Source organism: Rousettus aegyptiacus, unplaced genomic scaffold, assembly GCF_014176215.1.
Source record: "Rousettus aegyptiacus isolate mRouAeg1 unplaced genomic scaffold, mRouAeg1.p scaffold_m13_p_3, whole genome shotgun sequence".
Classification (NCBI taxonomy): domain Eukaryota; kingdom Metazoa; phylum Chordata; class Mammalia; order Chiroptera; family Pteropodidae; genus Rousettus; species Rousettus aegyptiacus.
Window position 1 is genome coordinate 153340289 of NW_023416306.1, and position 71287 is coordinate 153411575.

At 46.7% G+C, this 71287-nt stretch overlaps 1 protein-coding gene and 1 pseudogene across 3 annotated transcripts; one reads left to right on the plus strand and one right to left on the minus strand.

The window, feature by feature from the left end:
- Window positions 1-3357: 3357 nt before the first annotated feature.
- On the minus strand, window positions 3358-3476 carry LOC118601475 (annotated as a pseudogene).
- Window positions 3477-22025: 18549 nt separating this feature from the next.
- On the plus strand, window positions 22026-60178 carry JDP2 (Jun dimerization protein 2). Of its 3 annotated transcripts, none has more exons than XM_016122591.2 (4): window positions 22026-22044; window positions 31682-31905; window positions 52263-52367; window positions 59009-60178. In XM_016122591.2, exons 2-4 carry the CDS (start codon window positions 31705-31707, stop codon window positions 59192-59194), a joined length of 492 nt encoding a protein of 163 aa, XP_015978077.1. In that variant the 5' UTR covers window positions 22026-22044; window positions 31682-31704; the 3' UTR covers window positions 59195-60178. The 3 variants fall into 3 exon arrangements, with proteins under 3 accessions (XP_015978077.1, XP_015978075.1, XP_015978076.1); XM_016122589.2 differs by lacking the exon at window positions 22026-22044 and adding an exon at window positions 22220-22446; XM_016122590.2 differs by lacking the exon at window positions 22026-22044 and adding an exon at window positions 23092-24130.
- Window positions 60179-71287: the final 11109 nt, after the last annotated feature.

The following is a 71287-nucleotide window of genomic DNA, read 5'->3' on the forward strand; positions in this document are numbered from 1 at the left end:
CTCTGAAATTCAGCTCTCATCTGCCCCAGTGTTATGTTGTTTTCCTGGTCGCTATGGCAGGGATTAAGACGGGAGCCAGGGAAGGAGGGTGGAGGGAAGAAAGTCAGCAGGGAAAGCAGGACACAGAGGACCAGGGAGAGAGCCTGACTCGAAGGCGCAGGAGCAGGAGAGAACAGAGAGAGAGAGGCTGAGCACGTCAAGGACGAAAGAGGGACTCTTGTTTTGTTTTGTTCTATTTTGGTTTTGGTTTTTTAGCTTGGATTCGTTTCCAGAGGTGAGGAGACAGTCATTTAGTTCTGAATCCTGTCCCCAATGCAGAGTCACAGCTAAAGAAATCCTCTCCTACGGTCAGTAATGCAGAGGCAATCTCCAGCCCCAGATAACAGGGAAAACTCTCAAAATAGCTTCCAGTTATTTTCAATTCACTTTATGGACAGGCTTACTGAGTCAGTGTGGCAAAGTGACCCAGTACCTCTTGAGACCCAGGCAAGAGAGCCCTGCCCAGACCTCCCTGTGTCCTTGGGGTGAGAAGTCCTCAGAACCAGACGGATGCCCAAGCAGAGCCCACGCCCACGCCCATGCCTACCCTCATGTAGGCCTTAGCCCTGGCACTCGAGACCTCAGAATCTCTGCCCAAATGGCCCATGCCTGCTTCCAGGGCCCATGTGGGCCTATTCCCATGGTCCACTCTATCAAGGGCGGCCTGCGAAGCTAGCAGCCAAGGGGTGGCTTCTTGGGACACAGGGCATGGGCAGTAGACAGAGGTGGAGTTGCAGGAATGTGCAGGTGGGCAAGGCTGAGGTAGGAACAAAAAGAGGACAGGCCCTGATCGGGGACTGCCAGTCCCTGTGCTGTCACATTCTGTCTGAGGAGTCTGAGAACTCTAAAGTCACACATGGCCTTTCAGAACGTTGTGAAGGTACATTTGTCAAGGTAGGCGGCTAAGATATTCTATTTAACAATTTGTTAGCTTGACTAATAACTTTTAAATATTTAGATACATGGCATGTGGGTCTTCCTTGAATTCTTGCTCTGGTCCCACGAACCTGTGAAAAGACAAATAGAGGCATGGATGCCTCTATTTCCAGCTGTGCCTCAAAATCCCTTTTTTGGAAAGTCAGAATTTTCCAACACCCTCATTTCTGAAGATGCTTCTGGTGGGGACAGAATTAGGTTATTTGAAATACTTAGTGTCGCTTGTCACAGGGATATGTGCCATCTGCTAGCTGAAGTCATGATATTTTGGGAAGATAGCAGCAACCAAAATTAAATACGAATTTAATTAAATTTGATACCAAATTCAATCAGAAGTATATTCAAAGGGCAGCAGCACTTATTCAGAGGTGATTTATAAGAATCCTTGGTTATTTGGGACACTGTCAGAAACCAGAAAAAAAGCAAAAACTAACAACAACCGAAAACAAATAAAGAAACTACCCCCCTCAAAACAAGACAAAAATGACTGTCACAGCCGAAAGAAATGCCATAGAATTTATCCCTTACTGTTTATATATTTACTCACAGGCAAACCATTCAGAGACCATTTACTCTTTATGTAGACATAATTCAAGGGACAATTTGGGTGAAAACTTCTCATTCTACAGAGATTTGACAAAAATACCTTAGAAGGGGAGCAGGGGAAGGCGGCTAGAGACTTGACACTCTGATCAGAATGAGAAGATGGTTGTCAGTTTGTGTGAAAGGCAGAGACAAACCAAGAATAAGAAGTAGACGGAAGAAAGAAAAGTGGACAGGAGAGCGTAGCACAGCCTGAGTCCAGTTAGCGTGAAACGAACAACCTCGTGTCACCGTCCCGTTCAAGGAGGGGGGTGGGTATGCACAAAAGAGGGAAGTGTACATGATGTGGTCTCAAGGTTCAGGTCGCTCAAATTTTTATATGCTAAATCCTAACCCTCAAAGTGATGGTATCAACAGGTGGGGTATTTGGGGGCGGGGCGCTTAGGTCATGAGGACAGAGTCCTCAAGAATGAGATAAATGCCCTTACAAAGGGGGCTCCAGAGAGATCCCTTTCCCTTCCACCATGTGAGGACACAATAAGAAGTCTGCGACCCAGAAGAGAGCCCTCACTCGACTATGCAGGCAGCCTGATCTTGGATTTGTGGCCTCCAGAACTGTGGGAACTAAGTTTTTGTTGTTGACAAACCAGCCATCTGTCATATTCTGTTGTGGGAGGCTGAACAGACTAAGACAGTGTGTGATTCTGGGCATCACAGGAAGTTAGGGAAAGTTTTAAAGTGGGCCAGTGTCCAGTGCTGGTGAACATGTAGACCAATGGGGATTCCCCTACTGCTGGCGGGAGAATAACCACTGAGGAAACTGGTTTGGCAGCACCTTGTAAAGCTGAGCACGTTAGAATCCTCGACCCTAAAGTTCAACTCTTAAGCATGTATAGAGACAACCCCTGCACATGGTCGTGGGAGACATGTGCCAGAAAGTTCATGGCAGCACTGTTTTGACAGTATTCAAAATCCTTCAAAAGTCCATCAAATAGTCATGGTATATTCTGCATGGAATATTATACAGCTGAGAAAACGGATAAACTACAGCCACACCTGGCAACATGGATGAAACTGGAAAACAATGTTTAACAAAAGGAACTAGTCGCAACAAAACACATAAGTAGGATTCAATTCACATAAAGCTCAGGAACAGACAAGACTAATTAGGTTGTTTGGGGCCACAGTCACATATGATAAAGCAATAAAGAAAAGCAAGGGCATGATTGACATATAAAATGAAATAGAGGTTACTTCTGACGGGGCAAGAGCAGGCTCCTAAGGTCCTATAGTGAGACTCTTTTTCTTCTTATCTAGGTGGTGGGTTTATTGATATTCACTTGACTTATATTCTTTAAACTGTACATATATGCTTTATTCACATGATATCAACCAATTTTTAAAAGAAAGGGGAAAAACAAGAGTCAGGTTTGGTCTAATTTACTCTAAGAAGGCAAGAAGGTGTTAATGACATTAATTTGATATAACAAGAAAAGAAAAAAACTGTTTTGGGCATGTGGAGAGCCAACTTTCAGTGATTTGGAAAGTTCATTTATAAATGACAGCTGCTCAGCTTCTTTTCCATACACTGGAGATACTACGGCAATGACCTGGGGTCCCATCTCTTTTCTTCCTTCCTTCCTTCCTTCCTTCCTTCCTTCCTTCCTTCCTTCCTTCCTTCCTTCCTTCCTTCCGTCCGTCCTTCCTTCCTTCCGTCCTTCCTTCCTTCCTTCCTTCCCTTTCTCATTTTAAATTTTTTAGGCGAGGCAACCCTTGTTTGACTTCACAGATTGCAAGGACCTTGTCAGCTTACAATCTCTTATTTTTTATTTTTTTTTACGCCTACAGCACCTGGTCTTCCTAGGTGGTCTCCCATCCAAGTACTAACTAGGCCTGACCCTGCTTAGCTTCTGAGATCAGACGGGGTCAGACTTGTTCAGGGTGGCATGGCCATTGATCTCATCTCTTTTCAAATGTATTTCATGTTGGCTGAGAAAGGACAGAGACGGGGAACCTTTGTGGGGGCTCCTTGGTGAGGCACAGAGGGCACCGCCACCAACCAGCTCTGAGTCTGTGTTTTGGCCTCTTTCTGGCAGCCTTTCCGTGGGCATCGCCCGAGAGTTCGTTACAAAACGCAGACTCTCGTGTCCCATCCCAGACCTAGTGAATCAGAATGTGCACGTGAACAAGCTTCCCAGAGGCTCCAAACACACACCGAAGTGTGAGAAGCGCTACTCACGTCTAGACTGTGACCAGAGACCAGTTACTCAGCTCTTAATAATTTTGGGAAAACCTGCCCTTTGAACAGGCTCCAGGTAGACCCTCCTTGTACTGAACTCCATGCTACAGTGGATTGTCCTCAGAGAAACTCAAATTCATTCATTCAACGAATATTAGGGTGAATTATTTGAAATTGCCATTCTGCAGGCCCCGAATGGTTGAACATTGTCAGTTTGGTATGGTCTAGTTTTTGATATTTATTGAGCTCCTGTTATGTGCCAGGCATGATGCTAGACATTGGGGGTATAGCAGTGAGCAAAACCAGACATGGCCACTGTACTTATAGAGCTTACAGTCTACCAGGAGAGATAGTCATTAACTTAAAAAAAAAAAAAATCCACACGAATAGATAGAAAATCACAACTGTGGCAACAGCTACAAGGTGGAGGTCCCTGGTGTATGAGCCATCCATGAGTTGATGTATTTCAGGGTAGGCGTTGGTCAGACGAGGCCCCTCTGAGGAAGCGTGGGCAGAACTGAATTCTAAAGGGTGAGGAGGGGGTGGGAGTGAGGACCCTCCCTACAGACTCAGGGGAAGAGAATTCCAGGCAGAGGGCACAGCAGGTACCAAGGCCTCCTATAAAGGATTCTGTGGAGGATAATGACTCCGCCCTGACTGCAGGTACCAGCCAGAAGAGTCTCTCCTCTCATAAATGGCTGTGCCAGTGAGATAGCTGAGTTTGTCCACAGCAGCAACCCAGGCTTTCTGCTTCTGTTTAAAGAGGCTACCAGTGCCTTCTCTCACCACCCCCACCCCCACCCCCCTACCGCTATGGGACTGGCAGAGCACTGTGTAATGGTCTTGCTAGTCAAATTTACTCACTTTCACACCTGTGTGCCCTGCTTTTGATCTTTCTTATTTGAATAAACTGTGGTGGCCTCAGGGACTTCTTTCAATTTCCAAATGCCTGCAGTGATCTCTCTTGCTACTAGTTTGTTGCACTGTGCTGTTCTCTCTGCCTGGAACACCACATGGGCAGCCCGCCCACCTTCCTTCACTCCAAATCCCTGGCTTACTCCTGGTCACATCCAGCACCCATCCTGGAAATCTTTACCCCTCCCTCTCCCGCACCGGAAGCTGTTCCCACAATCCCCCGCAACAGACATGTCAAGCACTTATTGTCTCCTGGTACCAAGTCTGATTTTCCTCGTCAATCCTCTCTGGCACCCAGCTTCGGCCACAAAAGGTGCTCAATATTCACTTGCTGAATGAATAAAAGAAATACTGTATTTAACCTGATGCACAGCTGTGGCTCACACTATGCGTTGGCTTATTCCACAGCTATTTCTTCACTTCTTTCTTCCTTGTCTGACTCCACTCTAGAGGCTGGTTTGCTTTCCCAGTCTCCCTAGCACATAGACGTGACCACGTGACGGACATAGTCATTCAATGAGAAGTCTGCTGGGGCTTCTGGGATAGTTTCTCCTTTTTTATAAAAGGAATTCACGGCTCATACTTGCTGCCCCTTTCTCTTCTTCCTGCCTGGAATTGAGCTGTGATGCTAGAAGCTGCAGTAGCTATGTTTTAATCATGAAGGAAAGGCCAACAGAATCAGAGACAGCAGTCCAAACGTGACCGAGTCACAGAACCAGAACCAGTGGCTACATATCTCTAGATCGTTCCTTATTTGAGGAAAATGAATACCTGTCTGGTTCATTGATGAGGATTTTTTTGTTATTTGCAGCAGAGAGCATGCCCGAGGGGGTATAAGGAGGAGAAAACAATGGGAAGAGTCCAGCTAGCTTGTTGAAAAAGGACGTTAACATTTGTTGAGCTCCTTTATGTCCCTGGTTATTGTACTAGTTACTTCATATTTATGATATTTAGCCTCACCATCAATTCAAGTAGAGTTATCTTGTTATTACACAGATGAGACAACTAAAACTCAAGACCTGAGTGAATTTCCCCAGTCACCCAGCTGGTGGTGGCAGAGTTGGGGGGAGGGGTCCGCCCTCTTGCAGCTCTATCTCACTGCTACCCAGACGACAAAGGTGGCAGGCCCTTAGCAAAGCCAGCCAAGTGTTATTGGGGGTGGAGGTACGAGGGGGTTTGTCTCAAATCTAGATCTCTCCCAAATTGACTAAGATTCTTCCAGCTCAACATCTTTTGTGTAGCAGCCACACTAGCTTTATGATAGTCTACCCATTGTAGTTAGAGCAGCAGTTGATAACTTTACAGTATAGATTGTTAAATATTGCTCATGTTTAACCACTGACACTGCTTGAAACATCCTGTAGAGAAACAAGTCTTTGCTCACAGCCGAAGCATTTTAGTAGTGCTCATGTCAAGGGGGTCCCAGGCTAAGCAGTCTCGTCTCCTTTAGCACATTCTCTCTTCCCTACTCAAAATGCCCAGTGCTTTCGCATTTTCTCAGGCTCCCATATCGAAAGAAAAACAAATAAGCAAAAAGCTTATAATTACATCAAAGCATTGGCTATTTAATTGTTCCTGCTTTCAGGCCCCTCTTTCTACCCTAATCTAAAGCAGATAGCTGAACATAGTGCACTGCTAAACATCCTTGCCCAGGCCCAGACTGTCAGAACCAATCCTGGTTCTTGGCTGGGGATGTACAGCAATCTTCTTGGTTGGTCCTACTTTGAGGTCTTGAAACATTATGCAAGGCTCCGTGCCAGGCTTTGTGCTAACAGTCATATAAGTTAAGCATTATGATCCCATTTTGCAGACAAGGGAACAGGCTCTTACCCAAGGTCAAACAGAGAGGACTCAAATCGAAACCTGGTTGACTTTAAACCTGAACTATATAGTCTTCTTGGTAAGAGTATTTCTCATCAGATCGCTCAACCATCTCTCTCCTGCTTCCTACTCACCCCCACCCCCACCGCTCCCAGGGAGCCCACAGATTCCCTATTAAGAGATTTAGTCCTTGAGGCAGAAAGTGTTTTGGTTTTCAAGAATCTCCATTAAAATGCAAAAGCCTCTGGGAAGTATAAGCCCCTAAAACTTTATCTTATACCATCAGACTAGGGAGAGTTTAATGGCAGAATGAAAGTGTTTAATTGGCTGAGACCCCTTTTCCCTGGGGCCTTGAAGAGCCCGAGGCTAGCTTTCTTTCTGATTTCCCAGGGGCTCGAAGGCTCATCGTTTCCAGCAACTGCTTTGGGAGAGCAATCGTCCTGAGAGCACCTACATTCCTTCCCTTCTCTGTCCCACCCAGTACAGTCTCATAAGGCTTCCAGGAACCCTGAGCTTGGAGCCGCAGGGCCACATGCTCTCCCCTAATCATGAAACCCAACTTCTGAGGCTCACAGAGCTGGAGTGCTTCCAAAGTGAGTCTGAGAGTGTAGTGTGTGCATATGTGAGCGTGGGGAGGGGTTCAAATTCTACCAGGTGACCTGGCTCCTGGGTTGTCAGGGCAACCTCTCCCTTGAGCCAATCTCTTGGTGATCTGGGTGTTTCTGAAGGCAAACTGATAAACTTCCTGGCTGATAGCTTTGGTTTAGGCTGAACTGAGAGACCATCGCATTCCAGGACTCACCTCGGGAATCGCTATTTTTATTTCTGTCTCAGAGCAGAAGTTTCTTCTCTGACCTTCAGGAATAAAACTGCCCCTTGACATTTTGAGTCAGGGTTTGAAGGCAGGCAACAAACGTCCCCTAAATAAAGGAGGGATATTCCGTAAACTCTCACTCACCAGCTACCATCCCTCCCGCTTTAGCACTGGATATGCTCTCTTTCCTGCACATTTCCCAGGAAATGAGATGCAGGTTATCTGAAGAGGGACTAAGGAGTAGGTCATCAACGTGCGAAGCATTGTGATAAGCACTTTACATGCCTCATTTACCTCTACTACAACCACATCAGGTACAGATGGGGGCTCATTTTACACGTGAGAACACTGATATTCACCAAGGGTAAGTGGCTTGCCCAGGGTCATGGAGCCAGGCTGTGGCAGAACCTGGATTTAAGCCCAACTGTCTGATTGTGGAGCTGGAACTTCTTGCACACTGCCTCTCCATTTGGGTCCTGTGAGTAGACGGCTGACAGCATGGTGCATGGTGGGATGCAGAAACCTAGCCAGAGGAAACGTAAGTGCGGCCCAGGATAGAGGGTCCTCCATTCCACATCACGTGCCCTGCACAAAAGGCGCCCCTTCTAGGATTTACTTATCTAGAACGAATATAGACCTCCCCTTAAGAAGTTCAAATTTGATTTAAAATAGCAACACAAGCTCTTTTTAGATTTGTACTGCTCTGTTGCTTTTGATTGTTGTTTGTTTCTTTTGTTTTCTTAAATATCCCTTTTATAAAAGGACGTTTATCCATCATATGACATTGGATTAAAAAAGTGTTTTCTCTGAAGTCTTCAATGAAACCCCTTACAGTAACTGGAGATGTCTAAAGATGTTACTTGAAATTAGTGGAGCAGGTTACCAGGTTTGTCTGCTTTGTGAATAATCGTCAGATTAAGATTTGTGTACTTTTTTGTTTATATGTTATACTTTAATAAAAACTTTAACCAAATATTGGGAAATTAGAAGAGTAAGGGCTGTCTCTGAGCAGTGTGCAAATGAGAACATGGGTGCAGATGCCCCTGGTCTCTGTGTTTTGCTGGAGCAGGTGGGCTTTAATTCTGGACCCCACAGATAACTCTTAGGCCCCTACATGGGCTGCCCTGTATGGTCACAACTCTGTGAAGGGCTTTTTTGTGGCAGCATTTTGTTGGTCTACTGTCCCTGCCTTTTATCTTCCAGGGGCTCACAATGTCGAGTTCGGCCAGGATCGAGTGTGAAGACTTCGGTGTCTGTGTGCACGCTCACATATGTGTGGAACAGAGGCTGGCCAACAACACTAGGTTGTTTTTATTTGCACGCCAACTCCAGCATGTCCTAGCTGTGTGACCCTGATTGAGTTACTTAACTTTTCTGAACCATAGTTTCCTCATTTGCAGAACAAAAGTAATAATATGGTCCACATCATAGAATTGCATAAGGAAGGATTAAACAGGATAATGGTACGTGTAAAGGGCTTATCTCAGTACACAGTAAACGCTAAAACAATGTGCAGAATCAGAATGTCTGGGGAGGGGGCTTAGGCCTCCAATTCTTAACCAGCTTCATAGGGGATTCTAACCCACAGCTAAAGTTAAGAATTATACTATGCTCTGGCCTCGGCTCCTACCATTGCCCTGTGAAAGTGCTACAATGCTAACTCTCTTCTCTCCCTCTCTTACAGATTATAGCAGAGGTCAGAGGAGCCTGTCCTTTGGAAAGGGTGCATAGATGCCAGACTAAAAGTCATTCCTTCCTCCCTTCCACAGACATTCACTGAACATGTTGTAGCCACCAGCGCCCGAAAGACACACGGACCACCAGAACTCAGTGAGTTATAGGAAACACTCTTTATTCAGCCAGCTGGGTCTGCCAGGGGTACACAGACCCCAAATTAAGCAGCCCCGAAATGTAGAGGTACAGGGGTTTTAAGGCTAAAATCCCATTCTTCATTCTGTCTAAACACAAAGGTCTATTTTTTTTCTATTCACTACCTGTCGACCCACAGGTCGGGTGTGCAAGCGGGGGTACAGAAGCAGAAAGCTTATTGTTAAAATGTTATGTTCCTATGGGTGACAGCTTATGTTCCCATGGTCATAGCCAAGCAGTAATTTTCCAGCCAACACAAACATGTGTCAAGCATGGTGTGAGGAAGGACAGACAGATGGTGAGGCACGATGCCCGTCCTTGAGGAGTTAACTGCTTGCAAAGCAAATTGCCTGTTGACATGCGCTGTGGCGAAGGACCACTGAACTCCTAGGTTGTGGTTTCAGCTTTGCCCCGTCTGAGTTTCTCTGGGCCTTATTTTTCACATCTCTAAAATAAGGGGGATGGACTGGATGATTTCTGAGGTTCTTCCAGCCTGATATTTTATGAATTCCATACGTATATCCTTAAAAACTCTGTATTGTGAAACTCATTAGAATATGAGCAACCCAATCAAAAAATGGGCAAAAGACTTGAACAGGCATCTCACCAAAGAAGATATAGAGATGGCGAGTACGCCTATGAAAAGATGCTCAGCATCATGTATCATTTGGAAATTGCAAGTTAAAATAACAACGAAATACCACTAAACACCTATTAGAATGGCCAAAATTTGAAACACTGATGACATCAAGTGCTGGTGAACATGTGAAGCAATAGGAATGCTCATTCACTGCTGGTGGGAATGCAGGATGGTGCGGCCACTTTAGAAGACAGTTCGGTGGTTTCTTGTAAAGATAAACAGTCTTACCGCATGATCCAGCAATAATAGCACTCCTTGGTATTTACCCAAATGAGTTGAAAGCTTACATCTGCACAAAAGCCTGCATGAGAACGTTTACAGAAGCTTTATTCCAAAACTCAAAAGGAAGGAAGGGCCATGTCCTTCAGTAGGTGAACAGATAAATAAACTGTGGCACATCCAGACAATGGAATATCATTCAGCATTAAAAAGAAATGAACGATGAAACCATAAAAAGATATGGAGGAACCTTATGCATATTAGTAAGTGAGAGGAGCCAATCTAGAAAGGCTACAGACTGTATGATTCCAACTATATGACATTCTGGAAATGGCAAAATTAGGGGTGTAGTAAAAAGATCAGTGTTTGCCAGGGGTTAGGGGGAGGGTTGAATCTGTGGAGAACAGGGAATCTTTAGGGCAATGAAACTATTCCGTTTGATACTATAATAGTGGATATGTGTCATTATACACTTGTCCAACCTCATAGGATGTACAACACCAAGAGTACATCCTAATAAAACTAGGGGCTTTGGGTGATAATGATGTCAATGTAGTTTCATCAGTGGTAACAAACGCTCCACTCGGGTGGGGGTGTTGGTGGGGGAGGTTGTGTGTGTCTGGGGGCAGGGAGTATATGGAAAATCTCTATGCGTCCTACTCAATTTTGCTGTGAATGTAAAAGTCGTCTAAAAAATAATGTCTATTAAAAAAACAAAAACAAAAACAAAAAAATGCCATGTCACGTATGGTTAAGAACACAGGCTTTGGAGCCCCGCCGTTGGAGTTTGAGTCCTGGCTCTGCCTACTAACTAGCTGTGATCATCAGCAAATTAGCTAAACATTCTGTGTCTCAGTTTCCTCATCTGTAAAACGGGGATACTAATAGTGCCTGCTTCATGGGTTTTTGAGAGGAACAAATAAATTAATAAATCTAAAACATTTAGCACAGTACTTGACATATAGTAAGTGCTCGATCAATATTAGCTACTATGAGAAAAGTGAACCTTTTAAAGAACTAATTCCAATCGATTGGCTGTCACTACCCTTGGCTATAGCAATCCCTTGCACTCAGGATGGACAATCGGATGCCTGACAGGATAACTTCTTTTCACTCTGTGTTGGGGTAGAACATCTTTTTCAGAGTCAGAGCTTTCAAGCCTACACATGTTCTTCTGAGGCCCAGAGAAAAATCCTCTTGATGGGACCATGCCAATGAATCAGTCAGGAAAAACAGTGCTATGTCTACATCTCATTTGCCTGAGTGACCTGGCAGATTCCCCAGCCCCCATTCTTTCCTTCTCCAAGCATTGTTAATTTCCGATGTCGCTCTAGGGAAGAAAGCTCTGTGCTAGATTAAACTGATTTGTATTCAAGCTTCAGGTGATGATGTCAATCAGTACTGAGCATCACGGTCTTTGAGAGATTAGTTGAGAACCACTGATGAACTTTGACATTTCACTGTGTACTTAAAATGCATTTAATATTTATTGTAATTCTTCCAAATAGCTCTAATGACATAATTGTATTTGGAATTTATACATATACATACCAATACAAGTAGTTTGCATTGCAATTTATGATTTTATGATTTTTTTTGAAAGACACATACTCTTTAGGCTCTAAAAGCCTTACATGATATATGTCGCTTTCAGATAAAGAGTGAGCTAGGCATTAAGAACAGGTACTATAGTTGACCTTGGCTAAAAAAGGGTTACTTGGCCACAGCCTTTAAAGACCAAGGAGTGAACGTCCTCAGTAGGCAACTACAAGCACTTTCCCTTCCATAGAAGATGTATTTGTGTCATCCTACTTTCATGATCGTGACAATTGTGAGACAGAGGACATCCTGCCTATAGTGTGGGATGTTGAAGTCTACCAAGGGCTTGTATGAACATCAGGTTATCTCATCTGACCCTCAGGGAAGTCTCAGTTAGATAAATCTGAGGCTCTTAGAGGCCAAGAGTCCCACTCAAGTTTTTAGTTGGTAAGAGGCATAATTTGGATACAGCTCTTTGGCTTCAAAGCCATGTCCAATCCTTTGAGTTTTAACACCTTCTCTGGTTGCTAGATGTGAACTGGTCACCTGAATAGGTATTGCTGGTTATGGCTCTAACAGCCCACCTCCCTCTTCCCTGTGGATAAAGCCTCAATTTATTTAGTTACCCATGCTGCTTCCAAGTGACTAAGACAATCACCATCACCCCAGCACCCCTGGCCAGGGATTGGCCTAGAGATGGGCATTTGACTAAGTTTGGCCAATGAGATTCGAGAGGAGATCTAAGGAAGAGGTTTCTCTGACCTTAAAAATTGAGGATGGAAAAAATAGTCTGTCTTTTTCCACTCACAGGCAGAGCTCAGGTCCCAGAACAATGTTGTTTGGTTCAACGTTATTTTGTTATAATGTCGATAAGACTTTAGAAACTTAACTATAGTTGCTATAGAAACTTAACTCTTGTTTATATTAATTAGCCTGAGGTAAAACTGGTTTTGTTATTTGTCATTTTGCTTAAAGTTGCAGAACCTATCCACGATGTTAAATGAGGACTTACGGTATTTCCACCGGACTCATTTTATTTTGATTCCTACTTTACTACTCCTGGTCTTCTTTTAAAGAGGACCTGACTAACTGTCTTTGACTCTGGGCCTGTGGGCCTTGGCTCATCTCTGGATGGCACTGAGTCTGGGTTTGATGGCACTTGGGCTGCAGTTCCGCACTGGCCTGAGGCAGGGAGCCTCCCCCATGGGGAGCGTGCAGCTATCGCTGTTGGTCCCGTGGACCATTTGTGGACTCAAGCCTCTAAGTTGCTCTCAGAGGAGGCTGACAGCTAAACATGTACTTTACCCTGATGCTTCAGTAACAGCAGGAAGAGGGATGACTGGCAATGATGCCCTCCCTAAGCGAGCTTTCTACATGAGACCATGATTACTAAGCACTCAGGCATGGAAAAGCCCTTTCTTTTCTGAAAGTTCCAGTCCCAAATGAGAACTTTTAAAAACCCAGAAACTAAGTTTTACACTTTGATATCAACCCCCTAGTTCTTAGTATCCTGTCCAGCTTCCCAAATGGGTTTAGTATATCTTAATTGGTTGGGTAATATCAATAGCACAGAACTATTACATGGCATTTCTACTTTTGGAGTGAGTCTTCTATTGCTTTACTTTATTTTTTGGTCAGCCCGGTGAAGAAGGTAAGAAAGAGATTACCAACTGGTCATGTGACACTGGGAAATATCATTGAGTACTTACACGACCATACCTAGGCTTGGGGAGAGGTGCATCATTTGAGGTCTCATTTAGTTCTCATGGTGACCCTATGCAGTAGAAATTCCTATGTTCACTTTTTCTCTAACAGTATAATGAATCCCAGAGAAGAGAATCAGTTATGGGGTTGGGATTTGAATCTAGCCCTTGCTGCCTATGCCACAAGACATTTCTGGCTCTCCGTTTATTTAGATGAAAAATAAAGGGGTTGCAATATGGACTCCCTAAGGTCAAATTTAGTTCAAACTTCATGATTCTATGACTGTTATCCTCTGCCATTAAAACATGGAATTGGAGCATGCAAATCATCTTTGTCTAGGGCCACATAGAAGTAAGGAGAGCCTTGCTTCAAACCAGGTCTCTGGGCTCCCTTCTCATTGCTCAAACAGTGGGCATTTGGAATGATTCCTGGTATTGGGGAACTGAGATTAACACATTGCACATCCAGTTGGCTTCAGTGCCCTTGTCTGTTTAGCTTCGGGCAGTCTTCATGGCTGCCAGTACCTTGTCTCTTTTAAAAAGTTCCGGCCTCTCCTCCTAGGCAAGCAGCAGCCTGAGATTCTGACCCAGGCTGGCTTCCAGGAGCAAAGACTGGACACCTTGCGGGGGGAAATCCAAACTCTAGCATCTAAGAACTCCCTCCCTGAGGCTTAATCTGTGCTGAGCACTGTTTTAAGCACTTTATAGGCGGTAACTCTTTGTATATTTATATATTTAAACCTTTATAATATCCCTATGGGTTGGGTGTTATTACAAACACACTCCCTTTTAATGATGATGAAATTGAGCATAGCGAGGTTAAGTAACCTGTCAGCTAGTATGCAGCAGAGACAGGATGCACACAAGGGACGTTTCGCTCCAGAGCTCATCTCTTTATCATTAGGCTCTACTGCCTTGTATGACGCATTAGCTTACAAGACCAGGTAACTAGGTAAAAACCACATATGTGACCATGGACGACAACCTGGGACTCCAAGACGACCAGCAGGTCTGTGAGGGTTAGGGCTGAGAGGAGGAGTCTGAAGAGATCCATGTTGTACGGAAACTTTGACCTATGGGAGGAAGGAGCAAGTAAGTCCCCAGGAAGGCTTTATAAAGGACATCTGCTCCCGTGCCAGTGAGTAGGATAGGCCTGGGACACTAAGCTGATTTGGATAAGAATTTCTGACAAGTAGAAGAAGGTTGGTTCTGAGGGTTTCTCTAACCTGTTTCATAACATCCTTTAATTCTCCTTTGCACCAGAGAACTGGGCCAGCCTTGTTCATGATTGTATAGCTACAGCCCTGCATATATAGATAATCAAATATTTGTCGAATGAGCGTATGAGTAGAAGTCCGGCCCTGTGGTCTAAAGTATACTTGCAGCCAGAGCTCTTGAGGAGGGCTTTTGAAGGGGAGGGCACAAAAATAACAAGTTGGCATTTGAGGAAGTATTTGAAAGGAAGGGCAGGCTTTAAAAAGGAGGAAGGAGAGGATTAGGGAGGTGTATTTAAGAGATAGAGAAACACTGGCAGAGGCGAGGGGAGGGAAATGTGGACATAAAACCTGAAAGGGAGCCTGTGAGCCTGGCCAGGGCTACCAAAGAAGCCCTTGTCCAGAGGCCGCCCTGGGCAGGGCGCATGGCCTCCCTGAGTCTCTTCCTGAGGCCAGCTCTGAGATGGATAGCAATGAGTTCAGATTGTAAACATTTTATCTTCATTGCCCAAGAAGAGCAGATTTCCCCCAGGTTCTGAGTGTGGGGACCTTTTTTGGTGAGCTGGGCCTGGGAACTCCCCTAGCCCAGGTACTGAGCTGGGAGAGTGGGGCTGTTGGGCAGGCAGTCTTGGGCCAAGTGAAGGCAGTGTGCTTAGAAAAGCAGGTGTCAAAACCTGGCCGGGATTGTCTGGAACTGGAAGAACTTTCCTAGAAGTGAGAATCCCACCCCTCCCCCACCCCACCAGGCCCACACAACAGCCCAGTCATAGGGCCCCCTTGGCTCCTTCCCACACCTCTCTCTACCACACCACCAAAATTGTTGAGTGTAAGAGGAAACGCCACCTCCCACAGAAAACCTAGGGGACTTTTTTTTCCCCTTCAATAAACATTTGCTGAAATAACTTTTTATTGGTGGTTGTTTTAAAACACGTAGCATAAAAAGAGTCCTGAGAATTAATCCCATCATAACTTTTGTTCAGCTAGATCTGTGTCATCAATGTGGGCCTCAACTTCCTCATCTGTAAAATACGGCTCCTTTCTCACTTTAGTATTCTGCAAGTGTATGCTGCACCAGGAGTGACTGATCATTGCATTCTGCTCAGCATCTGTTCAACGAATATTCTTTAAGTGCCAAAAGCCATGACTGCTTTTGATATTACTGGAGACACAAAAGAAATTTCCTGGCCCTTGCCCATCATTTACTTAAGTGTCCATTGAGTGCCAACCATAACCTCAGTATAGAGTAGATGCTCTAGAAGTTTTAAAAATGTAAGATTTTATCCCTCCCTTTAAAAGGTAACTTCAAGCACATGGGAATGACAATACATATATGAATAAAGAGAACAATTTAAAATAGCATACTATTAATGTTAGCTGGGCAGAGAAGTGCTACTTCAGGTTAGAAGAAAGTGAAATCACCATAATTGTCACAGATCTAAGAAGGCCACGTAACAGGAGGGCTTGGGTTGGCTAAAATGTAATGTTAATGGTGATGACGATGATGATGAAGAATACAGCCAAATTTATTGAACTCTTAACCCATGGCAGGTACTAATATGGTGCTTTATAAGTATCCAATTTAATCTTCACACCAACTCCCCAATGTGGGCATCATTTTTGTCCCCACTTAACAGATGAAGAAATTGAGGTCCAAACATCCTATTGCAGAATCTGACCAGTTCATAGTAACACTTTCTGAGAATGGAGTGGCAAGGATTAAGAAGCAAGGAAAGAGTGGAGAGGGATCTTCAATCCCACAAGAAGCAGCATTATGGGGGTGCTAGCTGGAAACATCTTTGTAGCATAATGTCTACATTTTCATATTTAACTCCCTCTTTTAATAATGATATATAATCCCTAAGGTTACAATGCACCTTCCAGATTTAAGCAAATAAAATGGACTCATATTAGATCTTATTTCTTTGTGTTACATTTAACTGCATTGACAACCTGTTTTGGCTTCCATGGCAATGGGGAAGCCCACTCCTACGTTAAGTGGGAGGGCATTGGAGGAACCTTGAAATTCTGTGATTCTAGGTCAGCACCTTCCTTTCTTCTATCTTCTGGGGCACGCTTTGTCTGCTTGATTCTTTGCCTCCTCTTATTTCCCCAGTTTGTTAATTATTAGTATCTCCTAAGACTGAGCCCTAGACCAGCTTCCGCTAAATATGGATGACTCACACAGTGCCACTCCAACATGGACCTTTCATTTTTTCAGGTGTTTTCAGGATGTATTTTGACACATAATATTCTGGAAACAGAATGCATTATGTATTCCCTAGCTCACTAGAGTCCTAATTTCCCCATTTTTATGAATATCATTTGTCTCCTGGGCTTCTTGTCCATCACCCTTTATGGACAGGCCTGATATCTTCTTTTTGCTTTGCCTCCTCAAATAGGGTGGTGACACATGGTGCATGGCTCATAGCGAACATTCAAACAAGGTGTCTGACTAAATTATTTAAGTGACTAACTGAACCTTGAGCTGTAAGAAGGCAATGCAATGCAGTTCTGTATTTAGTCTCAGATGGTTGAGTGGCGTTTGATGGATGAGGCAAGAATAGTAAGCAGATAAAATGCCATGGCGTCAGTTCAGCAGCCCGTTTTAAGATTGACTTTGGCCCATTTTATCAATGTATTCTTCAGCTTTCTTTTGGTGGCAAGTATCAGAAAACTTAGCTCAAGCTGTCTTAGCAGAAAGAGAAAGGGGACGTATTGACTCCATCACTGTGAAGTCCAAAGATCTGTTCGGCATGTTCTCATGGCATGCCAAGTTCAGGGACTCAAATGATGATCTTGTGGCTGTTTCTCTCTTTACATGTCTTGGCTCTCTACTCTGCTTTGTGTTATTTTTATTCTCCGTCAGGCTCTTGCCACATGACAGAAAAAATGGCCATGGAGAGTCACAAACTACATCCTTACACAGGTATTTTAAAGGAAGTGTGCTGCCTCTTCCTGAACAGTCACATATCAAATCTTAGGGAAGATTCTGATTGGCCCTATTTGGGTTATGAGCTCATTCCCTGAACCCATCACTGTAGCTTTGGAAATGGACTACTTTAATTGCTCGGTTCAGGTTGCACACCCACACCTGACTGGGGTGATGGGGCACTAGGATTGCCACCCCTCCAGGTCCACAGGGAGAGTAGCGATTCTCCAAAGAAAAAAAATGCTCGAGAAAAAAAGAACAGGAATGCCGAGGAGCACAACATACATCTGCTATACCCCTCTCTCCCTGTCACCACCTGGCCCAGCATTGTGACCAAAGAATTTACTATTTCTTCACCTTCCAAAGACTTACTGTCCTAGGAGATTAAGGAGAAGATTCTAGGCTTTCCCCAGAGATGGTTGCATTACTATGGGTGCTGATTTATTATTAAACCTTTAGATATGTTTGTTGTTTTATAAAATTCTCATTGTTGGTTTTAGAAGAGAAGCCTTCTCATTCCCAACTCACAAATTTTCTCCTCAAAGATTTCAGCCTTGGCCATATGAATTTTAAAAAACTTTAAACCAGACTCTCCCTAACCCCCGAAATCACAACTATGCAACTTCTCCTCCCATGCTGCCCGATTTTGATTTTTTTAAAGAGGCTCCTTTCTCCTTGTCTCTCCCAGTTGGTGTTGGATTAAGAAAGGAGAGAACAGGAGGAAGAAACCGTCATAAACAGGTTTCTGTAATTTGTAGAAACTATAACAGCTAGTTTCGACTTCTTGTTTGATTTTATGATACCATCCTGCCTTTTACCAAAGAATACTCTATGTCATTTTTTTAAAATTAGCAAATCAAACAACTGTTTTTGAAAAATTTGCTATAACTCTATGGATCAATCACTAGGGATACCTGAAAGATTGATCTTGAGCTTGGCTTTGTCTGCATCAGAAGCTGCAAAATCAAATGCCCCCAGGAGCTAAGCAGGCCATGTAAATTACCTGGCAAGCTGGATGGAGACTGTGTCAAACTGAGATTTAAGTCCCATCTCAAGGCAGCAGCTTCTAGTGGGCTGCAGGCCATTGTCACCATTAGGTACTGCATGCTGTGGCAGATATTGATTGTTCACTAATACATGGTTGGTTCCCTTTTCCTCTGTGGAACACCAGAGGACTGAGTTTTTTTTCCTCTTTGAAATTAAAAATAACCATATGACTCGCTTTGGCCAATGAGTATAAACTAAAATGTCTTACGTCACTTCCGGAGGAAACATTTAACTGCTGGTGCCTGGCCCTCTCTACTTCTTTTCCCTGCCATTGACCATGGATACGCTTGTTCATATGGAGGTGCAGTCCTGAGCAATCACTTGTAGGACTGCCATCCTGGACAATCGCCTGGATCTACAGTAGTCTCATGTGGATGAGAAATCTTTCTCGTGTTAAACCACTGAGTTTTGAGGATGTTTTCAATTGCAGCATAACCTATGCTATTTTGACTATGACATATTGCCTGACTGATTGTTTTTAAGAGAAGTTGGGAATTTAGATTTTTGGGTGAAATCTTGTATATATATATATTTTTAAAAAGCATTTAAAGTTGAGGCAGCAAAGCCAAATTCAGCCTGCCAGCTACTAGTTTGCAAGTTTTGGTGTGCACAGTCTGAGTAGAGAATGGAGCGATTAATGATTTTTCTATGTGTATCAAGTCTATCTAAACTACAGAGCTTCTTATCTGTGTCACATAGCTCTTAATTACTTTTGGTCTTCCTGTTCATTAGTGTTCAAGTCATTCTTCCTAACTAGGTGGGAAGTAGGCACAGGAGAGGAATCGTCTTAAACTTTGTGCATCTCACAGGCACATAATCAAGTTTCAGTAAATACTAGTATAAAGACGAGTTGATTACTCAGAACTATCGCTTCCTTCTTTGATGCTGGAGGAGCACATCTGAGGAATTCTTTATTTTGCTTGCCGTTTCACATTTTCCTATTTGCAAGGAGCTTGGGATTCATCGATGCCCATTAAGCTTTATTTATTTATTTTTATTACATTTATTGGAGTGACATTGGTTAATAAAATTATATAGGGTTCAAGTGTACAATAATACATCATTTGTATATTGTATTGTGTGTTCGCCACCCAAATTCATTAAGCTTTAAAATGTAATTATCTAAATAAGTCAGAGATGCAAAACCCAGTGTATTAATCAGGACTTCTCTAGTTGCGAGTAATAGGAAACCTAAATTCAAACTGCCTGAGGTAAGATATAATTTACTGATTCCTATAACAAAATTCCAGAGGTAGGAAGAATGTCAGGCATGGCTGGATTCAGCAGCTCAGACAATGCTATCTGAACTTAATCTGTCTTTCCTTTCCTTGCTTGGTTATACTCTTTTTTGCATTAGCTTCATTCTTAATAGACCCCCTACATGTGGTAGCTTCTGGCAATTTCAGGTTCACCTTCTGGCAGCTTCTTTTCCTAGCAGATTCACAAAATTCCTAGTCTTATCAGACTAACTTGAGATACCTGGCAATCTCTGCCCAGCCCCTGGGCCAGGGCTGGGTGTATTAATTGGGACTTTTCTAGTTGCAAGTGATAGGAAACATAAATTCAAACAGCCTTGGGCTGGGTCACTTGTCCATCCCTGAGAGCCAGTGGGAGATGAGCTCCATCCAGCAAGGCGGAGAGAAGCAGGCCAATGTCTGCATAAGGCCCATTTATAGCCTCTCCCTCTAGTCACTTCCAAAGGCAATGACTATGTAAAGGAGCCTGGTGGGGGGCAATGTGCTGGAAATGAGGTCTTGAAGCTGTGTTTACATAGCATTCTATATAAAATTGAAACACATCCACATCAAATAATGGAGGAGACCTGAGGGATAGTATAGGAAATAGAGGGGGGCTAAAGGCCCCCAAGTTAACCCTTGGTGCCACTCCTGTGGTATATTTAATTTGTGGGGGAAGTAAAGACCCAGGAGGACTGCCAGTGGCCTAGCCACAACCAAAGTAAGCCCCGGAGAGGATTTGCTCTAATCACACACACTAAATATTAGTCCCCACACATAGATCAGTTCAGTTTTTTCAAAGTCCCAGGTAAAGATGCATAAAGTAGCATTGCTCCTGTTCAGTGTTTTCTTCCACATAAATGTCCAGCTCTCAGTCCCACAGGGGAAACATCATAAGGCAGTTTCATAGTACCCAACTTCCATCTTTATGCTGCCGTCAAGGTGTAGTTGGCCTTTCTGGGGCTCAGAGTTATGTTCTTCCACAAGACTACCAGATTACTACTCATTTTCAATTATAGACTCTTTCAGGTCCTTACTTTCTATTCATTAATTTCAAAGTTTTGAGGGAGAGATCTGACCATGAACGTGGAAAGGGTCAGGCAATGTCATCAGGACGTGATATGCCTTTCCGTAAGACTAGTCCTCTTATCCAGAAAGATTTCACTGCACTGAGGAGATAAGGAGAGTAAGACCTGTATTTGCATTGCAGAGACATGCTCATTCAGCTTTGCTCATTTGCTCCCACTTGTCTCAAGTTTTGTCCTTTCTTTCACACTGAACATCCACACTCCAAGAAGGCATGAACTTTTTCTTTCATTTCCTTTCTTCCATGGGTGATGACCTGACATCACTCTGAGAAGGAGGTCCACGGTTACTGAACATAAACATTGTCACCTCTATCTGGCTCAGGCAGAAAAGTAGGTTGGCTGGTTGGCTAGGCCCCAGGGGGTCTGGAAGCAGGAGATGTCAACCATTGTGCCAAGGTTTCAGGTGCCAGATGTGTGTCTGAGCGTTCTGTCTCTGGCCTTTAGATATTGGGGGGGGGGGGGACACTGTGGAACTCTGGAGTCGCCCTTAACTACTACTCTAGGAGGATGAAAGGTGAGAGTAGAGTTGGCAATGTAAGTTGCCGTGAGGAAGAAGGCCATTCCCCATGGACGGAGGGCTGGGTCTGCTCTGTCCAAGAGCAGAAAGGAGAAGCCTGTTGGATTTGGACGAAAAGCCCAGAAATCATACTGTGCGAGCCACCACCGAGAGGAAGAAAGTGGTGGGCTCAAGGCTGCAGCCCCTGAGGAGGCCTCTTGCAGTGACCCACCCCAGGGCTTAAGGGCGCCTGTGGTGGCCAGGTGGGCTAGTGCGTGGGGGTATAAGCACCCGTATGTCTTAATGTTCTGCCCATCCTTCTGCACAGGAAAATAAAACCGGCTTGCAAGATCAATTCCTCACTGACTCAGTCATGAGGTGTCCATGGTTGAAAATGTGCTGAAATCCTCTCTCTCGGTTTGGAAAAAAGCGCCAAGAACTGAGAAAGATGGTTCAACACAGGCTACATAAGCTTCAAGGGGCTTTTGACTTGTCCCGTCGCTTCCTTCTCATTTCTCTCTCCGCGAGCCGCGGCTTCTGTCTTGGGGGTGGGGGAGGCAGCCGGTGGCTGTGCGCGGGGATGCTCTTACATAACCGCTCGCCGCGTCCTGCTTTCTCGCGCGCTCCTGAGCCTCGGGGTGGGAGATCCGGGGGACGCGATGGAGCCGCGGCTGGCGCTGCGGGACCGGGGCCGCCCGTGCGGGGAGAAGAGCGCGCGAAGCTGCGGAAGGAGGGCGCGAAAGGCGGGGGAGGTGAAGGTCAGTGGGTGTGAAGCGCCGGATCCACACCCCCCCTCCCCTGTCCCCTCCTTCCCTTCCTCTCCGTCCCCCTCTGACGTCTGGAGCTGGCAGCTCGGCGTGTTCCGCATTCCCGACCCCTCCCCGCCGCCCAGGGGCCGCTATATAGCCGGGGCTGATGCAACCCGTCCCGCCGCCCGCCACAGCCTGCGGGAGGGACGCTCGGCGTTCGCAACGGGGGGCGCTGGCGGCGGCGGACGCTGCAGCGGCGGCGGGGCTGGCGCCGCGGCTGCTCCCGGGCCGGGACGGGCCTGGGCACCGGCCGGAGCTCCGCGGCCGGGCAGCAGCGGCGCTGAGTGGGCACGGCGCCTGCAGCCGGGCCCCGGCCCCAGGGGCGCCGCCTCCGCCCGCGGCTTCTGCACGGTGGGTGCGAGCGCGCGCTGGGGGGCGCCGGTGCAGGGTGGGGTGGGGCGCGCGGCCTCAGGCACCTGGGACGCTCGCCCCCGCGCGGGCGGAGTGCACCCAACCCCGCAACCCTCTGCCTCGGGGGGGGCGGCTCCCGCAGCCCTGGGACCCCGAGCTGCCCCGGCGGGGGTGTTTGGGGCTGCAGTCCGGGGCCCTCCCGCGAAGCGCCAGGGAGCCGGTGGCTTCCCTTTGGTTCCCGCCCTGGGACAGGAGGCTCTGTTCGCTCCCAGGGCAGCCAGGGCGCTCCCTTCATCTCCCTTCTGCGCGCTCCTCCCCCGTCCGTTTGCAGGGAGGTGCTCTCTTTGGGCGGCGGGGAAGGCGGGTGAGTGGGGAGGAAACTGCCCCAGGAAGACGGGCCGTGGGGGTGCAGTGGAGGGTGAAAGGCCAGGGAGGTGCAGGGTGCTGGTGGTGGAGGGATGACAAGGACCTGCTGGCTAGTGGTGCCGCCCCCACCTCTCTCGCAGCGTGGAAGCGCGGTTCCCTGAGGACTTAGACGAGGGTAGTGAGAAGGGCTGGGGCTCTTTTTACAATGAAGAGGGCTTCTCTCAGGGCCATTGCTCTGGGATTCTGGGCTGGGAGGGGGCCTAGGGGCGGCCCAGGTCCCCTTTGCCCGCCCCCCCACCCCAACCCTCCAACCCCTCAACCTCCCGGGTTCCCAAGCTCTGTTACATAAGGAGGCAAGCTGGCTGCTCAGGTAATCAGCTCCTTCTCTCCTGACCAGCCCAGTTTAGAAGGCTCTCCCCTCAAAGGAGGCTGAGGGATTAGGCCTTAAGGCTTGGACCCCAGACCCTGGGGCGGTAGACTCAGGCTTTGCATTAGTCAGCGGGAGGGGCGGGGAAGATGGGGAGGCCTTGGCTTTTCTGCAGGAATGGATGGGCCATGCATACTCTTGGATGGAGAGGCTGGTAGAAGGGAAATCAACTAAACCTTTGGGTTGGCTCCACTTGCAAGGTTGCCTGGCCCTGGCCCAGCGTGCTGCCCTCCCTACTGGCATCGGGCTGTGGCCTGACCACATGTGCTCAGGGCAGATGAGCCCAGGTCTGCGGCTCAAAAAGGGGCTTGCAGACTGTGGATATACTAAGTCTTGGTGGTCTCTCCTCAGGGTCTTAGTTTGGGCAGAATTAGAAACTGGGGCTTTGAATCATGATTGAGTGCCTGTTTGTCCTTTAAAGCCTTGCTGTGAACTGTTTACATATCATCATCTCCCTTTCCACCCAACTCCTTTCCCTGAAAGTTTTTAAAAACACCTCTCATTGCTTTCGTCTTTCCAGCAAATCTGGCTGCAGCTTGGATGGCTGCCTTACCTTCCTTTGCAGGTTTCTAGGGGAGAGTTTAACCAGGTATCAGGTGTGAGCATGGCTCTGATTTTACATAAACTGGAAGACTAGGGAATAGAAGCAAGATTATTCTCATGCTTGCAGGTTAAGATTTTGCTTTGTTTAAAACAGGGAGGATGGATTTCTCAGACTCTTGTTTCTTTTCTACTTTGGCTTTGGTTCAGAGCAGCAGGCTGCTCCAGAATCTTCCTGAAGAGCTGGGTGCTGTGAGATTTGAAGGGCTGCTGGACGGCATGAGTGTGGAGGCCTCTGACTTTTCTCCTAGGTTGTTTGCAGCCACTGCCAAGGACATGTGTTGATAAGTGGTAAGAGTGTCCCTTAAAGAAGGATTTAGACAAGGGTCTCCTGACTTACTCATTGCCTAGCTTTTGCAGCTGCGGCCCACCTCCCTCCCTGCCTCCACCTCCCCCCCCCCACCTGATTGCAGGATGTGCGGGCATCTTTTCCAACCTGCAGAACCCTTGGCAGGATGAGAAGGGCTAGGCTCTCCAGGCCTTGTTTGTCGTGGGGCTGCTGGTGTTGCAATGGGCTGTCTCTCGCACCACCATTTCTGTTTCCAGCTCAGCTCTGGAAGAGGGGCCCATGCAGACTCTAGGTTGGCCTGCTCTGTATTCATTCAGCCCCAGCTCAACTTGAGCAATCAGAGCCAGGGCTGAGGGCAGGCAACATTCTTTTCTGCTTTTCTGCTTCAGGATGCAGTTTGCTTTTTTCCATGCGAATGAATTATGTTTGAAACTGAAATGGGAGGAAGAGAAAAATAGATTGAGTGTGTATGAATCTGTGTATGTGCATACCTGTATAGGCAGGGGGAGAGCAGCAGGCACATTATTTTTCCATTTTCCTTTAATTAAGGCTCTGTGGAGGTGTGTTTGAAAACAGAGGGTCTCCTATGCCTTTGAGGAGGGTGAGAACACTGTTTTGGCTGCGTCCCGGGCCATATGCAGTGTATGGTGGCCAATGAAACTGGGCCTGGCTCATTCTGTTGCTTGTCTTGGCAGTCGGTTCCGTGGCTTGTGTTACCAGCTCTGGAACTTACGGGCTGCCAAGCTCCGTGTGCGTGTGTGTGTGTATGTGCACTCTTATGCGTGTGTGTGGTTTGGCCTCTCAAAGCTCAGCAGAGACAAATGCCTCAGCGACCCAGGGTTGGAATTTCAGACTGTTTCTTTACACTCATTGCTGGCTGTGGGAGGCCCGGCCAGAGCCCACCGACCGTTCTGGGTTTTTTTTAAAAGTCTGTTTTCTTGCTTCAGCCCATGGGATTCCAGTTGTAGAGCTTCGTTTCCAAAGCTTTAGCTGGCCAATGACATTTTTTAAAAAGGGCCAAGGGATTTATCACACATTCTGTGTATACATCTATGTAATATATCATACTATGAACTGCTGACAACAAGGAACAGAGATGGGTTGAGGTGGGGAGAGAGGATAGAGGCTTGTTGGGTGTTAGCACCTTCCCAGTACCCTTGCTGCTCAGGATAAGGATTCCTGGCAGAAGTGACTTAATGTGTATTTATTGAGCACCTACATTATGCAGGGAGACAGCTACGTTTACAGGCAGATCCTTGTCAAAAGCATTTCTTTGGTCTCCTGGGAAGAACTTTCCTGGAGAAAGGTTCCAGTTTTTTCTATGGCTGGGATGGCTATGCAGGGATCATGCATGTCAGTGTGCTGTGCCAGGGCTTCTCCTAACCCCTAATGCCCCTCTTTTGTTATGACTATCTGCGGAGTGACCCCTTCTAAGTAGTACAGGGATAGAGTAGGTCGAAGGACACAGAAGATACTGGCTTTCTTCTTTGGAGGCAGGAGCGGACACCCAGCCAGTTGGTAGTGCCTTGTTGCCAGTGATCTATGCAGCTATGTTCTGACCTGTAGGATGGAAGAGACCTTAGGAGAAACTTGAGCAAAGGGCAAGTGCTGGGCCTCATTTCTGCACCTCTGTACCCAGCCCTGACCTGGCCCCTTCATTTCTATTCTGTAGTAACTGCCTAGATACGGGATGGTCCTGGCCCCTTGGGGTTCGGAGCTGGAAAGTGGAAGAACAAAGAATCCTCTGGAGGAATCCTCTTCATGACCGTAGGAAAAGGAGGTCAGAATTAGGTGGAAACCATATGGGAGGGACCTCGAGGGGTTGTCCAGCACTTGTGTCCCTCCAGGGAGGAAGGTCCTTGGGGCTACTCTGACTGTACACTCACTAGTGGCAGGTGCCGCTTTAGGAACCTTCCAAGTTTCACCAATTTAATCCTCTTTGCAGCCTTACAGGGCAAATAACATTATTATTCTCACTTTACAGCTGAGGAAAGCAAGGCACGGAGAGGTTGGGGAACTTGCTCAAGGTCACACAGCTAGTAAAGGGCAGAGCTAGTTTTTACACTCAGACAATATGACTCCAAAGCTCCCACCCTTAACCTCCCTCCCTCTCCTGCCTCAGAGTTGGGACAGCCGTCTGGAGAGGGGCTTTCGCTTCTTACTCTTGTTCTCAGTCTTGGTGCTTTTGCCATCCTTTTGTTCCCTGCCTTCTGGATCTTTGTCTTTTCGCAGCTGGCTGACCTACATCATTTCAGGTTCCAGGAGAGAGGTCATCCCAGATAATTCCTTTGCTCCAAGATTCCTTTTCTCTAAGATTCATGATAACTAGTACTATGCCCCGTGATCACTGGCCTGGTACCTTTCTACACTGTCTCCCACCCCCGTGTTCTCTACGTTTTCCTTCTGGGAATCTTCCCAGTCTCCAGATCCCAAGACCTCCCACCTCGTCTTGCTGATTCTCAATTGCTGGTGACCTGCTCTTGACTTCCAACTCCAGCAGTGCTCCTGGGGCCTGACCCTGTGAACTCCCTTGCTCCTTGACCTGCCCTCATTTACCTCTGCTTTCTCTTAGCATTGAGCCACCAGGCCTTGCAGCCTTAGGCTGTCTGCACTCACTTGTACACCCATTCCTGGCTCCTGAGGCCATCCCAGGCCAGCAGTTTGCCTAGAGGGGAGCTAACCTTCCCAAAGAGACCCAGGGCTTTTAAAACCTCCCTTCAACCTTTGTTTCTATGGACAGAAAGTTCATGATGTAGACTCTAACTTTCTCTTAATCTCTCTCTCTTTCTCTATTTTTTTTTTTTTTAATCTGTCTTTGCCGTTCTAGATGAAGATGCCAAGTATTGGGCACTTTCTAATAAGAATAACCCTTTACGAGTTTGACCCATTGAAGCAAAACTGTTATTTATTTGTGGATAACTTCTATTAAAAAATTATAGTATCTTACAGATGTATATGCAGTAAACACAAGATGATAAGAAGGAAAAACTTAAGTTACCTTTACTTTTTTTCTCTTGGCTAAAATGATTTTTCATGTTAATATCTCCCAATGGAGCCTGATTTCTAGACTTGAAATATTTTTTGGCTTTTCTTCTGTTTGTACAAGGCAGCAGCCCAAACTGTGTAACAGCAAGTCCTGAGGAGCTCAGAATAGAGAGAAACACATATCAGATATTTTCTTCAGGTTCTTTCCTCCTTTGATCCATCAGGTCCCTGCTTCTTTTAAGCTGGCTTTTAGGGAGCTGCATCAAATCACCCGTAATCTTCAGCTCAATAGCAGTTTAGGGTCCACTGTGACCTCCTGAATGCTTTCTGTCTTATTCAGGCCTTGCTTGTCAGTCCCATCTTGATCTGTGCATTACCCAGTTTTTCTTCATTGGCTAGTTTCCAGTTTATTCCCGGTCAGTGTCCCAAATTGCCAAAGTCTTTTTGAATCCTAGGCCTGCCTTTTGAGGCACAAGCTTCGTTGACCAGTTTTGCTCTTCTGCCAATATATAGCGCTTGCTCTTTATTTATGCATGCCAGTTACTAATGGAGACATGAAGGGTGTTTATCTTCCCTTTGGACCTCCTGGGTCCTGAAGGGAAAAAAACTCTGGGTTCTTCCCTTAAAGCTTTTAGTGTATAGTTCTCCTTTTCCTACTAAATTGTTTCCGTATGGAACAACCAGTTTGGGAGATGATTTCACCTCTTGTCATCTTTCCTATGTCTTCCTTGAAGTGGGTAAATTCCTCCTGGCTGTTATCGGTTTCCTGCCACTGTCTCCCCACCCCCTTTTTATAGATTCCCTAAATCACATCAAATCGTTTTATTTTTCAAATCACCAGAGTTGCCGTTCAGCCTTGGATCGTCGGCCAGCTCCTTCCAGTTAATGAGGCTCCAATTATGGAAGGCAGTCGCTCCGCCTCCTCCATCTTCTGCCCGCCCCGCCCCCCCACCCCCCCAGCTAGTTAGATGACTTCTCGCTGGTGAATGTCAGCTGTTGTGGTTGTCTCCTAGGAATGGCATGTGTTAAGGACTTTGTGGTTTGTATTTGAGCAGTTAGGGGCACCCTTGTGGGGGAAAGGAAAGAGAAGGGTATTGTTGCTTTTCCAAAGAAAGCCTGGAGCCTGATCTCCTAAGTGAGGCTTGTCATTGGGATGGGTTCACAGGGAAGCAGGAATGGCAAGAATTTATGGGGCTGCTGCTCCTAGGGGGTGGTTACCCCTCTTGTGAGGGTAGGTTTCACAGTAGCAGATATTTTGGGATCATTTGTTAGTGTCTCTTTTATACCATCTGTATGAAAATAAACAGAAGCTGCAAGCAGACCCTATCATTCCCGAAATAGAGTGGGGTCTGGCTTCCATCTCTTAGAGATGGCTTAGGTGGGGAAATACACAGAATCCTCTGAAGTATTTTTCTTGGGGTCTACTGTGGGAACAAATAATCTGGAGGTGGCGAACAAGCATCTAAACTTTCAGAATTTTGCTCTGCCATGGATTTATCATTTGTTCATTCATTCATTTATTAATTCAGCAAGTATTTGTTGATTACCCCTTTTGTTCCAGGAATGATGCTGGGCACTGGGATCGCATGAGGCAACAGCCAGTTATGACTGCTGCTTGCCCCCTGAAATTACTCCTCCACTCGCTGAGTGGCCACGTGGCACATTTTGCCACACAGGAATGGTCCTTCCAGTTTAGGGAGGTTCCGGGACTTCCAGCCAAGGAGGGGACTTTGTTCTGTATTTTGCTTTGCTCCATACCTGGGGTGTGGTATCCTCAGCCCTTTTAGGGGCTTGTGTTCAGCTGAAGTACCAGGCACAGAGCATTTTCCAGCCTCCCATCTCCTGCCTGTTTTGATTCGCTCAGTTAAGCATCCTTTTTAGAGTCACCGACTCCTTGTAGTATAAGTTCAGGTCTGGAAGAGGGGATTTTGTAGGGTTTTCTCTTTTGAGAAGGAGATATGTGAATTTCCTTTGTCAGTTTGGTTCAAGTGGCCTGATATCATCTCCTTCTGCCTGCCAAGTGTCCACATGGCTACACAGGAATGAATCCTTACACTGACCCTTTTCTTGCTTTCCCTGGAGGAGGCCTGGGGAGACATGCAGCTTCCTGGTGTGGAATTCTGCAGCCTTCTCTGCATTGCAGAACCAGCTCTGGAAGGTGGGGTGACTCTCTCCCTGAACCTAAACTAAAGTCCAGCTCAAATTTAGGGAGGGTCACAGCACATTGACCAACCCCACGTGAGACCTCGCAGAGGCCATTTCTATGTCTGAGCTCCCACCCAGGCTTCCGTGGGGGTTATTTAGGGAACCGTGGGGTTATTTAGGGAACTTCCTAAGCCTGAATCTTCATGGGAGGCAGAGTAGGGGGTCCTCTGCAAGAGAATGACCCTCCACTATGGCTAGTGTCTGTAGTTCTGTTAGTAGGTCATTCCTTCTGCATGAACATCTCTTGGAGCCCAGGATGGGAAACAAAAAGGGTAGCCTGAGAAAGCTTTGGTTCTAGACTTTAGGGACCAGAAGTCCAGCCCTGGCTCTTTCCCTCTCTAGCTATGTGACCTTGGGTAAATCATTTAACCTCCATGAGCTTTCAAGTCCTCACATGGAAAATAAGAACGTGGTTTATTTAAGTACAGGGCCTCCTCCAGCTTTACGACTCTAACTTGATGTGAATGAGTCTTACTTAGCTCCTTTTCTGGAATGGCTTGGGGGACTCTGGTTGCTAAGGAGGGAGAGAAAAAATGTGGGGTGAGAAGGAAGGGCTGAGGGGCTAGGTGTGGGAGGAAGAGCAGGTGGAGCATGGATGAAAGAGCCTGGGGCACCCAATGTAAACTTGGGTGCAAGGCTGGGAGCTCTGTGCAGCGGCTTCATGGACAGATGCGGCCAGTGTTCCAAGGATGACACTGCAAATCTACTGTGTTCTCAAGCACCTTTCTTTAAACAAAGCGATGTCCAGTAGAAGTCTTAGTGGTTTGAGGGTGCGAATCACTCACGCGCTTTTCCCCTCAGAGTGCAGGACTTATTGAGAAGGGACACAGGATTGAATAGGGAACCAAATTTCACCTTTAAAAGTGAAACAGTGATGGAGAATGCAGGGTGCACTTGTGGCCAAAACAGTCCCCCTCATATGCCCCTCTTTTGAAATCTAGACCTGAGAACCTGAAAGGAGCAAGGGGTTGTGGGTCATTCTCCACAGCCACTCTTGTTGGAGGCAGAGCGCCCAAGACAGCGAGGCCATATGAGTGCATTAACTCTGCCCAACAGAGAACTGTGGTCCAGTGGATGTCACATCTCCCCTGTCTCGCCATATACATCCCTTTCCATGGGAAGAGACAGGTGAAGATGGAAGGAGAGACCAAAGCTTCTCTCTCAGGATTTCCAAGACAATCAAGGTTTGATTTTATGGTCTCATGCAAAGAGGGGAGAGGGGGAAAAATGATTTCCTTTATAGGATTGGAATCCAGGAGCAGTTTTGCACTAAAATTCTACTTACAAGTCTGCTTAGAAGCTAAGAATGTGCACATCTGATCTTCATATTCTCCATGCTTCCTCACTCATAGCATGTGGTCAATAATCGGATGGATGGATGGATGGATGGATGGATGGATGGATGGATGGATGAGTGGGTGGGTAGAAGCCCTGTAAGGGACCAGATAGGTCTGGCTATTGGCAGACAAGCTTTCTTGAATTAATCTGTGCCTTGAAGTGCCCATTTCTAACCCATGAGCTTCTCTCACTGAGAAGGAAAAAGTAACAATTTTCTCGGTATTGACCTAAGTTATGTTTTCTTTCATGACTGAGTCTGACTTCCCTTGCAGAACTTCTGGTTCTGGGAGAGCCAGGATATGTGTTTGCTTTGAGGAAGAGGAGACCCTGGAGGACTTTTCTGGTGCTTGGCTCTACCGGGAAAGCACATGCTAATTAATTCCATTTCCTTTGCCTCAGTCTTTTCCCTTTGGGTACGAGATGCACACACTCACACGCACATACTCACCTTTAACTTTGATTTGCTTCATTTCACATTCAGGGTGTCTTAACAAGTATGCGGAACGGGATGTGTGATTCGAGGGGAGGCACCATGCCAGACCAAAAATAGCTCTCTCTTAAACAGGTGCAAAGGTGCTTGAGATTCCACCGTTATAATCTGTTCTCTTGGGAGGCAGTACGTTTCGGTTTAAATCCCAGCTCCTCCAGTTTTAACTGTGTACAGTCTTGAGAGAATTATCTTTCTAAGCCTTGGCTTCTTCCTCTGTGTAATGGGCACTGACCCAGTCTCATGGTGCTAATGGAAAGATCACACAGTACCGGGCACATAGCAAATGCTGAACCAGTGTGGCCTATGGTTGGATTAAGCATTACTTTGAGTGATAAGGATAACCTTGGTGTGAATTAATCGATCGCATTTCTCTCTATAACAGAATGGTCAGGAAAAGCAACTGGGTGGGGAAGAGGTTCAAGAGGACGTGAATGAAATAAAGGATGAGGTCCTGGCAAGACACGGAGGCCTAAGCCCCTCACAGCACCTTTTCTGGCTGACAGTGCTTGTCTTGCTCTTCTCCCGCCCACTCCAGGCTGGACTGCTGCTCCTCCTGCTATGATGCCTGGGCAGATCCCGGACCCTTCCGTGACTGCAGGCTCTCTGCCAGGGCTCGGCCCCCTGACCGGACTCCCCAGCTCGGCTCTGACTGCAGAGGAGCTGAAATACGCCGACATCCGCAACATCGGGGCCATGATCGCCCCCTTGCACTTCCTGGAGGTGAAACTGGGCAAGAGGCCCCAGCCTGTGAAAAGTGAGGTGAGCAAACCTTGTCCTCCTAGGCGGAATCCAGGAATCCAACGGTAGGATGCCTGGGTTAGAGTCCCTACACTCGCTGTGTGGCTGGTAACCTAAGTGTTGCTGTTCAACAAGGAGTCTGAGGACCAGTAGCATCCATGTCACCTAGCGGCTTGTTAAAATGCAGAATCTCAGGTCCCACCCCAGACCTTCTGAATCTGAATTTGCATTTTAGCTCCCCTGGGGAAGCCTGTTAATGTGATGGACACATTAAAGTTTGAGAAGTCCTGGGCTAGGATAGGATACTGAACCTGTCTCTTCTTTGTTCTTAGAGGGGCAAGGGAACAGTGATTAATAATAACAATAATGAATAATAATATACTGGCGATCTCTCTGGGGTGTTGGGAGGACCAGGGGAGGTAATTGAACTGTGCACTTGCTTTGAAAAGTATACAAGAGAATGCCAATATCGGGTTATCTTTAAGAATTATCATTAGTCATGTCACTGCTCTAATCCTCTTGGCCCCAGGCTGGAGCCGAACGTGGGAACTTGGAGGAAGGGTGGCGTGGCTTCCTTTCCCAAGGAGCTGCCAGGGCTGGGCATGGCCTCAGCTACCCATAATTGTCTGCCTTAAATGGTATTTGCAGGGGACCCACACATGGAGCACTTCTTCCTCAGGCCCCTTGCAGCTGCAGCCCTCATGAGCCTTACTTGCAGAAGAGCAGCTTTTCCCTAGGGACTGATGAGAAGCAGAAGTCTCCAGCTCTGGTGCGCCTCAGTGTGGGGTACGCCCCCAGCCACCTCCCCAGGGCTGGTGATTTGTCCAAAGGCCTGAGGTCCCCAGCAGGGTGATCTCTTCAGAGGCCTGACAGAATGGCTGCCCACCTGGAAGGGAGAAGGAGTTGGTGGTGGTGGGTCGAGAGGTGGCTGGGGGTGGGGCTCGGGGAAGGACATGGGAAGCAGCTGAGCATCTGATGCTTGGCAGTTGTGATGACAGGGTGCATTCACAGGCAAAGTTGTGCCTGGACTGGGGTTCATGCTTTAGGATGGAGCTCGGAGGGCTGGATATTCCAGAGAGTCTCTTGAGTGGAGAAAGGTGGCTGGGTACTGTAGGGGAGAGTCGGATATGTTATGCAACTACTGCTCAGCCCTTCCTCTCCTCAGAAGTACCACACAAAGAAAGGCTGCTGGGGGCTTGTCTGGGGTGGCAAACCGGCCATTTGTGAGCTGGATCTGGATCTCAGATGTGTTTTGTTTGGCCTGCACGGTATTTTAAAAGAAACTTGAACCAACGTTTTACTTGAAAATTTGCATTTTAATCTTTGATTAAAAAAAATTGGAAGATCTGATCACACCGTGCCCTGTTCTGCCATGGCAACAGCTGCATGGCATGGAGAGATGCCCTTCACCTCTTTCCTCTCTCCAGTTTGCTACAGGCCCCGCACTTCCCTAGGATTCTTGATTTTGCTTACACTGTTGGTTTTGCTTTTGTTAACAGCAGCTGCCCTCATTTGCCTTAACTGCTTGGCCCCTACTGTAGACATTTGCACTTGAGACACCCGGATTAGGTGCACTGCAGTTGCCCACTAAAGACTGTTGATTTCAGGTTGAGAGCTGATGGTAATTATATTCTTCTGAATTGATTTTTGCACATCAATGTGCTGTCGATAGCACTTCCTGGCTTATTTAGTGTTGTTTTCTTTATGAGGGGGGGGCCCCTTGCCTTTGGTCCTTTGCTATTCACCCTCCCAGGCCCATCACTTGAAAGCACCCACTTCTGGGTCATTCCATAGTATAATTGCCATTTAAAACCAGTAGCTGAGGAGTTTCACTGGGGCTCTGAGGCTGTGGGGTGGATGAAGAGCCTTGGCCAGGGGCTGGCCAGCAGAGCTTTGCCTAGGAGGCAGTTACCACCTCTTCCCTCCGCCAAAGGCACTGGAGGAGCTTTCTTTTTTTAGGGCGGGGGGAGGCCTTTATTTGGGTTGGGTATTTTTACATTTCACAGCCTCCCCCAAATCGATGGCATATGCCCTATATCTGACAGTGACGTGCTGTCTTCACAGGCGCCCACAAACACTCACCATCCAGGCGGTGAAAATAACAAGCTGTTTTTAGGGCGTATTTGCATGTCCTCTCCCTCCTGTCAGACTGCAGTGTTGTGGGGGCGAAGAGGCAGGTGGGAAAGGTAGACTGTGCTGGCATGGAGTAAGGTCAGCCCTGCACTGGGAACTGACCTCCAAATGCTTTCTAGGTCAGACCCAAAGTGGGCAGGTGGTGGTGGGGGGTGCTCATTCTTAGAGCAACTACAAAATAAAGTGGGTAGGAAAAGAAACTTGCTGTTGCAGAACATGTCCCGAAGACTTATTTCCATATGGCAAGCTGCCTTTGGAGGATTTTCACATTGGCATTTTACACTAGTAAAAGTTTCTTGAGTTATGATAAGATCCTAGCTCAGATTTATTAAGCATTTGATATGTGCCGGGCCCTGTACTAAATGTTTGACATGAATGATCTCCTTTGTTCCTTGCCTGATCCTGGTGTCTGCGTTCTGCCCATTTTAGAGGCATTTGAGGTCCAGGGAGGAGGAGGTCAAGTCACTCCGGCTCACAGCGCTGCAAAGTGGCAGAGCTGGGGCCTGCAGTGGCGGTGCTGCTGCTGCAACAGCCATGCAATAGCGCAGTGCTGGATGCGCTTTGTGAAATATCTCGTTGAACTCGCATGGGAATCCTTTGAAGTAATTATGGTTACTGCTTTTATTGTAATGCCCACATGATGGATGAGGTTAACAAGGCTTGGGGAGGTCTAAGGTCATGCAGCTGGGAAGCTAACTTTAGAGCCAAAGCTTTAACCTTATGTCATGGCTGCCTCTCCATCAAGCTGGGGAAGGAGGTGGGGGGTGGAATGAACTTGGCCCCGGAATGCTAGGGCATTTCGATAACATGGCCTGATTAGAGCTGAGCCCTGCAGGTCTGCAGCCGCATCCTCTCCCGGGCTCTGGAGAGAGAGCGGGCCGAACTGCTGTGCAGACAGCTCTGTCCAAGGAGGCTCTTGGGCTGTCTGTCTTGTAGAGGCCAGCAGTCTCTTGGGCCATGTCCAAACACATGAAGCAGTTTGGTAAAAGAAAACTGGAGGAATTACAATAAATGACAGGGTTTGTAAATGATAAAGTGTGTTGTGCTGATGTTATTATTATGTGTTTGACACATAATGCTAAACTGTTTTGCTGCCAATCGCTTGTCTGCAGTCCATTTGAGCAACAGATATTTGCTAAACACCTACTATGTGCTAGGCACTGTTCCAGACACTGGGAACTGAACCCTAAACAAAGTAGACAAGCTCCCTTCTCTTGGAGCCATATGTTATAGTGGGGACATCCAGAGAGAAAAATAAGCCTATCAATATACAATATAAAATGTCAGGTCATAGTCAGTATTGTGAAAAAAAATTAAGCAGACCAAGTGGTGGTGAGTAGCCAGACTGCTGATGACTGGCTAGGATCTTATGTTCTGGGGATGTTATATTCTGGATTATAGGATTTTTAGAGCCCATGCTTCTTTCTTGCCTCTTTGTTCTTCTTTCTTTTCCAACATTCCTTTTCAGGAAAGCTTTGCTCTCTGGCTTTCTCTAGAGCTTTCCTTCCTACACTTTTTATTCTGTAGCCTCTTCCAGCTGGACTCTTCAGTCAGCCAGTCCCTATTGGCCTGAAGATTGTGGTCCTTCCTGGGTCATCTCTGAGTGGGCTGCTAAGGCTGCAGGGGCCGCACCCTGCCTCTGGGCCTGGAATCCATTTCTAAAAGGGAGAGGGGGAGGCCAGAAGCCCCACCCTTGCACACACATATACACACCAAGCACTTACTTAACCACCTGCTAGATGGGACCGCTCATCCTCTGTCACTTTGCAGAGCCTTCGAGGGGTCTCGAGTTCAAGGGAGGTTGGACTGGATGACCTTTTAGGAAAGAGGCCGCAAACTGTCATTCTATGGGTGGGATGAATCTCATATGGCCCTCACAATTTTTTCCTTTTTTTTTTTTTGAATTGAATGAATTTCTATAATTCAAAGCCAGGAAATGCAAACTTCTGGCTTCTTTTAAAAAACCAGACTATCTGGCTACTCTAGACCCATACCTTATAGCGCAATGAGAAGCTAGGGCTGAGTAGCAGATGCTCACTGTATTAGCATGCAGTCTGTAGTTTACCACGGTCCCCACTGCTCTCTTTGCCTTACACCCCAGCCCCCTTCACACTGTCTGTGTCACCAGCTTGCCTTTGAATGTGTGTCCTGTGTTTAAGATCACAAGGACAGGGACGAGCTCTTATATTTCTTTTTACTTCCACCAGACTATATGCAGTGCCTTGCATAGATTGTATGATTAACAAATGCTTGTTGGTTTGAACATTAGTTAGCTGTGCCAACTTGGCGAGTCACTTAAACTTTCTGTTTCTTGATTTTAGTATCTCTCAATTCTTACCTCCAAGCACTATCCATTCATTCTTCTGTTTCTGAACTTAAGCAACCTCAGGCAGAAAAAAAAGAAGATCACAATGAAAATCCAAGCAACCATTTCCAAACTTGGCTGATCATCAAAGCCGCTTGGAAAACTTGGTATAAATACAGATTTCTCGACCCCACTGGGGCCTGTGGATTCAGAACCTCCAAGGACAGAGTCCACGGAATCTGTATGTTTAGTATGCTCAGGGATGACTTTAACTGTTTATTATAAGTTTCCTCAGGCTCTTCTGATCCTTGTCAGGGAGCATTTCGAGGCCTCCACCTTGAGGAAGTAGTGCGTGCATTCCATTGCAGACTGCCTTTCTAACACATACTGCCCACGGTGACTTAATCTGTATCCTTGTCATCTTCAGAGCAGGAGAGGAGAATTAGCTGTTTGTGAACTTCACACTGATCATTTTCCAACTTCTCCATGGACCCCAGAGGACATTTAGAAAGTTTTCTCCTTTGGATGAAGTGAGAATGTGAATCTGTGTATTATAGGGTGGCCTTGGGAGTTGTGCTCACTCTCAACTGCAGGTGGTCTTTCCAGAGTTTGTTCACCAAAAAGACCAAAATGTTCACGCGTGTTTAGCCTGAGCATAAAAAGTTGCCCCCAACCAGACGATGTGCTAAGTAAATGTTGACGTAAACATGCTTGTGTTTTTAGTGATTTAAAACATGAAGGCAGCCCACTGACATTTTATAGCAAGCCTTGCATAATTGATTTTTAATTTGTGGCTCTTTCAGAATAGCATTGGCCTTCTTCCCCCTGACTCAGACGCTTTTTCTTTTTCATACTTGTTTGGCAGAGAGATCCAATCTGTCCCTTCTTGGAACAGAATCTCCCGGCTTGTCTTTGAAATCCCGAATTTCCATTTTAGTGTTGTCACTTTGTTAGCACATTTTGAAAAGCTGTTAGCTTTTTTTTTCTCTCTCTCTTAATAGTTAATTTGAGGGGGAATGAGTGCTAGCTAAAAGCAGCTATGACTGTATTTAACATTGGCCTCTGTGGTATTAAGTCTTATTTGATATTATACCCTGAGCATTCATGGGGTTCTGAAGCTCTTAGTTAACATCATAGGTTGGTCACAGGGTTCCTTGGAGAGCTGGTAGTGGGGACAAGGCTGGATCAGTATATTCTTAACAGAAATCAAATACCTCTGAAAAGTTCAGGAAGTCCTGTGCTGCCTTTTTAAATTCTCTAAGATAGAAATAACATTAGTACCGACCCGTAAGTGTTGCTGTGATGATTAAATGAACTAATGCAGATAAAGGGTTCCTCATAATGCCTGGCACTTACTAAGATATACAAGAAATGTAAGATATGATGATGATTCACTTTTCAAATGTGTTGATTATGCAAATTAGTTTTTATAATGATTCAAAAACTGTTCCTTGAGCTTTTATTTTCTTGAGGGCATTTTGCCTTTGGAGGCGGTGAGTGGCCTGAGTGTTTGGAGGTGCCCCGGTGTGTGGGAGCAAGTTACCATCCTGGTTTCCTAAACAGAATGGCTGCTTCTAGGGTCCGAGAAGAGCTCTGGGCTTGGATTCAAGCTTCTGGGTTCAAAGCCTGGCTCCTTCGCTTACTCCCTGTGCAACTTTGGACAAGTCAGCTGGTTTTTCTGAACATCAGTTTTTTTCATCTGAAGAAACTAAAATGCATAGAGTTTCATCGTGAAGATTAAGTGAGGCACTGTGTGTGAAGTTGACCTTGACCACAGCACAATATGTAAATTAGCTTTCAGAGGACTGATTCCATTTACCTTGAATGACACTACAAATTTTGACAGCATTGGCCTTTCCAATGTGTTTCACCTGCGACCTGGGTTTCAAGGAAGCCAGCAGATCTTCCTGTTTCTGGTTGTTTAAGCAGTTTAGATGCAGCTCGAGTTGTAGTTATCATCACAAACTATAAGCGGGAAGGCCCTTCAACCCTCTAGTTTCCCCTAAGCTGCCTTGCATGACCCCTTGTTTCCTGTGATGTTAAGATCATTGCTGGATTTCCACGAACCATCAGTTTTTTTAATAGTCCTACAAAGTGGCCTGTCCTATCAGTGCTGGTCATCTTGCTTGGGCATTCCCAGATCCACTGTCAGCATGCACTCAGAGTTGGGCTACAGCGCTCTTGCAGGTGAGGCTCCTCTGGCTGAATAACTCCGGTCCCAGCCAAGTTTCTCTCCCCTCTACTATGCCCAAAAGACACAAGACAGCTTGGCCTGAGGCTAGAGCTCAGTGACCTACAAGGACATCTGGGCAGATTTGGGCAGGCTGCAGAGGTGCTGGGAGGGAGATCACAGGCCTCCTCTGGGTTTAGCAACCTCTTGAAGCTGTGCACATCCTGCCCTAGGTTGGGGCTCATTGACTGTGTTCTCTGTGGCTTTAGGGTCTCCTTCACTAAGCATAGCGCATGTGCATGTTTTGAGTGATAACCTCCTCTGGGGTTTGCCTACATAGTCCTTCTCCCTGCTCCTTCCCACAACCACCACCAATAAAAAACCTTGGCTGTTTGGAAGCAATGTAGCAAAGCAGTACTGCTGCACTGGAAGGGTTTAGCTCTGAAGAGGTCACTAAACATTTGATCTTAAATTCCCTCTGTTGTAAAAATGAGGGGAGATAGATCCCCATCTCAAAGCATATACAAACATTAACTCAGATTGGATCATAGACCTAACAGAAGAGCTAAAATTGCAAAACTCTTAGAAGAAAACATCAGTAAATCTTTGTGACCTTGAATTAGATATGACACCCAAAACAGCAACAACAAAGTAAAAAATAAATTGGACATCATCAAATTAAAAACTTTGTGTTTCAAAGGACACAAAGTAGAGACAATCCACAGAACGAAAGAACATTTTTGCAGATTATATATTTGATAAGGAACTCATATCTAGAATATAAAGAAAGATCTATTACAACTCAATAATAAAAACACAAATAGTCCAATTTAAAAATGGCAAAGTATCTCATGCACATTACTCCAGGGAAGAAAGTGAACAGCTATTAAGCATATGGAAAGCTGCTCAACATCATTAGCCATCAAAGAAATGCAAATCAAAACCACAAAGAGACAGCACTTTCACTCCTACTAGGATGGCTATAATAAAAAAGATAATAACTGGTATTAGGATAGAGAAGTAATAATCCTGGTAAACTGCTGGTGGGAATGTAAAATGGTATAGCCACTTTGGAAAACAGTCTGGCAGTTCCTGAAAAGGCTAAACATTGAGCCATACCATCTGCTAGGTATATACCCAATAGAAAGGAGAACATACACAAAAATTTGTACATGAATATTTATAGCAGTATTGGTCATTGTATCTCAAAAGTAGAAACAACCCAAATATGTATCAGTTGATGAATGGATAGGTAAAACATGATCTATCCATACAATGGCTATATTTGGCCATAAAAAAGAATAAAGTACTGATACTTGTGACAACATCCATGAACCTTGAAAATATTGTGTTAAGTGAAAGAAGCCACTCACGAAGGACTACGTATTGCAAGATTCGATTGATGTGAAATTCCAGAATAGGCAAATCCATAGAGACAGGAAGGAGAACCAGTTCCCTGGTGTCTGGGGCTGAGGTTGATAGAAGTGGGGGGTAACAGCTAAGGGGTATGGGGTTTCTTTTGGACGTGATGAAAATGTTCTAAAATTGATTGCAGTAGTAGTTGTACAGCTTTGTAAATATACTAAAAGCTGTTGAATTGCATACTTTAAGTGGGCGAATTGTAGGTTATGTGTGAATTGTATCTCAATGAAGCTGTTTTTAAAGTGGGGAAGGATGATATCTATCTCGCAGAGATGTGGGGAGGATTAAAAGGGATAAAATTTGTAAATCGCTCAGCATGTATCAGTGCTCTAGAATTAGTAGCTATAGTTATTAAAACTCCCTTTCTGGCCAATAGCAAAGAAAAAGCCAGGATCTGGTTAGGGGCATTTTCTCCTCTTTCCTTTTTATTGTTAGTGGCCATCCAGAAGCAATGAGAGCAGTTTGGCAGGATTTAGTATGGAACTCAGAAGGAAATAGGGAGTAATCCTGGTTATTTATTAGAGTCCCCTGGAGAGCATTTTAAAAAATATTGACTTGGAGCCCAGAGATTCTGATTCAGTTGGTCTGGGTGAGGCCGGCAGGTGTTTCTAGCCTGTGGCCATTGGTTGAAACCCCCAGTATAGTATAAACCAGCCCAGAACTTTGAAGGATTGAGGACATCTCGGTTCAGGACAGAAGGCTCACACATGCAAACTGCTCTTGTAGACATCTCCTTTGATCTGTTCAATAACCCAGTGAGAAAGGTGTTATTAGTACTATTAGTTATTAGGGAAACAAGGTTGGAGGGATTAAGTAATTTGCCAGGGTCTCATTTTTAAAGCACAATTTTATCTATTCTGCTTTTTTTAGAAAAGCAAGCTCCACACACATGCTTATACCTTCTAGTTATCAAATCTAACACCTTGGAGAGCACTGCCAAGGTGACCTCTGGCGCCAGGTTAATCTGTTTTGCATAGACTTCAGAACAAAGCTCTTCCTGCTACTTCCCTTTGATGAGCATCCTGAGAGTACAAGGCAAGCCGATGAAACCTTATTTACATATAAAGGCATGTGCTGCTGAATGATGGGGATATGTTCTGAGAAATGCATCGTTAGGTGAATACTACAGAGTATACTTACACGGACCTAGATGGTAGAGCCTGCTACACACAGAGTGAGCCATAGGGTGTTGCCTGTTGCCTTAGGCTGCAAGCCTATATGCATATGACTGCACAAAACAACACGAGATGAAGCCAAGCACAAGAGAAAATGATGCGATCAGGCGACACGGTAAACACGTGGTACGTGAGGCCGCTGCCGGCGTAACACAACATAACGTGGTATACTGTTTTGCGACAAAATTTTTTTTTATAAATAGAAAGAGTATATACTACAATAATGGTAAAAAGTGTCATATAGTAAATACATGTATCAGTAGCATAGTCTTTTGTTAGCGTTATCAAGTATTATGTACCTTACATAATTGCGTGTGCTATAATTTCATGTGACTGGCAGTGCAGTAGGTTTGTTTACACCAGCATCAACACGAGAGTCATGCATTTGCGCTATGATGTCGTCATAGCTATAACATCACTAAGCAATAGGACTTTTTCAGCTCCATTAAAACCTTCATGGAACCACATTCACAGATGCATTTCACCATTGATCAAAATATCATTATACAACATTATATGAATGTATGTGTACACACACACACACACACACACACACACACACCCTGTATGTAACTACTGAGCTGTGTGTCAGGGAAAATATAAGACAAGAATAATTTGGATCCTGAGGCTCTCAGAAAGGTGCAACCCCATAACATCTGAGTTAAGGGTTTTGCACCAACACAACACATCGTACTCTCAGTGAAGGCCTGCAGTAAGTATCTAACACAACTATCAGCCCCCTTAATAAAATACTGCCTTTATCTATTTAATTTATTATGGCATCATTTGAACAAGAGCCTTCTCCTGCTGAAACCTATCCGAAATACACTGGTTTACATCGGCGCTACTCGAAGTGGGGTCCACAGAGCAGCAGCACCAGGATCTGGGAATATGTTCCAAGTGCACTTCCTTGGGTCTCACCCTAAACCTACTGAAGCAAGCTCTCTAGGGGATTTCTAGAGCCCAGAAATCTGTGATGTAACAAGCCCTTCAGGGGATTCTGAAGCTCTCTGCATGTTTAGATGCCTGGAACCTTCCAGCTCTGACCAGCAATGATTGTCTCTGAGAACAGCTACAGGGTCTCAAAGCACATTTTTCTCCAAACTTATCTCAGGTTTCCTGGAGGGACCCACACACCATCAGATATTCATTAATGTGTGTGGTACCTGAATCTATAAGGGACGGTTGCCCTCCGAGTCAGCAAACACCTTAGCATTTCCAAAACAGTTGTTTCCAGGCCTCGAGATCCTCTGCGATGCCAGCTTTCACACCCTAAGGGACTTCCTAATTAATTAAGCTGCTGAGCTTGTCAGTAGCCCGGCTCCTTTATTGTTTGAGAAGGGAGAATCAGGCACACTGTTCTGATGCCCAAGGAGCCCCATTTGGTGTATCTGGCTGGGACTTCTCAGCAGTTCTAGTCCAAGAACTAAGAGAGCTCCCCTCACCCCCTGAATCTGCCTGGGTGCTGCGAAGCCCTTCCTTTCTCCCTCTCCAAACTTTAACTGCATCTGTTTCATTACATATATAGCGTGTAGTGATACCCTTCCATCCTCCAGGCCGGGCATCCCTGGTTGTGAGTTCTTCTGGACCAGTCTCCTGGGTGGGATTTTTATTGGCAGGTATTCAGTACCTGAAAAGTAAGAAGCTGCCATTCTGCTCAGTGATTTGTCTGTTATCTGTGACTTCTGCCTGAAAGGAATTGGCTGAAATCCGTATTTTAGCTGCACTGCCTGCATACAGATTAAACGGAACTGCGTTGGTGGAGAATAATTAAGCCAAGGACGTTGTTTTTCACCTTCATGATGAAAGACAAATGACTTCCAAGGCTTCAATACAGTGGTGGTACTTGAAATGTTCTGTTTTGACCAACCGAAGATTTTCAGAACAGCCATTTTCGTAGGTATTCTTCGCAACAACTGCATTTTCATTAAATTGTAGATAGTCATTTTGCATATAATCTTGTCTGTTTTTTTTCCCCCAGTGTAATCAAGGCATATTACACCGCTTGTTGTTACAGACTCAGCTTCAACTGTATTTTTAACTCTTTGAGAAGAAAACATGTTTTTTTCCCCCGAAGCCAGATATATTCTGCTTCTTACCTGTCTTTTGGGGGTGGGAGAGTCTTGCTGGGGCTACTGTTTCTTTCCTTTTTTCATCTCTTAAAGCAATTGTCAACTGGGCAAGAAAATTGATTGATTACCTAATGGGAAACCAAATCACGACAAAACCATAAATACTAAATGGGCCTGAAATAGATATATTTCAGCAAAAAACAGCTCTCATTCTTCAAAGAGTCCTTCTCCAGCAAAAGAATTCCCAGGCAATCATGGTCCCTTTTTCTCTTCAACGTTAGATTTTCTGCCCACGCGATGGCGATTTTTCCTATGTCTCCTGGCCTGTGCGCCTCACTTTGGTAGTAACAGTGTTTGCTCTTTTCTTAGCAGGACCGTCCGCAAATGGGTGTCACCCTGCCTAGCCGGCTTTTTCAGGCTTTATTCCAAACACACTGCTGTCTTTTCTTAGCAGTGGAAACGGGCCGCTCTCCAGTGCTTTCTGAGAGAATGGCCTTTCCCTCTTCTGTTCATATAAACCAGCCCCATGTCTCAGCGGCCTATTGTTTTATGGGTTCTCTTAACCCAGGAGAAGGTTTTTATTGAGGATGGGGGGTTGGGAGAGCGTCAAGGTCAATGCTTCATCCTGCTGAGATGTGAGAGGGCTGAGAAGTTGTCCTTTGGGCTCTGATGCCCAACGATGGTAACAGAGTCAGGCTTTCAGTTCATAAGAAGGCATTCCCTGCCTCTTTTCAGAAAGCAGTGTGTTCTGGTTGGTCCTGTCACTGTCTGACCCAGGGACCTGGCAGACTCATTTTTTTCCTCTGAACTTGAGTTCCCTGGCCTGCAGGTGCAGCAAGGACCTAGGATCCCTCGTTCCAGAACCTCAGGATGGAGCTTAGCTTACAACCCACTACTCCCCACTGCTTCCTGCAAATGCCAAGTGCACTGAGCAATTGCTTATCCACCTGTGCCTCAAGCCAGGGGAGCTGAGTGAATCATCTTGGCAGGTGGAGCCATTACCTCTGCCAGCTCTTGTTCAGAGCCCTCACCTGGTGGTTGGCTGGGCTGTTTTGACACTTTGAGTGAGCATGGTGTCCAGTGTGTGGGTTCGTTTATAGTCTGTATGGCATGGTGTCCAGTGCGAACATGTTTGATTATAATCTGTCATTGGGGGCATTTGGAGTAAAGTGGAAAGGTCACGGGACTGGGAAGCAGGATTGGGTTCTTGTCCAGGTCACTAGCTCTGTGGGTCAGGCCTCCTCTTAGCAAACAATTATTATTGAGTGCTACTGATGGCCATAAACTTGGCAAGGTGCTGTATATACAAAATCAACAAGACACAGATTTTGACCTCATGGAACTCCCATTTTAGTTGGAGGAGGCAGGAACTGAGGATAGAATACAGTATAGTAGTGGCCAGGATAAGTTCAGAGTGCTGTGGGAGCCTGGATCAGAGGGAGGGGATGAGAATCAAGGAGGACTTCCTGCAGGTGGTGATGCTTGAGCTGAATGTAAGCCAGGGGACAGCAGGGGCAAAGGCACGAGGTGAGGGAAGCATAGGATATATAGAGGCTCAAGTGGGGCCAAGTCGTGGGGAACCTTGCTTGACTTATTAAGGAGCTTGGGCTTGAGGGTAATGGAAAGCCCCCCAAAGGCCAATAACTGGATTAGATTTGCATTTATTTTAGGAAGATCCCTCTGATGGCTGGGATGGAATATGGTCATGCAAGGTCAGGAGGACTCTTGAGGTGGGGAGAAAGAGAGGGAGGGAGAGGAAGAAAGAGGGAGAGCAGGAGAGAGAGGGGTGGGGGAAGAGCACAAGTGAGCCTGGAAAGTGGCAACGGGGATGGGGTGTTGGGGGCAAATCTGAGGAAGACTTAGGATGTAGAATTGGACGGCCTGTATGGTCAAAACTGGAGGTAAGGCGAGGGACAGGTAAGGGGTGGGCCTTTAGTTTTTAACTCTGGCGAATGGGTGGATGGGTGGTGATTTCAGCCAGGGTAGAGTATAGAGATGGAGTACCAACCGAAGAGAAAGACCTTGAAGGGCCGAGAGACAGCCAGATTGAATGCCCAGCTGGACGTTGGATGGTTTGGCTTGAAAATAAAGATTTGGTTGACATTAGTGTGCAGGTGGCGGTTGAAACCACAGGAGCAGATGAAAGCGATGATCCACAGATGGTGCGTATAGAGTGAAAAAAGCAGCGGGCCAAGGAGGGGTGCCTGGGAGACATTAGCCTGATAGGGGCAGGAAGAGGGTCCCTGGCAAGAGACAAGAAGGGGAAGTTAGAGAAGTAAGAGGAGGACAAACGAGGTCCGCGTCTGTATCTACCCAGGGCAGAGAGAAGTCCAGAAAGGGAGCGATGCGCAGTCAGGCCAGAGCCAGAGGCCCAAGGGGCCCAACTCAGCAGTGTCCTTTGGACTTGGTCTTGAGGACTCAGGTTCTGCCCTCAAGTGTGAGCCTTGGAGCAATCTGCTTCCTTCCTTGGGCCTCAGTTTCCTCATCTGTAGTCTAGGAACTGGCCTGTGTGCTTTCCAATTGAAACTTCTTAAAAGGGGGGAAGATGTCCCTCTCACACTCACCTCCATCTTCCCTTAGTCAAGCCAACACTGCCCCCGAAGATTGGACGAGTAAAAACCTAGAGACGGCAGACCTAGGTGGGACTTTGGGAAGATTTTAGTCCAGCCCATTGTTTGGAAGGCAGCATAATGTAATAGAGTGGAATCCATGTCTTTCCCAGCTGGTGACCTAGGCCAGACGCTTCACCTAATAGCCACCTTGCAGAGATGATTGGATTAGCAGGAAATGGGAACTATTGTATTTATTAATGATGAGCCCCAAGATGAGAGATGGACTGACTGGCCCAAGGTCATGGAGTAGGGCATCGGAGTAGGGCATGCATGTGGTGACTAGAACCAGGTGTCTAATGACCAACTCTGCCAGGGGTCATAAATTAGCCCACGGGCCAGTGCAGCCCACGGCTGTGTTTTGTTTGGCTCACGGTGTTCTTCTCAAAATGTAATTTCATTGCCAATATTAAAAATTGGAAGATTTCACTTAAAAATACATATTTTCAGATATTCTTGAAAACTTGGAAGATTTGGCAACACTGATCTTGCATTGAGGTGGGGCCGGTTGGGGTACCCCCTTGGAGGGCCACAGCCGCATCCAGACTTCCTTCTTCACTCAGGCTTACTTTCTCGGCCCTTGGAGGTGACTTGAGTTTGCAGCTGCAGACGTAGATGGACCATTTGTGTTGAACTTTCTCTTACAGCCTAGTCCACTGTTCATATAAACTGTCCAATATTTCACAGCTAAGGTCCAGACCTTGACAGTTTGAAGGGGAAGAACCTGGCCAGAGAAGATGGTAGAGAGAGGAGGTCAGAGAGTTTCCAACAGCTGAGCTGCTGAGCCGTAGGGGAGATGCTGGTGGGAGGGCCTGGCCCCTGCAGGCTGCAAGTTGGCAAGGGTGTTGGACAAGGGCCTCAAGGTTTCCTAATTCCTCCCTGCAGGGGTGGGAAGAGGCACAGGGGATCTGGGCTCATTCTGGCTGGCCTGCCCAGTGAGGTCTTGTCCCTGGACTGTCCTACTTTTTTGTTGGTGTGTGGAGGGGGCAGGGGAGTAGGGAGGGACCGCAGCCCCTGGCTCAGTGTGGGCTTGTTTATATGGGGGAATGTCTGGTATGTTTGGTATTTGGGTGTTTACTTCCCAGGGTGCTCATGGGTCCCTGGTGTTGAAATCTGGCTCTTCTTGCAGTGGGGGAGGGCCCCTCTGGGCCTGGCCGGGGCTCTTACTTCAGGCCTGCTTACCAACAGCTCACACATGCCCTGAAGCACCTCCACATTGCCCCCCACCTCATCCAGGTCTCCTTTCATGCCGGGTTCTGCCCATGGGTGCTAAGGCCGGGTGTGCCCTGGACAGCATTATCTCTGCCTCCCTGCCTCACCTGAGAAGGCAGGCGGGAGAGCTGGCATTTACTGAACCCTTCCTGTGTCTCGAGCTCTGGGCTGGGGCTTAGTCTTCATTATAAACCTTTGCAGCAGGGCTCAGTGCCTTACAGAGAGGCTGAGTGACTTGCCAGGAGCACATAGTCCGTAGCAGGGTCTCTTAGACCCCAGAGCCCGCGTTGCCACCCTGACCCCCGTGATGGCGTGAGCTCCAGATGCCTGGTCTCTGTGCCCATGCTACAGGTCCAATGTGAGAGAAGCCTTCCAGACCTTTGCTTTCCTGGTTGGTGCTGGGGTTTTGCTCCACCCTCTCCTCTATTTCTGCTTGTTGCCTGCTTTATTGCTCTTTTCTCTATTGCTTTGTCCTTGTGATAGTTTCTGTATTTTCCTTGCTTTGGGTTAAAAAGTATCATTGCTTTTTCTCATCCTATCACTTTGTGGGTCCCACAAGATACATTTTTAGAAAGACTTATGAAATGTCAGAATTCACAATCACATCGGGGTGAGCGTTGCCACAGTGCGATGCCACGTGGCCAGCAGATGGGGCCTGAGGAACACGGGCGAGGGTGAGGTGGGAGCAGAGCAGATGAGGCCCCTCTTCCAAACCAAGAAGATTTAATGCAGCACGTTTGGTGTTAATTGTACAGCAAATCGTTTTTATTTTAAAAGACCCAAATAGGGGAAAATAAAATCGTCCTCACCTTCAGAGCCAGAAGCTTCTGCTGCCTTTTTATAGTCCTTGTCAGGATGGAGCTGGAGGGGTGGGCGGCCTGTTACCATGTGTTGGAGGGTGCTCACGCAGACCACCCATCCTTCAAGGAGCAGGAGGCACTCAGGCCCTTGGACCCAAAGGCTGTCACTGACCTTCTGTGCAGCCTTGATATCTCTAGTTTCCTTCTCTGTGAAAGCGGGGAGGATAATGGACCCATCCTGGATGGTTGGCTGAGGCCATTTGACCTGCTGGGACCCCTAATCTAGGGGATTCGATTCCTGCCGAGGTGACCTGCCTCTACGTGCTCAAGGGCTGTTCTGTACCCAGGCTCTGCCACTTTCCCAATTATTCTGGAAGCATGGCTCCTGGGTAGCAGTGATTCTCCCCTGAATCATGGGGACTGCCTTCTGCTCCTCCATTTTTACCTGGCATCGCCCAACTTCGCAAGGGGGAGGCACCCTGGTATCCTGGGCATCTTTCAGTGGCAAGAGGCAGAAACCTTCTCAAACTCCCTCCAGGCCAGAGGAGAAGTTTTCAGGATGGATTCAGGGGTATGCATCATGGACCCCAAGGACGGGAAGCACAGTCAGCCATCCCCAGGGGTGGAATCAGGGGACCAAGACGATTTCCTTCTCTGTGTGTGCTTTCTGTCTGTCCACTCAGTCTATCTGTGTCACTGGCCTCTGTCCACAATTCAGTGTGTGTGTCTCTCTGTGTGGCTCTGCTGCTTTCTCTGTCTCTTCATCTTTCCCTTTTTCTTTTTGTCTCTCTCTGTGTTTCTCTCTTTCCTCCCTGTCTTGGTCTTTACCTTTAGTCTGCTAAAGGCCCAGCTTTTCTCTCTGTCACCCATTTACTCTCTGTTTCTCTGCCTCCCTCCTAAAGCTGAGTGTTTGTTTCTGTCTGGCACATGATCTCTGGTCTCTGCTCATCTCTACTGATCAGCAACCTGCTCTTCCTGCTTCTCTGGGCACATGGCTGAATTTGGTTGTCCCTCAGTCCAGCAGTCCAATTTCAAATTTCCAGGAGGTGAATACAGCCCAGTTTGGGTCAGCCATTCATGCCCTGTCCAGTCAGCTGTGGCCAGGGTTCCCAAATCTGTCCCTTCAACGTGAAATCTGGCCCAGGGCACCCCTCACTGCCGGAACATAGACAGCTTTGCCTTGGGCCTTTCTGGAAACTTGGGAAAAACAGCCAGAACTAAATTTGAGAACAGGAAAAGATATGCTCCTCTCCCCTCAGCCCCACCTCACAGTTCTTTAAATGTATTGAGTGTTAAGCTGCCTACTGGTTCTTCCAGCTGTATCTGTAGAAAAAATTGTCATCTCCCCTTTTGGGGTTCTGTTTTTAGATGTCTGAACTGAGTGTGGTGAAAACACTTTCTGCTGTGTCTCATCTGCTCACGGCCAAATGCTTTGAGAATCCAGGGGTCATCAAAGGAGGAGGGGCAGCAGTCTTGACTCTGGGGTGAAAGAAGGTCTGGAGGAGGATGGGGGCAGGGCGGTCTTCGGTCAGTCCCAGTTGCGGGCTACAGACTCTGCAGGCCTGGGCCAAAGGAGCCAGAGTTAGCCCGTGGGGATAGAGAAGGCTGTGGGGTACTGTCTGACCCTATATTTCTGGTGGGGCCTCAGCAGTTTTCTCCATGTCCTCTGGGTGGTCCTTAAATAAATGGCAGGAGGACTTAGGGGAGATGTAGCAGCGTCAGTGGGGAAGGTGTGGTGCCGAGGCTTTGGGGGTATTTCTTGCCTTTTGGGGAGATAAGGTGGGGGCATGGGTGCACGAAAGGACTGGAGACGGGCTTCGAAGCTGGTGGTGGCTGTGGAACTGGAGGCTTTAGGCTTCAGTGCACACCCTGGGTTCTTTCAGCGCCTGCTCAGGGTTCGTGCAGACCTCCCGTAGCCATCAGGCGCCTGTACCTCGAAACTAGGTGCTGGCTGGCCACCATGCTTCTAGGGAAGGCAGGACCCAATCCCCAAGCTTCGCTGGTCTCCCGTAGAGAGAAAGAAGAGGCCAGCAGAGAAGCCTTCTTATGAACACTGGGGAAAAGGTTATGCAAATGTAAACATAGGCAATAAATCACTTTTATAATTATAGAATCCATGCCTACATCATCTTTCTCCAGAACTCTTTGTTCCATTCATTCGACTAACATTTGCTGAGCTCTTATGAAGTGCCATGTTCTCTGCCAGGTGTCCCCAGCAGGGAAGACAGGTGCCTACATAAACAGAATTATAGTGGGATTTGATAGAGACTCTAACAGTGGGGTACTCAAAGTGCTGTAGCAGGACAGAAAAAGCAGTTAATTCTATCTTGGAGTTCGAGGAGCCTTCCTGGAGGAGGTGGCATTTGCTCTTGAAGGTTGAGTAAGAGTTTACCAAGTGGGAAAGGAAGGTCATCTTGGAAGGGCTTGGCTGGCTTGGGGAAGGGTGGGATGTTTGGGTTAGAGGGTGAGAGCAACAGAGGACTGATGTGGCTAGAGGGGCAGGTGGAGCAGCCCTGTATCTGGGCATCAGCTTGGCCCATTCGATTCCTTAAACTGACAGTGTTGAGCCTCTTTGCATCTGCTGCTAGAGCAGCTTCTGTTCGCCCCCATCTTTATGTAGGATGAGGCTCTGCACCAGGGTGGTGTGGGGTGGGGAGCTGGGTCTCGGAGGACAGAGGTTGTGTCCTAGGAAACAGCGGCTCTGCCAGAACTCGGGGTGCTCCTGGGGAGGGGCCCGGGGCCCTGTGAGCCTGGCAGTGCTCAGGTTGCACACATCACCTTGGCAGTTTGTGGGCAAACCCTCTTGGCCGAGGGGAGATTGCACTGCCTGCCACTTCCTCTAGTTCCTTCCCTCTGCCTGTCGTCACGGTTACCTCTGCCTTGTTGGGGGTGAGGTTGAGGTTGGGTGGAATCAGTTTTGTCCAGGTTTCTATTTTCTCAGATACAGGTCAGCCAGAGGAGCTGTCACTTCTGGTTCTGTTTCAAAGGAGGCCAAGGGGCTGGGAAGTGCTTGGGTGCGGCAGTGTTGACAAGGCACCTCTCTAGCCGGCCTCCCAGGCTGGGTGGGAGTGGGTCAGGGAGAAGCTCAGAGGTGGCGGAGAAGGAGAAAGGGCTGCCCTGCCAGGGCTGGTGACGATGGCCGTGGGTGCTGGTCTCCGGCCCAGGCCCTGGGTCCTGACCTCCTGGAGCATGCTGGGAGTACCCGGAGGGGGGCTGTTTATTTTCCTGGCCCAAAGTCCTTTCAGCTGAGACCTTGTTTCAGGCGTCAGGCTGCCAGAATCCACCCCCATTGGCTCGAGAAGTGAGAGAGTTGGCAAGTCCAATGACTTCTCTAGTGGCCTCTCACTCTAGGCTGTCCCCAGCCCAGCTGGTTATGTGCGTCCTCCAGATTCTCCTGTAGGAAACGGACAGCAGGAGGCGCCACATTAAAGTAACCCTGATGGGCTGGGGCTGTGTGGGCCAGAGGTCAGGAACAAGAGGGTTGAAGTCAGAAATACAAGTTGGAACCCTGACTCTGCCATTTCCTAGACCAGTGGCCCTGGGTACATTGAACTGTTGAGCCGCAGTCTTACCAGCTGTAAAATGGGACAGTAATAGTATCTTCCTCATCAGGCTTTGATTGTGAGGATTACATGACCTGTGTTTAAAGCATTTAGTAAAGGAGGCCACAAGCAACAGCTCCTGTTGTTGTTATTAATGAAACAATAATAACTGCCACTTTGATTAAAAACCAGCGTTGGTGGGCGGGGAGTTTCCTCTGCCCCTTGTCATGGGCCCTCTTTCATTTGTGGTGCCTTGCCTGATGAGTCCTGGAGAGAAGCCAGCCCAAAGGCTCAGGAGGCCCCTCTGCCTGTGTCGCATGCGGGCACGTTAGGGAGCCTCTCAGATGCTGGGGTACAGGTGGGTATCCTGGGGAAAGAACGTGCAGAGGCGAGGCAGGGAAGAGAATCAAAGCCAGGCGAGATGGTTGGGTGACTGTTTAGTAGAGAAGGAGAGAGATCCAAGCATTTGGAAGGACCAAGAGGGAGGGCGAAGGCACCTTAGGGAGGTGAAAGTGGGTGGGAATTCGAAAGCTGTGCCCACACCCAAGGCAGTTTTAAACGAAGTGCCAGGGAATTGCTCGCCTGGAAAATACTGCCCAGAAGACTGTACTGCCCTTTGGGTGCCCCCTCTGTGTGAGTAGCTTCTCCAGGCTGAGTTCTCCTGAGTGCTGGAAGAACCCAGGCAGCCCTGCCCTCCTGGGGCCCTGACTCTCCCACGGGGTGCCCACCTGCTCCCAGAGGATACTTGGGCTGGCTGGGAAGCATTTCCATCTCACCAGATGGGAGGTGAGTGGGCTGGCAGACAGGGACAATTCATTCACTGCCGAGATGTGGCTCAGGTGGGGGATTGTCCATCTGTCTGTCTGTCTGTGTGTCAGGAGGGAAGCTGTACTCCAGGTCTGCTTCAGTGCCTAATCGGTGGCTCTCTGCCCTCACAGCTAGACGAGGAAGAGGAGCGAAGGAAAAGGCGCCGGGAGAAGAACAAAGTCGCAGCGGCCCGATGCCGGAACAAGAAGAAGGAGCGGACAGAGTTTCTGCAGCGGGTAAGCAGGGCAGCTGGGTCAATCAGCACTCAGGAGAACTCAGCCTGGACCTGCTGCAGGCTGCCCTAGGTTGTCTTGGGTTGGGAAGGCGCATTAGGAGGCAGAGAAGCGCAGGGGTGGGTCAAGGCTGCTTGGGCAGATGCCAGCAGGTACACATTGAGCCCACAGGCTCTGATGACGTCTCCTGGTCCACACATGCACATGCCCACTCCCTGCCCGGGTCAGCTGCTTTTCCTGGCAGGCCTCAGAGCAGGTCCTTGCGCTTTCATTTGGAATGTGCCAAGCAGGTGTTAATTCTTTCTCTGCCGAGTCCCATCTCTTAGGGCTTCCCTGATCCTCAAAAATGGTAGATGGCAGTGAAGGAACGTGACCAGAAAGCTAATTAATCCAGGCTGGTATCTTCAGCCTCCCACCCCCAATCCCTTCTTCATTTCTAAATAATAATGACAATACATAATAACAATACTATAATAACATTATAACATCATGGGTTAGGCTCTGTTCTATGGTATGCAACACTTAACAACAGTTGTTAACATTTTTAAACTTGGGGACTGTGCTAAGTGCTATGTGTATAATGTCTCCTTTTACTGGCAGAATAACTATGAGGTGGGTGGCTTCATGATTCTCCTTCCCCCGATAGGAAAACCAAGGAATGGCAAGATTCAGTAACTTGCCCAGATCCCTCAGTAACTAAGTGGTAGAACTGAGATTCAAGCCTGAAGCTAACTTCAAAGCATTTGTTCTTAACACTCTGTTATACTGGCCCTAATTAATTCACTCATTTGTTCATTCATTCATTTATTTGTTCATTCTTAAGCATGTACTAAGTTCCCAGTGCTGTGCTAGGTACACTGGGGGACACAGAGGAAAGAGCAGAGATGGTCCCTTCAGTGGGAGCTGGAGGGACAAGGCTGCATTGGCCTTAGTTTTCTCTGATACTAGGTAGGGGATCTGTGGGTCTCTTCTCATGCTTCCAACAAGCAGAGAGCAAATCGGGAGTCATGGATGTAATCGGCATGGGGCTGTATGTCTGCCAGGCTGAGAGCATCCAGGTGGGTTAGGCCCCTAGATCTGGGAGCCCCCTTTGCAAGAGATGGTGGACCAACGCTGGGCTGAAAGTTTTCAAGAAGTTTCTAAGACACAGATCTTACATGGGCCTTTAAATGGATGGAGTTTCATACATCTGTTTCCAGCCCCGAGGGCCCACAGAGCTGGGTGAGGCGCAGCAGGCAACAGAACAGCCTCACATCGGATCCCTGCCTTCAAGGGCTTGTCGGCCAGTCAGCAGGCAAGATATGCCACGTGAATGTGAATCAATAACACACTAGCACAGTAAACAGTCAGTGCCGAATGAACGGCGCTAGCTGCTCTTCATGTTCCTGTGACACTTCTGAGCACCTACTGTGTGCCAGGCATTTTACATGTCTCATTTAATCTTATAACATTCCTGTGAAATAAATATTGATTATCCCCATTTTAGATATTGACCTGTAGCTCAGAGAGGTCGAGTTACTTACCCGTGGTAAGTCACACCGCTCACGAACGGTGGAGCTGGAATTTATTTATTCCTTTGCTGCTTCATCTATCTATCCATCCATCTATCCATCCACCCATCCAGTAAGTGTTTAGTGAGCGCCCACTGCACAGTGGACAGGCAAGCGGTGTCTGCAGTGGGGCAGCAGACGGGAAATGAAGAGAGAGCAGTGATATATGCTGAGCGTTGCCCAGTGAGCTGTGAGAACATTCAGAGGGGCCTTGGCCTGGTCGAGGCTGAAGAAGGACTGCTTACGGAGACATAAAAGAAGAGTGGGAGCTAGCCGAAATGCAGGACAGAGATGCAGCGGGTCATCAGGAAAAGTACAAGTGTAGGCCGGAGGCACGGGGTCTTTACGAATGCGATTAAGGAATTGAAGAGAATGGCTGTTGTTTAGAGCACAGGTGGGAGAATGGAGAGGCAGGTGGGCCCCAGCATCTCAACTTGTCAGGCGATCCTCGATACTGGGTTGTCCGGGGCAATCCCAGTGGCTGCCTATTGTCCTGGCCTAATTATTCATAGCGCCTTCTTTCACTCTCACAAGAGTCCCCATTAGGATGATGAATTGTATGGTGAGCCACGGATGGGTTTCAGAATAAGAGAGACAGACACACCTTAGAAAGATCCGTCTGGCTGCAGCATGGGGCACAGATTGGGGCAGCTGAGAAAGGAGCGGGAAGATCAGTTACGGGCTGTGGTGTTGCCCCGGTGAGAGAAGGCAGCGGTGAGCGTGAGGAGCAGTGTGCGGCCTCGGGGTCTAGGAGGAAGGTTTGGACAGGTCTTTCCAGGACCAAGCTCAGTCCTGCCCCTCTGCCCCATGCTCCCTGCCTCCTCTCTGGCCTTGGAGCAGAGGTTTGGTTGTGAGGTTTAGGGAACACATTTCAGGTGGCTGTGTTGCCGTCAGTGTCTGCAGACCTGAAGGATTCTCTTGGAATTTATTTTTTAAGAGGTATATATTTACAGGGCTCAGCGTTACAAAGGGGTGTGTGTGTGTGTGTGTGTGTGTGTGTACATGTATACAAACTCGCATATACACATCTACGTAAAAAGTTGCTCTCCCATCCTTGACCCCTGGATACCCAGACCCACCCTGGGAGATTCCTATAACATCTCAGAGTTCTCCTGCCTGGACCATCCGAGGTCCTGAAGGAGGCAGAGGCAGGCGTCTGGGCTTAGGATGGGTCACATCCTCACCCTGCAGGCCCCAGGGTAACCCCTTTACCCCCTCTGTCTGCAATCAGGAGTAGCAGCCCCAAGGCTTCTCCCTTCTGTAACGCCAGCCTCTGCAGCTGCGGTGCCTAAGTTTTCTGGGTGCTGGTAGCAGTAACCATCTCACACTCCCATCGTGCTCCGCGCTCTTCATAGCCACTCTCTCCTTCATGGTCACAGTGACTCTGGGAGGATGCAAAGCAGCTCCATTCCACTGATGAGTGCTCTGGGACTAAGAGGGTTGCAAGTTCGCTCAAGGTCACACAGCAGTCAAGTTAGGACTAGAATCCAGGGCTTCCTCTACTGCCCAGCATGTTATTCAGGTTGGCCTGGCTCAAGGAAATTGGGAATTTTATTCACAGCAGTATAGGCAGCAAGTGGCAGGGTCAGGATTTTAATTCAGACCGGTCTTTTGTGCTTAGAAGTCCACATCAGGCTTCTTCTTTACAAAAAGGCTTGAGAAGTGAAACTCTAATTTTAAGTATGTAAGATAACTTTTTAAAAAATTCCAAAAATTTTAATGCTGAAAATCCTCTGGGCCAATCATTATATTTTCTGGGAGGCGACTGAGGCCCAGAGAGGGGGAGTAACTTGGCCAAAGTCACACAGCCAGTATGAAAAGCCAGGGCACCCAGCCCCTCACTCTGTATTTTTTCTATTGCCTTATAGAAAAGAGACCGAAACAGCATGTGCATTAATTCTATTCTAAAACGACAAATGGTTTCATTTTCTCTAGGGCAGTCAATACTCCTCAGGAGACAAAATGATAAAAATGCAAGCAGTTATTCACTTCATAATTAACATGTAAAGATCCTAGCCCACGTTCCTTAATTGATTAGGAAAACAGATCAGGTAATTGCTGTCATAAAACCACAAACCGCTTCTACAATCATGGTTTTAAAAAGAATCTCCTGAACTCAACTGATACAATAAATAAATATGTGGCGCCAACCAATAAAACAGAAGGAAATAAAACTAAAAAGTAGTTACATTCTGATAGCCAAATGGTATTCTATTATCTACTCTAACATTTTAAAGCAAACAGAATGCAATGGGCATTCCTATGATGAATACATGTGTGAAGAAAGTTGCCACACACCTTCTTGGTCTTTCTGTGTAATACAGATGTTCACATATAAGGTTGGTTTGACACGCAGTCATTTCAAAGAGGTGGATCTGTGCATAGTACTGAATGCTGCCTGTTGGACTCTGCCTCTTGCATGTCCAGTTTTAACTTCCTCTCACTGTTCCCGCAACTTAACTCCTTCTTTGCTCTCCCGCACCACCTCCCAGAACTGCTCCCCACCTCCACAGGCGGCTCTCTTCTGTCTTTCCCATTCTCCAACTCCAGGCAGTCACCACGACCTGCTAAGCTTTCTTTGACATGTCCTCACCCTCTTCTCCTTCTTTTTCCTCATATTCTCTTGCTCATAACTTAAAGAAAAATTCCTTAAGCCTCCCTAACCCTTTGGTTTACAAAGTGCCTTTCTCGTCAAGTTCATTTAATCCCCATGATCATCATCTTTTTACAGATGAGATAACTGAGGCTCAGAGAAGTTAAGAAACTTGCTCTAGATTCTGATTCAAAACCCTAAAGCTTTTCCCAGTCTGGATCTATACTTATCTTCCCCGCTTTCGACTCCACTACATCCTAAAGTGATCTGTGGTCACAGTGGAGGATTTTATCTCCTAAACATATCTCAAGCATTCCCATGTCTGTGTCCCTTTTCACCCACTTCCTGAAATCCCTCACCCACACTGACTTCTGTTCAACTAGAGTCAACCCATTTTTCAAATCCACGGTCATGTCTAGCCATTTAGCCCCCTCTGAAGATTGTCCAGACCCTGCCTGGCTAATGGGTACCTTGTAAACTCTGCCCTGCTGTATGGATCCTACCCTCAGAGTAGAAGCCCCACAAGTCATGTTGAGAGCTCACCGGTCTTTATGCATTAAGATGTTTGGATTCTTTTTTTTTTTTTTTTTTTTTTTAATTATTCTATGCACTTAAAATAGAGTTCCACTTTGGGAAGAAGCCTGATGTGGCCTTCTGAGTCCAAAATACCTGTCTGAATTTTCCCCAGAGCCTTCATTGTACACAGCAGGTCCTCAGTGAACATGGATGGGTAAATCGAACTGAAACTCCTAGAGGTAGAGGCTCAGAGGCTGGGAAGAGCTGGATGGTAAGAGGATTTTGTGAGAACGTCCCAAGGTTACCAGTTCGTTAGACCCAGTGAGCCAGCGGCTAAGATTAGCACCTAACTACCCGAGACTGACAGGTCATGACTCGTGGTTTCACATGGGGTCTCTTCTGGCCCTCAGAGATGGACTTTACTTGGAATGCTGAGAACAGTGGACCAGGCCAGTCTCCACATCTGCTTCATCTCGATGAACTTTCATCATCCTGATGAAAAACGGCTATAGCTGGTTTTTAATATTTTCCCCCTAAGCAGTTTTTTTTTTCTATTTTTTTCTATTTTTTTCTCTCTCAGCATCTGGTCATGAGGACTGCACATCTCGGCAGTTCCAAGGTCCCTAGGCACTGACGCTGTCCCCTCAGGGACAAGCACAAGGAACAATTTAGCCAGACTGGTGGTGTGAGGAAGACGGCAGCTTAGGGAGTGTGTTGTTCCCACCAAGGGCTCATCAGACCCCGAGAGAGGTGCCCAGGCCCCACCAGGTAGAAGGACAAGCTCATGCACCTGAGCCATGGCCACACAGCCCTTTGTCACACATGCAGTTGCAACCGCAGCTTGTTGGTTGCTCAACCTCAGCCCTGTTGACATTTTGAACAAGATAGTTCTGGTGTGGGGCCTTTCTGGGCATTGCAGGGTGTTGATGAGCATCCCTGGCTTCCAGCCACGAGATGCCAGTAGCAGCCCCCTTTTCAGTTGTGACAACCAGAAACGTCTCCAGATATTGTTGAATGTTTCCTGGGAGGCAAAAAGCATACCTAGTTGAGAACCACTGGGCTAAAAGGTTGCTGGCCCTTGAATACATTTCAACTGTCAAACTGGTAATAGGTTTTTAGATACAAGCCAAGAAAAATCGTCGAGGAGCTTTTCTATTTTACTATTTTGACCCTCTCGTGACTACTCACACCATGAACATGTAAACCTCCCAAAATCAAACCAACATTCTTTCCTTTCCCTGGAGCCTTTCCAACTGAGCCGGAAATTTATTGGAAATCTCTCCTGAGGCCTATTTGAAACCTCATTTTGGATCCAGAAGGATGACTGTCATTGCCTCCCAAAGGGCAAAGATTCTAGATAACAGGGGATAAGGAAGAAGCTGTTTAAGCAATTATAGGCTAGTAATGAGGAAGCGTGTTTTAGAAGGAATTACATGGCCATACTGGGCTTGCTCATCCCACAAGCCAAAATGTCCCCAACATGCATTTGTCACACTTCAAAGCACTTTCCATTGCCTTGCCACCCAGGGGCCACCTCTAACCCCTCTGTGGACCCTCCACACACCTGCTCTGGATCCACTTGGCCTCTATTCTTCTCCTACCCTTTGTTTCTTATGCAAGGCCCTAAAGCAGGAGAGTGTTTGGCACATTTGAGCAACAGCAAGGAGCCACTGTGCCTGGAGTGGAGTGAGCGAGGGGAGAGAGGTGGGACATAATCTTGGCTGGCCCCCGGGTATGACTTGGGTTTATTCCACTAGTGACACAGGCTAGTGTCACAGGTGTGAAGGACACCTCCTGCAGAAAGTCAGTTACCCTGTGTGTGTGTGGGGGGGGGGCGGGGCGGAAGGGGGGATCAGGAGCAGGTTCTGTGCTTCCTGCAGTGGGAACCTGGCTGACAGGAAACAGGCAAATGCTGGCCTTGTACCTACCCAAAGGCAGAGCCTCTCCCCATTGCTTAAAAGCCACATCTCTCTGTTTTTGCACAGGAATCTGAGCGGCTGGAACTCATGAACGCAGAGCTGAAAACCCAGATCGAGGAGCTGAAGCAGGAGCGGCAGCAGCTCATCCTGATGCTGAACCGGCATCGCCCCACCTGCATCGTCAGAACCGACAGTGTCAAAACTCCCGAGTCAGAAGGCAACCCACTGCTGGAGCAGCTGGAGAAGAAGTGACCATGGGCTGGGAGGAGGAGGAGGAGGAGGAGGAAGAAGAGGAAGAGGAAGAGATAACAAAAGAGGGAGGAGGAGGAAGGTCCCAGAGGGCCCTTCCTTGCTGCATCAAAAACTTTTCAATGAGGCTCAGCACAGCCAGCATCAGCCGGGCTTGTTTTGTGAAATTCACATCAGCCACACCAGGGGAAGAACAGGCTGATGAAACCCAGGACCAAGCGCTGAGACCAAAGTAGCCCCGCGGGTGGGGCTGTCCTGCCTGGGGCCAGGCTTGAAGGAGGCAGGACAGAGGCTCTGGGCCGGAGAGACGCCCAACCAGGCAGCCACGGGCACTTCTCCGGCCTCTCTGCCAGGGCACCCACCCAAGGGACCTCCAAGCAGCCAGGAAAAGCCATGAGTTGCAACCAAAATGTGGCTGAGGATGGAACTCGGAGTGAAACTGCAACCTGCCTGCCCCCAGCCCTGACCCCTGACCCCGAATCGAGGCTGGAGAGGGGTACGATGCGAGTCCTGAGGCACCCACCCACCCGGGTCCAGCGCGGTCCTGCCCAGGAGCGGCAGCCGGGGCGCACCCTCGCCGGCCTAGCTGGAGTTGCTGTGGGCACGAGGCGCGGGCGCCCTTCCAAAGCACATACTCACTGAATGTTTACAGACTGGCTGTCCTGGCAGGGCTTTCAACTGCACATGTTTTTTATACTTTCCTTTTTTTTTTTTTTTTAAATATTTTTTACAAAAAAAAAAAAGATTTTATACAAGCAATATATATATGGATTTCTATAATCACTCGATGTGATACAGTATAAATATGCTATGGTTTGTTTGTTACGAACAGATATCTAGCAGTTATGGCCGTTGTGTGTAACTCCTAAGTACTGTAGTCTCTGGGTGTTGGGGGTGGCCGGGTGGGGGTGGGGTGCATTTCCATCCTGGTAAACCCTTCATAGTACTCAGTCCTGTATCGCTCAGTAAACGTTACTCTTACTTACACAGCTGTCTCTTGTGGTGTCTGCCTAGGGAATGGGGTGTCAGTGTGCCTCCGGTGTGTGACGCTCGAGAATGTCTGGAGCGTCTGCCGTAGGCTTTCGTGGCTGCCCTCCCAGGTCAGTGTTTATCTGCCCATTTTACAGATGAGGAAGTCAAGGCTCAGAGAAGTTGAAGAAATCTGCAGTCCTTACTTCATTTAGTCACTCCACACACATTTACTGAGTGTTTCCGTGTGTGTGCCGGGCACGCTCCAAGGCACTGAGTTGTCACAAGGAATAAAACAAACCTGTGCCCTGTGCTCGTGGAGCTTCTGGTCATGAGCTAAATCCTGTACTTGGTCTATATACAGTCTCAGTTTATCTTCACAATAGCCATACCAGGGAGCGGCAATTGTCCTCAATTCGCAAATGAGGAATTAGAGGCCCAGTGAGGTAGAGATGAACTTGCAGCCACCCTTTGTTGGCTTACTGTGTGACAAGCATGTGTAGTCTCATTTATATCTCCCAATAGCATGAAATAGGTATTATTACCCCCATTTGACCAACAACTAAACTGAGGCTCAGAGAGGGTAAGTGACTTATCCAAAGTCACCCAGCTAGCAAGGGGCAGAGCTAGTGTTTGAACTCTGCCTCTAAAGGCCCGTGACTCTACCTGTCGCCAGCTGATGATGTGGTTATCTCCGTGGTCGAATGACTCACTTGATTAGAATAGGAAGCCTATGAGGCCATGATTATAGATTTGGTTTCTGGGAGGACTAGATAGAGTTCCAGGCGATGCCATGATCATGCAGTGAACCAGTGATCCAGGCAAATGTGTGTCTGACCCAGGAGAGAGATGTGGATGACTTAGCCACACTCTGTCCTGCACAGCTGAGTACCTGACTCAGAAGAGTAAGGACAGCTCAGTATGATACGCAATAACTGCCATTTACTTGGCATGTGACAGTTCATGCATGTCATCTCATTTGCTATTACAGCTTTATGAGATAGGTGGTTAGGTGTTTTTTAGCTCCACAGTATTACTATGCAAACTGAGGCTTATAAAGGTGAAAGTTCACCCAGCTACAAAGAGGCAGACCTGGGAGCTGTATGCCACTCTCCTACCCTCTATTGTGAGTTTTCTCTCCTCCATCACTGGGGCCAGATGACTAGTTATTGATGACGAAGTGTCATGTCAAGAACAACAGTGACCTTGGATTGCTTCCAAAATCATGAATGAGGCCTGGGATGGATGGTCCCTTCTTGTCTCAGGTCTCCACCACTCAGCATGCTTGGTGTGGACCCCCCTGAGCCCTGGTCAACTCATTGTCTGCCGTGGCAGCCATGGTAAACCCTCAGGCTGTCATCCTTTGGCATTTTGCAAGCCAAGAGAGAAAGGAAGATGTAGACTTACAAGGGTCCCTCAAATGACCTGGTGGTCGTCACTGCAGGACCACTGCCTTCTGTGGTTCCTCTGGTCCTGTGCTTGGGTGCCACAAGCCTGTTACCTCCAGAATAGATGCCTCCTGGTCTGTGAGGATGGGGTGTCCCCCAGAATCTGTGACTTGTGTTGTGCTGAGGGCCTGCCCTTGGTGCTGCTTCCTCAACAGGACCAAGAGTAGCCAGAAGTCATAATTGCAGTCTTCCTCATAAATGCTAGCTAACGTTTGAGTGTTTCCTGTGAGCATAACGCTTTATTTTCCTGCCCCCCTCTTTAATTCCCCCCTCCACCCGCATCCTGCTCCATCCCACTTCCACCCCTGACCTACGGATGTTGCTGTCTCCCTTTAAGAACTGGATCTCTGAAGGTGGGGTGTCTCCTCCGATGCTTACAGCATGCACCTTGGGGCCTGATGCACTGGGGCTGGTGCACCCTGGGGCTGGTGCACCCAGGGTATGGTCCATGGCTCCACCTGGGGTGCAAACCCAGGACCTTCTGCATTTAAAGCAGACGTGCTAACCTCTACACTATGGAGCTGCCCCCTGCTGGGCACTTTAGATGTATTACTGCAGCCAGTTTGTATGACCTTGCCAGGAGGTAGGTGCCATCATCCCCATGTTATAGATGAGGAAACAGGCACAGAGAAGAAGTAACTTGCCCAAGGTCACAGTCCCAGTGGGTGGCAGAGCCAGTATGTTCTTGCGGTTTGACCCCAGGTGCACAAAAACTGGGGCCAGGCCTCACCCTGAGGGGAAAAGTTCCATGTTTATGGTGTGACCTCAGTTGCTGGAAGGACTTGTGCAAGGGGCCAGGCGAGAGGGCACAGACTGAAAATTCCCAACTCTCAGACACCCATCTCCAAATATACCTAAGAAGATATATTTTAAAGGCAAATGGGTTCAAAACCAATCTTCTAATGACTAGCAATGAGCCTCATTTTTATCTGTAAGGTGGAATATAATCCAAGTCTTTTTTATGGAGTTGTATGGGTCAAATGAGGAATGCATGTAAAAATGTCTTGTGAAATATAAAACTCCATAAAATGATGATATCTTGCCCTAGGTTACTGTGGATAGTTGTTGATATTAGCCATGTAACAGAAATTATATGAATATCTTATTTTCTAAGGTTAGCTGCAGAGTTTGTGTTCTGGCTGTGTATCTGGTTCCCATGGTGGTAAATGACTGAGACTCAAGACTCCTGGGTTCATTCAGCTCCCAAATAGCCACAATCAGCTGTGTGAGGCTCGTCATCCCTGGGCCTCCCTATGCCCTCCTACCAGATGGTCATAAATTAGACCTGTGCCACCTGTGCTCCGGGTTGCTATGAGAATCGACTGTGCAACCTGAGAAGGAAAAGGCCCATTAGCAATCAGATGGGCAGAAACTAGTATTGCGTTGGCCAGGAAACTGGCATGACTACTGTGTAAAGCAATTTGGCAATAATCAGTGCCACTAAAGCTAAACATATCCTTTGACCTAGCAATTTCCCTCTTAAGTATATGCCTTGGAGCAAAGGTCTGCAATCTCAGGTCCCGGGCCACAAAGCAGGAGGTGAGTGGCAGGTAGGGAAGCCAGCAAAGTTTCATGTGTATTTGCTGCTCCCCAGGGCTAGCATCACCGCCTCAGCTCCACCTCAGATCATCAGGCATTAGATTCTCATAGGAGCACCAGTCCCTGGTGCCAAAAAGCTTGGGGACCACTGACGTAAATGATATCTTATTGATTATGGGTACACACAGATATGGATAGTAGAGGTATAAAAGCATGCACAAGAATGCTCTAAATATAGAAATCAGTAATAGGGGATGCTCTTGGGGATGGAGAGGGTGGGAGTTGGGGTTGGTACCTGCAAGGGTAAAGAGGACAGTGAGTTTCAATGATACGTGTAACATTTCATTTATTCTTAAAAATCTGAATCTAATGTAGAATAATGTTAGAATTTGTCAGAGGTGAGTGATGTGCACACAGACACGGGTTATATTCTCCACACTTCGTATGCTTGGTATTTTTTCAGAATAAAAGAGAACAAGCCACAACACAAAGAGAAGCTTTTGTTTTTCCATGCTTTCCTTAGCAAACTCAGGAAATAAAAAAACAAAATCTGAAATTACAATGAAGTTGCAGGAAATGGTCTTTGAATTGATGCAAATTTAATTATATGCCTAGAGACAGAGACAATTCAAAAGGATATGGTTTGTGTAGTAAGGTAAGCCTGGTAAGCCTACCCATGCCAAGAGACGAAGATACCTTGGGGAGTGTTGATCTGCTCATTTCGGTAGATTCTGGTCCCTGCTCTCCACATAATGGGCAATTGTAATGATGGCCAAGGTCAGTTTGGACTCTTTCTTTCTCACTTCACATCACTCTGACACTGAGTCTTCTGCCTTCCATCTTTTAAGGACCCTTGTGATTACATTGGGCCCACCTGGATAATACAGAATAATCTTATGTTAAGGTTGACTGTCTAACAATTTAAATTCCATCTGCGCTCTTAATTCTCCCTTGCCATGTGACCCAACATAGTCAAAGTTTCCATCTTTGGGAGGCTGTTATTCTGCCTACCACAACAGAAACAAGAAAGAGTTGGAGGTTCTTAGCTATGGCCTCCCTCACTTTCCAGCAAGGTAGGCGCTTTTCCACGTAGGAGCCCTGAAACTGGGAGTTTCTACCCCCAGTGCTTGGTACATAGCGGATTGTCAACACACACAACGCGCAATACACACAAGCATACTCACAGATATACTCATAGATATGGGATACAATACAGATAAAGATTAACACAGTTACATATACAATCTACAGATACACATGCAGATACACAGGCACACATTTATTCACATAAGGTGTGACCAGGCATAAAGTAATGAGATCGATGCCAGTCTTACTCCTTTCTATTGTATTTCTGTAATTTTAAAATGAGCTTGTTCTCCATACTGGTACGTCATCTTTCATTGGGAAGAGCTAAATTATAGTTAATGATAAGGTTAATTACACTGGACATACTGTTTTGGCTTAAAAACTAAATCTTGTAAGAAGCTGGGTTTGTTGTTTGGCTCCTAAGCTGGCTCTGTGGGTGACTCATGAAAAACGACTCCTAAAGCTTTGTACCATGTGCAGTAAAATTAACATTTAAACATCAGCCTCTGCTGCTCTGAAGGACAGAACTCACCTGGATGGACTGGACTTGGTACCTGTTGTCCCCTATTTAAAATCCTCTGACTCCAGTTCTGAGCAGGTGTGAGAAACTTCACACAGGTGTAAACTGATGGCTTCCCCACAGCCACACACCCTGTACCTGTCCCACTTCCTGTCCTGGGGAACATCCATGGCCACCCCTTGGCACTTACATACATGCGACATGGAAATTCAGGGGAGTCAATGTTTGTAGGGTCTACATTGACAAATTTGGGGGAAGGGCAATAGATAAATGCTTTTCCCTTTTATCCTCCAGGTAGAGAGTTCTGAGGTGCTTTTCCTAAGTTGCTTCGAAAGGTCTTGCATGATAAAGCAAGACCTACAGAAGCAGTCAGTAGAGATGGCCCAGCTTTGCAGTGCATCCTGTGTAGGTTTTTCTCCTTTCCTGTTTCACTTACCTGCTCCCTAGAATCACTTTCCAGATATACCACCTGAGCACAGGCAGTTGTCTCAGCCTCTGCTTTTGGGGGGACCCAAGTGAAAACAGTTGGTATTAGAAGGAGCTCGAGAAATCAGACCCTCAGAATGGGATGGTTGGAGCTGAGTCACTCGCCAGTCAGAAGGTGTGATAGTAAGGAGGGGGTGGGGCTAAGCCTGGCCCGCTGTAGCATGAGTTACTCAAACAGTCTCTCGTGAAGATTGAGATGTGATACAGGTGGAAGGTGAAGTGATATCTGTGGCACCTGAATGATGTGGGACTAAGATAAAGCTCGAGTGGGCTGCCTTTGGTAACTGTTTTGGAAGCCTTGGAAAAAGAAAAGAAAAACGGAGTTCAGCCAACTGTAAACACAAGAGATGCTGTGAAAGCCAGAATGTATCTCTGGCATTATTTAAGGAGACACTTGTCTCTTCCAGTCCCAGGGCATGCTGAGCTGAGAATCAGTCCCAGAATGTAATTGCAAGGATAGCAGGCCCATGAAAGAGAATGAATATCTACCTTTGACAAATTTTCTATACCAAAGTCAAGATGCTAAAAGGGAAAAACTGTAGAAGCTTCAGACCTGAAAGGGTAGCATCTGGGTAAGTGAGACTTTGAGCTCCTAGAATTCCTTGGATCCTCTGGCCTCATGGATGTCTTTGGATTTTGGAGGCAACATATATACCTCACTTAGGAATACTGCTCTGATTTCACAGTGACTTGGAGAGCTGCCAGTCCTGACTGGGGCCTAGAGCAAAAAAAGGGCTCTGCCGCAGGTCCGGGCTGCAGCATGAGTTGCCCTGCCACTCGTACCGTACTGCCATAGTCACTGTCCCACGTTACCTGGCAGACGAAGTGCAGCTGGAGGTATCCATGGTGCATAAAGTGCTGGCTATTTTGAATGCACGACTCATGAGAAATTAAAATACAACGTTAAGCAACAGAAGTGTCCTACGATGGATGATTGGATAAAGAAGCTGTGGTACATATATACAATGGAATATTACTCAGCCATAAGAAGAGATGAAATACTGCCATTTGTGACAACATGGACGGGTCTTGGGATAATCATGCTAAGTGAAATAAGTGAGAGAAAAAAAGTTGAAAACCTCATGATATCACTTATATATGGGATATAAACCTAAAAGCAACAAATGAAACAAGACAAACAAATAGAGACTCATGGACATGGACAATAGGCTAGTGATTACCAGAGGGTGGGGGGAGGGGAGACACAGGTGGGGTAACGAGGTCAAATATGTGGTGACAGAAGAAATCTAACTATGGGAGGTGAACCCGCAGTGTAAATATATGCATATGCCTTACTGTTAAAACGTACAGCTGAAACTTATTGAATTTCGTTAACCAGCGCAGGCCTGCTTCAGCCTGACAGCCTGCAGGCGGGAGGGAGAGCTGGGTGCTCCTTCTCCCTTCCTCCACCCCAAGCTGACCAGCTAGTTTCTGGCCCCTCCCAAGGATGGAGCAGGAAGTGGGAGCAGTGGTGAGGGGACAGGACTGGCCTGATGACCTTGAATTGTTAGGGGTCTAAGCTGACTTGGGGTGTACTGTTCCTGGCAAATGTTTAAAGTCGATTCTTTCTTTCATAGGTTCTTTTCTGGGTTCTTCTGAAGTTTCTCTCTCCAGGGACCTCTCTCCTGCATGTAACTCCACCTGGGCAGATATATCTTCAGGAAGTACTTCCTTCAGGCCCAGGAAACTGTCACTCACCTCTAGCTTCTTGCTGTTATATCCCAGCAACCTCTAGATGACCTTAGTGAACAGACACAGGCCAGCCCACACTGGCCCCAGGCGACTCCGAGTCATCCCTTACCCAGAGATACTCAGGGCGTTTAGACCCAACCCAGCACAACTGCTTTTTCAAGGGGCTCTATGGCAGCCCCCTCCTTACATGGCTTGAGGGAAATGAGGCAGCAGGCCCTCCCTCCTGCCTGGGGGAAGGCAAGGACCCTGCAGGACAGCCATTCTCTCCAAAGAAATGGCTCCACAAATGCCTTTCTTATCTCTCCATATCTGGAGACCTTTTTATATCCTCAAACTGGATTAAGGGTTCAATCCTCTTGGAACCGGTTCTTTAAAAATCTTTAAAATCATGAAGTCTGTACTGGGCGATGTGGCTTCACATCTATTTTGCTCCGGTATCTCAGTCAAAACTTTAATTTGAATATCCCAATACATTGTTTTTTGGAGTTAAAGGGTAGATAATGATTAAAAAGCATCGCAGACTGATATGGCCTAGCTGTAAAAAAAGAAGTTGCTGCACCGCTGCCGCAGACAATGTGGCTACGCAGTGAACTAAAGGGCGGATACTAGTTTTTATGGAGTATCAGCCATATGCTGGGCTCTTGTGAGGTGGGTGTTATGACTTTAAATCTCATTTTACTGATGAGGAAACTGAGGCAGCATCACTGGATTCAATCCAAGGAACATTTATTGAGCCAGCCTGGAAGATAAATATGAACCCGAGGAAGTCCCTGTCTTTAGGAAGCTCACAGTCCCTTGGTGAGGTGGACAAGGGCAGGTCTAGGACAATTAGGTAATGAGCAGCTAGGTACCTAGGGTCAGGTGACCCTCGAGTGTGCACTCTTTTTCAAAGGAAAATAAAACCCCATTTTGATGGGCACATACCAAGATTTGTGACCATCTTCTCATTTTGCTCCCCCAGAGTTTGGTCTCATGTCCGCATTTCAATCGTTGACAGCAGTCCTGGCCCCTCTGATCAGCCGACGGTGCAAATCGCTTTGTCCTCGGTCATCTTGTAGCTGCTTCTCTTAAGTGGCCAAGAGGCTGCTCTGTAGTGGTAGCTGTGTCCTCAGGGAGCCCTTTCTAATTGGTACCCATTACTGTCACTTAATTCCAGCTTCCATCATCCTTCCTGTTAGCAGAAACCCTGACACGCCAGGCCTCGCAGCAGATTCAAGCTCCAGAAGGCCCCAACTTCTTTTTTTCTCAGCCCTACTTACTGTGGTATTTATAGTCCAAATGTGAAAGGTATTATTATTCCCCTTCTCTGCCTTTCTTTGCTGGAAATGAAGACTCCCTTTCTACTAAACCAAATTTGCATAACACGGGCCTGGGAAGAAACCTCTGCAGGGTCCAGGGACAGAGCCTCTGAACTCTTTCTACAGTGCAAGGTTCTGAAAAAGCTGTTTCTCTTTGAAGTTGCAGGGGAAACCTGGAGAGACTTCCCTAGAATGCATTCCCTTCAAGTAACTGAGCCTTTGCAATTTCTAAAGCAGCCTCAGCCTACCCTCTGGAGACTTCCCTTCCTTCATAGTGGTGGGGAGAGGGGTGTCCAAGGTCACCGCCTGTAGATCTTGTGAAATAAGCTCAAGTGAAGCACTCAGCTTCTCAGCGAACTGATTTTCAGGGTCTGGTCACGTGCTCCATTCTGCATCAGGTAGGTGGAGGTGCAGGCAGCCCCCTCCCCCCCCCCCCCCCCCGCAGTCGGCCTCCATCCCCAACGGGGCTCCCCACCAAGGAGCAGAGGACTCATGTGGGTCCCCTGGCCTCCCCGCTTCTACCCCTCCCACATACTGAACTGCACTTCTTTAATAGGCACTCACAAAAAGGGGGTTTTCTTTAACCACAAACTATAAACAATGGGATTTACTTATAATCAGTTACATAAGTACAAAAACTGTTTACAAGTATAACACATAGGTGTGAATTTCATTTTGCTGCCAATTCCTCCTCTCTAGGAATTAGTACTAGTAGTCTAGCCAAGCAAGGGTGCTAAACTAAGTCATTCCCGTGCACCTTCATCTTCTTAAACATTTACTTGAAAAACACAAAAGTGTTAAAAATAACCTATAATTAAGAGGATAAAAAGACAAGCCACAGACTGGGAGAAAATATTTGCCAAACACATGTCTGAAAAAGGACTTGTATCCAAAATATACAAGGGGAAAGAAATAAATAAGTGAAGGTGATGTTAAAAAAAATACACACACACACACACGCACACACACACACACACGGAACTCTTAAAACTCAACAATAGGAAAACAAGCAACCCAATTAAAAATGAGCAAAGATCTGAACTGACACCTCATCAAAGAAAATATACAGATGGCAAATAAACATATGAAAAGATGTTTTATATGTAATTAAGGAATTGCAAGATAAAACAACAATGAGATATCACTGTACACTTTTAGAATGGGTAAAATCCAAACACTGGCCATATTAAATCTCGGTGAGGATATGGTGCTACAAAAACTGTCCATTCATTGCTGCTGGAGATACAAAACGGTACGGCCTCTTTGGAAGACAGTTTGGTCATTTCTTAAACAACTAAACATAGTCTTACTGTACAATCCGGCCATCAAATTCCTTGCGATTTACCCAAATGAGTTGAAAACTTATGTCTACCCAGAAGTTTATACCAGTTTTATTCACAATTGCCAAAAATTGAAAGCAACCAAGATGTCCTTCAATGGGTAAATGGATAAACAAACTATGGTACATTCAAACAATGGAATATTTAGTAATAAAAATAAATGCACTATCAATCCATGAAAAGGCATGGAGGAACCTTAAATGCATATTACAAGGTGAAAGAAGCCAGTGTGAAAAGGCTACAATTATATGACGTTCTGGAAAAGGTAAGAGTATGGAGATATTAAAAAGTAAACAGATCAGCGGTTGCCAGGGATTCAGGGAAGAGGGAGGGCGAGATAAATAGGAGGAGCACCAGGGATTATGAGGGTCAAAATCTTCCATATGATACTGTAATGTTGTATATTGTTGTATATATGACATTACATCTTTGTCAAAACCTGTACAACAAAGTGTGACCCCTAATGTAAACTATGGACTTCAGTTAATAATAATATATCAATATTGGTTCATCAATGTAACAAATGTGCCACACTAGACCAACATTAATAGCGGGGGGGAACTGTCTGGGGAGGAGTGTGGGGGGAGGGGAGAGGGGGAGTATGTGGAGACTCTCTGTACTTTCTGCACAATTTTTCTGTAAACTTGAAGTTGCTCTAAAAAATACCCTATTAATTTTTAAAAAGATCTATAATGCTGTCTTTTAAAAATTACATAAAATAAGAAGTAAACGTTCTAGCCCATTTCATTCCCCCACAGTACACATCTCCAATAAGGTAATCACTGTTTATAATTTGATGTGCTTGCCTCCTGATTTTTTCCTTAAGTTTTTACAAATTTATATATATATAATTTATGCAAATGTATATATATAATTCATACAAATATATGTGTATATATACATATATATGTGTATATATATCTTATGTATATATGTCTATATATACATATATATGCATATATATATCTGCCTACCTACCTACCTACACACCTACTTACCTATCTGGCATCACAAAAAAAATAAAAATGAAATCATGTTTTACATATTAGGCTGAAACTTGCTTATTTCACTTCCATTATGGACTTTATGTGTGTCATTTATTTCAGTAAATCATCTCGTGCCACTTCCAGGCCTGCTGGAATCAACTCTCACAGCATGCCAATATGTACAAACCATTCTGTATTCAATCATTCCCATACTGATGGGCATTAGGTTATTCCTCCTCCTGCCCCACTCTCACTGCTATTTTAAGTCTGGCCACAGTGAATATCTTCATACATACATGCCTTCAGGTACTCATACATTTGTTTCTGTAGTATACATCATTCGACTGAAAATGTTGCTAAATCGCTTTCTTTTGCTCTTCTTGATCTGCCTTTCGTCTTTTCCTGTATTTTAGGAGGATGGGAACTCACCGTGTGGCATGGCTGTGCTCACATGCTCTCATTCCTGTTAGAGTTTGGCTGTGCTCACTAACAGATCCTCTAGAGTGCCTCCCCCGTTAGCTCTCTGCACCTGTGCTGGTACCCAGCTGTCCTCTGGCTTTCTGTGTCTTGATTCTCTCACCCTCTTTTGCTCCAAATAAGAAACACTGAGATTGCTTTTCTCTGGGGTCAAGGCTCTCAGCACAAGGAAAGGGATTATTTCTTTAAGGCAAGTCTATTATTTTGAAAGAAGACCATTACCTGATAGAACATAACACCCACAGGCATAAGCCT

Bases quoted from the DNA above. Each gene is read 5' to 3' on its own strand.
- JDP2 (XM_016122591.2), top strand. From the start codon at position 31,705: ATGATGCCTGGGCAGATCCCGGACCCTTCCGTGACTGCAGGCTCTCTG. The intron at 31,906-52,262 runs GTGAGCAAACCT...CTGCCCTCACAG, and splicing joins CCCAGCCTGTGAAAAGTGAG to CTAGACGAGGAAGAGGAGCG. The intron at 52,368-59,008 runs GTAAGCAGGGCA...GTTTTTGCACAG, and splicing joins GGACAGAGTTTCTGCAGCGG to GAATCTGAGCGGCTGGAACT.